Source organism: Podarcis muralis, chromosome 2, assembly GCF_964188315.1.
Source record: "Podarcis muralis chromosome 2, rPodMur119.hap1.1, whole genome shotgun sequence".
In the NCBI taxonomy this organism is placed as follows: Eukaryota; Metazoa; Chordata; class Lepidosauria; order Squamata; family Lacertidae; genus Podarcis; species Podarcis muralis.
In genome coordinates this window covers 111638105-111693926 of record NC_135656.1, presented here as the reverse complement: position 1 = coordinate 111693926, position 55822 = coordinate 111638105, and the positions used below count along the sequence as shown (strand labels likewise).

The window sequence follows — 55822 nt, the reverse complement described above, 5'->3', positions numbered from 1 at the left end:
GATGAGCGCAGCAACCCCAGAGTCGGTCACGACTGGACCTAATGGTCAGGGGTCCCTTTACCTTTACCCAGACATGTAGACATTGACATGTTTTAATCTCTTACTGTTATTTTAATTATCTTTAAAATGTTTTAATTATTTGTGTCCAACTATTTTTATGGATGATTTTAATAACAATTCCTGTAGGTTGCTTAGTTCTTATTACACTCAAAGTGGTATATAAGTTTTTGCTAAGCGAATAATATAAATAAACATTTCGATATTCTAACCGGAGGCTTTTTCAAAACTGCAACTGAAGCATATTTACGAATCTGTACTTATGAATGGACCTTAAAACTCTGTTAGGCTGATGAAAACGTGCCACATTGCCTTGCCGGTTGCGCAAGCTGATGGGTAGCTTCTAATGTCCCACCTTGAAAGCGTGTCTAGCCATTTCAGGGCAGAGAAGAAAACGGGACCTATTATGCACCTGCTTTTTCAAAACAAAAAAAACATTGCATGGTCTCCGACGTCCCCTTCCAATGGAAATTCTGCATTCTTTGTCATGAACATGACAGGATCAATGACCGCTCGCTCCCTTAACTTTCATTTTGGCAGCTCTTACAAACGGCAGGGCTGCTTGCCTACAGCATCAGCGCCACCAGCATCTCGGCGGCGCTGAATTGAATCGGATTAACTAGTGGGAAAAGGGTGGAGCTTCGGAGACTACAACTCCCGGAATTCCCCGGGACCAGGCCGGCTGCTCTCGGCGCCTCCAATGTAGCCGCAGGAAAGGGGCGCCTGGCGCGCCGTAGCCAATAGATTTCCAGCGTGCGTGCGTGTGTGTTTTAGTGGATCCGAGCTTCGGATGCAGAGCCGGAGCCATGGAGTGGGTCGCCGCCGCTTCAGGAAAGAGGGGCGATCCCTTTGCTGGAGGGATCGCTGCCTGGGAGCCTCCCGATGCGCCCCCGACGGCAGCAGAGCGCGGCCCCGAGGAGCGGCGGGACTGCACTGATGGCTTCAGCTTTGCAGGCAAGCAGAGACCCAATGAAGGGGAGAATCGGGTTCAATGCACTTTTCATTTATGTAAGGCTTCTTTTTGCGGTTTAGGGGTGGCGTCGTCGGCTCCCGGGCTGCCTTTTGTCTTTCTCGACGTGCGGTGGTGCTAAGCAAGAGAGAGAAATATGGGGAGAGAAATATGTGGGGTGTGGGCGGCGGCGGAGAATGGGATGGAGAGAGGCTTATTGTTTGGGGGAATTGGACCGAATCCATATGGGGGAAGGATCGGGCACAGTCTAGTGTCGTAGTGGCACCCCCAAAGCAAAGATCTCACCTCGACTCCAAAACGGGGAAAGGACTTCATTTGGATAAAATCCTGCCTGGTCCAAGCTCCGGTTGTTTCAGGGGCGCATCACCCCCTGACTGTCGGTCCATTCATTCTTGTCCCCCACCCACATCTCCGCCGCTCAGTGGCGTTTTGTTGGTTTCATATCTGCAGACAGAAATCTTGGAAAGAGTCGACTGCTTGCCTTCCGGGACCGCTGAAATTCTTTTCATTCATTAGCAATTTCTGTTAGGCGCCTGAAGGGAACATAGATCAATGCTGCGCCCCTGTCGTTTCAAAAGGTGAGAGGAGCTGGGCTGCGTCAAACTAAAGGGTCTCTCTCTTCTCTTTACTAACAGTATTTGCATTTCTATCCCACCTTTTAATCCAAGGAACTCAAGGTGTGGTGCATATGGTTTTCCCCACCTCTTCAATTAATCCCCACAAGAACCCCACAAGGTAGGCTAGGCTGAGAGGCAGTGACTAGGTCACAATGTCTCCTGGTTTCAGCAAAAATGGAAGGGGAACCTGATTGTTCCCGTCTCTTCAGGCCTTTTCATATATTGCTGTTTTGCTAAAGGGCAAAACAGTATTAATAATACTTTGCCGCTCCCTTCTGCAGATATGCCTTTCATTCCTATCAGCTTCAAATATTTTGAGAAAATGTGTATTTTTTATTATTATTAATTAAATTTGTATATCGCCCTTCATCCACAACATAAATATTCAGAATAAAGTACGTAAGAAAAAAACACACAAGAAGAAAACAAACCAAACCAATAAGGTAAAGGTAAAGGTACCCCTGCCCGTACGGGCCAGTCTTGACAGACTCTGGGGTTGTGCGCCCATCTCACTCTATAGGCCAGGGGCCAGCGCTGTCCGCAGACACTTCCGGGTCACATGGCCAGCGTGACATTGCTGCTCTGGTGAGCCAGCGCAGCACACGGAAACGCCGTTTACCTTCCCGCTAGTAAGCGGTCCCTATTTATCTACTTGCACCCGGGGGTGCTTTCGAACTGCTAGGTTGGCAGGCGCTGGGACCGAGCAATGGGAGCGCACCCCGCCGCGGGGATTCGAACCGCGACCTTTCGATCGGCAAGTCCTAGGCGCTGAGGCTTTAACCCACAGCGGCACCCGCGTCCCATACATTACCCACACATTTAAAAGGACATAGACTGTTAATCAGCCAAAGCACTGAGCATCTTAGCTCCAGGTTATCTCAAGGAACCCTCAGTCACTGAGATCATCTGCAAGAGCATCGTCGGTTGTTCCCCAAGTTGTCGAGGCTCATTTGACAACAAGCAACTAGGCCTTTTGTATCATAAGCCCTGTGTGGTGGAATACTCTGCCAGTAGAGGTTCAGCAAGCACCTTCCATTTTAACCTTTAAGTACCTGTTCAAAGCTTTCCCATTCCATCAGGTTTATGCAGAAAATTAAGAACACATCTGCCATAATAATTAGTGGATTTCTTATCAAAATGTTCTTATTGTATAGTTTTATGTATAGCTTTCGTAAACCACTGCAAATAGTGGTACAGCGGTACACTTCAGGTTACATACGCGTCAGGTTACATACTCCGCTAACCCAGAAATAGTACCTCGGGTTAAGAACTTTGCTTCAGGATGAGAACAGAAATCGTGCTCTGGTGGCGCAGCAGCAGCGGGAGGCCCCATTAGCTAAAGTGGTGCTTCAGGTTAAGAACAGTTTCAGGTTAAGAACGGACCTCCGGAACAAATTAAGTACTTAACTCGAGGTACCACTGTATATAAATATTTTTATAAATAAAAATCAATCAATTTCACCCAAAATGTGCCCTCAGTTTTGTTTCTTGTTCACACAGGCTCTGAAAAGTGTTCCATGTTTCAGTTGAGGTCCACATCTCCTCCTTGGGAAAAGGACGTTGCTGCGGTAGAGTCTGTCCAGGTGTGTGGTCTACCATGGCATGGTTTTTGGCTATATAGGAGAAACCCCAAACCCCTCTCACTCATTTGACCAGGAAGCTTCAAAGCCCCTTTTTCAAGTCTGTTTTTAATCTGTGGAACCAGATGTTGTCTGCTATCATGGTCCCACCACCTTCCTTACTCCCCACCCTAAATTCCTACACACGCAAAGAGACACACACACAAGAAGAAATTGCATACAATAGAACAAAATGGGAGAACATTGATCCCAGTGGGAATACCTTTTTTTTTTAATACTTCCATTAATGCTTCCATTATACTGGCCTCAGTCCAGTATACCTGAAGGAGCGTCTCCACCCCCACGTTCTACCCTGACACTGAGGTCCAGTTCTGAGGGCCTTCTGGCGGTTCCCTCACTGCGAGAAGCCAAGTTACAGGGAACCAGGCAGAGGGCCTTCTCGGTAGTGGCGCCTGCCCTGTGGAACGCCCTCCCACCAGATGTCAAAGAGAACAACAACTACCTGACATTTAGAAGACATCTGAAGGCAACCCTGTTTAGGGAAGCTTTTAATGTTTGATGTATCACAGTATTTTAATATTTTGTTGGAAACTGCCCAGAGTGGCTGGGGAAGTCCGGCCAGATGGGCAGGGTATAATAAATAAATTGATTGATTGATTGATTGATTGATTGATTGATTGAAACACCACACCCTGCATATAGAAGAAAAGCACATCAGTGGGGAAAGGCAGCTTGGCCCTTTGCCTGCTAGTCCATTGTTGTTTTTATTGTTGCAGGTGACTCTTAGTGTAGGGCAATATTTTAAAAATAATACCTCCCCCCGACTTGCAGTGGTGCAGCCTATTTTGCCTGCTGCATATACAGGCCAGGTCTCATTTCCCCCAAGTTGCAGGGAGTTGCACTTAGTGTTCCTCTGTTTTCAGGTGTGAAGTTTTTTTTGGTGGTGTGCCTGAGGCTAAGCTTTCTTTCCTTTCCTTCCAGCAGCCGGTGACCTTTGAGGATGTGGCCGTCTGTTTCACAAAGGGGCAGTGGGATCTGTTGGAGCCAGAGCAAAAAGCCTTGTACAAGGAAGTCATGCAAGAGAACTACGAGAACGTGGCCTCCCTGGGTAAAGAACTATTTCCCAAGGTCACAAGACCTGGGAAACTCTGAATTGTCCATGTCTCCCAGCAGTTTTATTTATGTAAAAGATCTAGATGTATACGTGGAAAGCACAGCACTGGTCATTAGAATGTATGGTACAGATGCCAATAAATGGCCACTTAATTAATCGGGAGTGGCTGCCGAGACCACATAACACCGGTCCTGAAAGACCTACATTGGCTCCCAGTACGTTTCCGAGCGCAATTCAAAGTGTTGGTGCTGACCTTTAAAGCCCTAAATGGCCACAGTCCAGTATATCTGAAGGAGCGTCTCCACCCCCATCGTTCAGCCTGGACACTGAGGTCCAGCTCCGAGGGCCTTCTGGCAGTTCCCTCATTGCGAGAAGTGAGGTTACCAGGAACCAGGCAGAGGGCCTTCTGCCCTGTAGAAAGCCCTCCCATCAAATGTCAAAGAGAAAAACAACTACCAGACTTTTAGAAGACATCTGAAGGCAGCCTTGTTTAGGGAAGCTTTTAATGTTTGATGCATTAGTGTATTTTAATATTTTGTTGGAAGCCGCCCAGAATGGCTGGGGAAGCCCAGCCAGATGGGCGGGGTATAAATAATAAATATATTATTATTATTATTATTATTATTATTATTATTATTATTATTATTCCAGACTAGATACTAGTTGTTGTTTTTTTAATTTGCTAAGCTTAATGGACATCCTGTAGCAATGAATGCATTCCCAAAGTGAATTACATTTTGCATGAATGCTTTCACATGATAACCCTGAATTATAAATTTATGAGAGATTATTCCATTAATCATTGCATCCTGCCATACCAATGTTGCCTTCTTGCACAAATGGCTGAATTCTATATTATAGTGACATTCACTCAAGCATAGTGCAGAGTGAGCGATCAGCAGAGTTAAAGGAGTCATGGTGTGTGTTGTTTTTTGGGGGAAAGAAGATAAGTAACAGGGCCTTACCAGAGTACGGCTGCAACCCTATACTTGCCCAGGAGAAAACCCCACTGAGACCAGTGGGGCTGACTTCTGAGTATACATGCATACGATTGCACTGTCTGTTGCACACATTTCCATTTGCTTCTGCTCCTTAAACTTCCAGGGATGTTAAAAGTTTGCGTAGGGATCTATATTATACTTGTTTTGGGGGACAGGGAGTGGGTTGGTATGGGGGATTCCCTGGTCTTGAATGGGGTAACTGTGCCCCTGAAGGACCAGGTGCGCAGCCTGGGAGTCATTTTGGACTCACAGCTGTCCATGGAGGCGCAGGTTAACTCTGTGTCCAGGGCAGCTGTCTACCAGCTCCACCTGGTACGCAGGCTAAGACCCTATCTGCCTGCAGACTGTCTCGCCAGAGTGGTGCATGCTCTGGTTATCTCACGCTTGGACTACTGCAACGCGCTCTATGTGGGGCTACCTTTGAAGGTGACCCGGAAACTGCAATTAATCCAGAATGCGGCAGCTAGACTGGTGACTGGGAGTGGCCGCCGGGACCACATAACACCAGTTCTGAGAGATCTGCATTGGCTCCCAGTACGTTTCCGAGCACGATTCAAAGTGTTGGTGCTGACCTTTAAAGCCCTAAACGGCCTTGGTCCTGTATACCTGAAGGAGCGTCTCCACCCCCATCGTTCAGCCCGGACACTGAGATCCAGCGCCGAGGGCCTTCTGGCGGTTCCCTCATTGCGAGAAGTGAGGCTACAGGGAACCAGGCAGAGGGCCTTCTCGGTAGTGGCGCCCGCCCTGTGGAACGCCCTCCCATCAGATGTCAAAGATATAAATAATTACCTGACATTCAGAAGACATCTTAAGGCAGCCTTGTTCAGGGAAGTTTTTAATATGTAACGCTGTACTATTTTTAACACTGATTGGGAGCCGCCCAGAGTGGCTGGGGAAACTCAGCCAGATGGGCGGGGTATAAATAATAAATTATTATTATTATTATTATTATTATTATTATTATTATTATTATTATTATTATTATTATTATTGTTCCACTGTCTTCCTCATGACCCTTTTCTTTTTTCCTGCCTTGCTCCCAAACAGGTTTTCCAGTTGCCAAACCCACCTTGATCTTCTGGCTGGAGCAAGGAGCGGAGCCCTGGGTTCAAGATATGGGAGAAAAAGCAATCAAAGGTGAGGTCTGCTGCAGGCTTGGGGAGGCCCAACATGGCCCGCTGTGGAATATTAAGGGGGTCTGGATGAGCGTACACCCATATACAGCCCACATCTTCAGCGCCTAAATGGGTTGGGTGTTGGGAGCACATTCTCCGACCACAGGAATGCAGGAACAGGAGAGCAGCATTCCTGAGGAATAGGTCCCCGTGCAGTGGACTCACATTTGCTATTGTGAGCACCTCAAAGGTAGCAGAGTAATGGAAGCAAAGCTGTGGAGGTTTTGTTGCATACCTAATTTATTTCTACAGATTAAACAAATAAAAGAACATAACATGTAAGAGATACAGCTCCCTGTTAGGATATTTCCGTTCCACCTTAAAAGGGAGCAGGCTTTGTGAGTCACAGAGTCTGCGTATTTCCTGTTCACAGGATGTTTATGGTTTCAGTTGCTTTCGTTTCCTTCTTCGTGCCTGAACGCTGAAGCAGGCGGTCATGTTTTTCTTTGTTCTGATCAACAGTTGAATAAACTTGTAAATATGCTCTCCTGCTGTGCATCTCTCGCTGTGTGAATTCTGCTGATAGAGTGTGCACCAGCCTAAGAATGTGGCAATCTATTTCTGAGGCTTCGTGTCGCTAATTGCTGATACTGCCTGACTACGGGAGGTCGATGGATCGTCCGGCAGCTGGCTTGGGGGCTATGATGGACTTTGTCTCCCTGGCAGTATCCCAACACTCCCCTCATATTGCCATCGTGTCTCTGGACAGATCAAAGAAAAACAGGCACAGTGCTAGGGACGGAAGTCTGGAAGAGTAGTTTCCACCAGCTCCTTTCTCACAGACAGAAAGTAAAACAAACATGATCTGGTGATCTTTGCAATGGGAGGAATGAAAATACTGACATCGGACCCCTCCTTGAAAATTGGGGGAGGCATTTGTTCCCTCAGTGGCGTGCAAAACCTAGCAGTTGAACTGTGAGATGCTGCACTTGTTTGAAAACATTCTCACTATCTCCCTCAGGGTTCCCCCTTCTCCTGTTCCTTTTAGTCCTGTGTGATTTTCTCCCTTCTGTCTCCCTGCCTCCACGGTCTCTGCTCTTGCCATGGGCTGGATAGGCGTGGAGGAATGGTGGGGGGAACCAGCTAGGAAACCACCAAGGGAAAGGTGTCCCAGGCTGATGGGAATCAGAGTCCAACCATATCCAGAAAGCCAGAGGTTCCCCATCTCTGTTGTTGGGGCTTGCGGAATGGAAGTTCAGTGAAAGAACATCTGTTTTTTCCAATCTGTGGTATTTCTAGTGAAGACTCAAGTAGCAGGCAGTGGGAACAAGCATCAGCTGGAGAGCCCCTGCCAGTGAAGGGGGTACAATCCTAGGCAGGGTAGATTGTTGTTGTTGTTTAGTCGTGTCCAACTCTTCATGACCCCCTGGACCAGAGCATGCCAGGCACTCCTGTCTTCCACTGCCTCCCGCAGTTTGGTCAAACTCATGCTGGTAGCTTCGAGAACACTGTCCAACCATCTCGTCCTCTGCCATCCCCTTCTCCTTGTGCCCTCCATCTTTCCCAACATCAGGGTCTTTTCCAGGGAGCCTTCCCTTCTCATGAGGTGGCCAAAGTATTGGAGACTCAGCTTCAGGATCTGTCCTTCCAGTGAGCACTCAGGGCTGATTTCCTTCAGAATGGAGAGGTTTGATCTTCTTGCAGTCCATGGGACTCTCAAGAGTCTTCTCCAGCACCATAATTCAAAAGCATCAATTCTTCGGCGATCAGCCTTCTTGATGGTCCAGCTCTCACTTCCATACATCACTACTGGAAAAACCATAGCTTTTACTATACGGACCTTTGTTGGCAAGGTGACGTCTCTACTTTTTAGAGTAGATAAATTGTTTAATTCCCTATATAGCTGCCAACCATGATGACTATGGTTGGGCTTCATGGTGGGTGGTGGTGATGTTTCTGAGGGCCAGTTGTTGGAAACTGCAGGAGGAGAGCGTGGTCTTGTGCTCGGGTCCTAACTGTCGAAGTCCTCCAGTTGTCTGGGTGGCCCCTGTAAGGCCAAGATGTTGGAGGAAAACCTTAAAACATGTCGCAGAGTCCCGCAAAATAGACCAGAGGCAATTGTATTTCATCCAGCAGAGCTTTACTTTCTGCTGAAGGCAAATGGTCGTAATGGTCACAAATCCAAATACAGTGGTACCTTGGGTTACATACGCTTCAGGTTACATACGCTTCAGGTTACAGACTCCGCTAACCCAGAAATAGTACCTCGGGTTAAGAACTTTTCTTCAGGATGAGAACAGAAATCGTTCTCCAGTGGCGCAGCAGCAGCAACAACAGGCCCCATTAGCTAAAGTGGTGCTTCAGGTTAAGAACAATTTCAGTTTAAGAACGGACCTCCGGAACGAATTAAGTACTTAACCCGAGGTACCACTGTACTATGTGCCAAATACAACATCAGAAGGGAGAGAGCTAGAAAGAGAAAGTAAAACCCAGGCTCCCTTTGGCCTATATTTATAGTCAGCATGATCTTAATTGGAAGAGATAAGAGAACTAGTTCAAACCAGCTTCCTGGAAGGTATAACCCAAACAATCATGACCTTTCTGCCTGCTTCTCTCACACAGAGAAGCTTCTAGTAGCTTCGAGAATCCTCTTGTATTATTCAGAATGGGAAAGATCTCTACACATCAGATTAATACTTTATGCACTAAGAAATGCAAACTGACAGATATTGGACTAGGTCCAGCAAGATCTCCTTACGTTATTGTCTAAGACAGCTTCCTGTTTTTCCTCCTCTTGCTTCAAAACAGCAAGTGACAAGAAGACGGCAAAGAAAAAAGCAACCTGCCCCCTGTGTGGGAAAATAGTCTCTTCCAAATACGCTCTTATAGGGCACATGAGGACCCACACGGGAGAGAAGCCTTACGAATGCTCCGACTGCAGCCGGAGGTTTGCCTTGCGGAAGAATCTGACCTTGCACCAGAAAACTCACCAGAGTAAGCGGAACGTGGAGATGGTGTAACTTGCCCAAAACCTTGTCGTGAGGGAGGCGAAAAGAGAGCCTGTATAGTATAGGGGTCTCAGGTGGATGGGTGGGTAGGGACGCAATGGGTCTCCCTGTGTTTTGCATGCAGAGATGTTAATTTACCCCATGGTGAGATTGTGTTTGGTGGAAGGTGGGAGTTCAAACAAAACAGACCAATTGATACCCACCCCACGAGTCTAAATATGCAAACATTGCTTCCTTGCAGAACGCCATGTGCCCAACTCCCAGTTAATCCAAGAAACCGCTTCCTGGAAAGAATCTGCTTTTAGCCAGAACCAGCCAGGGGGACAAGAACATCAAGGTAAGTGCTTCTAACCCCTGTGATGGCCCGACTACTTGGCCTGTGGCAGGCAGAGACAGGGCTAAAGGCCTACTTAGTGGTGGCTCCCAGATTACAGAATGTTCCCACAGAGAGGCTTGTCTGGTGTCTACCTCGATGCCGCTTTTGGCCTCCGCCCCCAGGCAAAGATCATTTGATTTTTCCAAGGTTCTGAAGCCTGTTGTGAATCCTGTTTTTATGCTGCTTGGTGTTTTACTTCTAGTGACAGCTTTTCCACTTACCTTTTATATTGTAATATTTGTAATTCCAACTTTTTGTTTTTATATATGCTGGAATAAAAATGTAGGAGTTTTTAATGTTTGATGTTTTATTGTGTTTTTCATATTCTGGGGAAACCCAGTCAGATGAGCGGGGTATAAATAATAAAATTACTATTATTATTTATTATTGTTATTATTTATAAATTAGCTGCCCTGGGAACTGGTGGAAGGGAGTGGTGTAAATCCAAATCCATAAATGAAAATGACTTCACTGGGCTCAGGCTTTTTAAAATAATTTTATCATTTTTATTGTTTGACACCCTGAGCTCCTTTGGGAGGACAGAGGGGATTAAATTAATAATAACAGCTGCCACTTCTGGGGTCATCATTCCCTGCTTTCTATGCACCAGAGCAATATTCAAAAAGCTTGTTCAGAGCCTATAAAGCTCTTCCCTCCCTTCTAGTTAAGTATTTTTTAGATACAGTGGTACCTCGGGTTAAGAACTTAATTCGTTCTGGAGGTCTGTTCTTAACCTGAAACTGTTCTTAACCTGAAGCACCACTTTAGCTAATGGGGCCTCCTGCTGCCACCACTCCGCCAGAGCACGATTTCTGTTCTCATCCTGAGGTAAAGTTCTTAACCCGAGATACTATTTCTGGGTAGGTAACCTGAAGCGTCTGTAACCCGAGGTACCACTGTATTCTGTTTCTATCCACTCAGATTACCTAACGTCGGAAGTTTCAGTGCCTCAGCCGAGCTACCTTGGAGGTGAGTTTCCATAAAGTGACCTGTCTCATCCCCTCTTGTTTTTGTCGAGTCTCTGCTCCCTTGGTATGGTGTATGGGTGAGGGTGTTATCAGGGTCACAAGACCTTTTTTATGGAGTGGGTGGGTGTCTCAACAAGTTGCTCCCTCCCCTTCCTTAGTACTACAGCCATCAGTGCTGGTGGCTGCTCCTTGTCCCCTGAGCTCTCTGCTCACTTTCCAGAAACTGGCAGGTAAGCCAGCAGCAAAGATGCAGTTGGAAAACTCACCGCTGCAGGCCAAGTTTGATAAGTGGGTGGGACTGCCCACCTGTCTATCATCTGCCACCAGATGGCCAGTTTTAGCCCACATAGTTTGAAATTAAATCATGCATAGTGGGTGGCACTTTGAAGGTCCAACAATCACCTGGCTGGAACTTGAAGAGCCTACACTGTCCGGAGCTCGTCCTACACTTGAGTAGGACCCTGGCAGAGACACATGCCCGACTGGCATGTTCTCTCCCTCCTGGTCTTTCGTTCGGGAGCTTTAAAAGCTTTCTTCTGCCCGAACATCACAGCAACCGATGCCAACCGACACCAGCACACTTAGGGATCCGCAGAGTCTGCGCAGCTTGCGTAACAGACCTCAGCAACTCAGCATTTTGGCTAATCTGCTTTATTTACATATAAACACACACGGAGCACTGAAACATGTCTCCCTCTCTCTCTAGTATCAGACAGTAAAGAGAAAGAACAAAGGACAATAGTCCCACTTCACGGAACACAGTAACACAAACATCCTGTCTCCGTCACTTCCCACTCTGTGGAGTCAAAACATATACCGTCATGCGATAGACAACAATCCCATGACTGCAATCATGGAGCAGGAATTCTAACATACACAGGGTGCATGGGCATAGCCAAGGGGGGGATGAGGGGAGGCATCCCCCCCCATCAAGTAAATCAATAAAAATACTTCTGCCCATCTAACATGAAGCCTGCCCCCCCACCCCCCGCATAAATCCTGGCTACACCCATGACAGGGCTTGCAAAAATTTGTTGCAATGGGGTCGGTTACCACTTTATGTTGGTAGCTGGGTTTTTTGTTGTTAACACATTAATGATCTAACTCATTGGCTCCCAATTGATGGTCCATGGACCACAGGGGGTCTGTGTAGCCCACCCAGGGGAACTGTGGCACCATTCATATAACAAAAACTACCATAGAGATAGCAAAAATTTCAAAAGTAGGGGGTCCGTGGTTCAGGGAAGTTTTTAAAGGCTGATGTTTTATTGTGTCGGGAGCTGCCCAGAGTTGCTGGGGCAACAGTCAGATGGATGGCATAGAAATAATAAGAATAAGAATAGGAATAATAAGCTCTGACTCTGATGCCCTGAAAAAAGAAAAACTGATAGTCAGGGATGCCACTATGACGTCAAACAAAAGAGTAGCGAGTCTGCAAAATTGCCATCCTTTCATAAAGTGCCAAGTATTGAAGTTTCTTGCCTGAATATGAGCATACATATTCCTTTATAACCCTAAAACATATTCCAGTATCACATTTTCATGACATCATATTTCATTTTCATCACAGCATGGTATTTTGTTATTTAGTTATGATTTTAAATTTCATCTGCTATAATTCAAATGACTTAATTTACAAAACTATAGATTTGATGTAATATATTAAATGATTGTTTTCTTGAAGAAATGTATATATAACACCAGTGTATAGAAAGACTGTAAAACTAGGATTCTTTTTAAAGTAATGTTACTAAAATATGTTTAAATGGATAGAATAATAATAATAATAGTTATTTATTTCATTTTGAAAAATGGGTCCTGCAGTACTTAGCTAATTGGGAACCTGATCTAATTAAAAACACCGGCCAACCAACCTATATTATCCCTCCACTTTCTCTCCAAAAGGAATAATCAAGGTTGAAATGGTGGACGACCCAGACGAAAAAGACCCGATGGATGACTATGCCCTCTCGCTGTGTCCCCCGATGGAAGTGTGGCCTCCAAACCTGTATCCAGAGGGCTGTGGAAGGGAACCTGGTGCAGCGGGAGCAGCCCGAAAGACGCTAGGCCCCAGATCTATCCAAAACTCTTGGTTCTCTCAATTCCCGTGGCTGGAGGCCAACAAAGGGCAGACCACCCTCTACTGCGTGGTGTGCAAGGAGAAGCCGCCCGCTCATGGCCCGGTGTCCAAACTGGTAACGGGATACACCCGGCCGTTCAAAGTGGAGACCCTGAAGCACCACGACAAGAGCAACGCCCACAAGCTGTGCGTCCGAGCGCTGACAGCTAAGGAGGACCCAGATGGCGCTCCGGCGGCCGAGCGCTTGACTAAGATGTCCAGCCACGTGCTGAGGAACATGGAGCACCTTTTCAGCGCCGCTTACGACATCGCTTACCACTCGAAGCCTCTGAACGATTACGAGAAAGCGCTGGACCTCCTGCAAGTCATGGGAGCCCCCACCATCCCCAGGTACAGGAACAGGGTGGCATGCACTCTCTTCATAAGGTGCATCGCGGACACATTGCGGAAGGAGATACTTGACAGCATCTGCCGCTCGCCCTGCGCCTGCCTCCTCTTGGACGGCTTCACGGATTCGTCCGACCAGCCCTGCCTGGCGATTTACATCCGCTACCTCAGGAGAGCGGAAGTGAAGGAATCATACCTTTGCTTGGCGTCTTTGCCCGGCCACACCGCCGACGCCTGCTTCGCTGCCGCCGTTTCAGCCATGGATGAGCTGCAGATCCCATTTAGGAAACCCGGGTGGGTCGTGGGCCTTGCCACAGGCGGCGCAGCCAGCATAGCGGCCTGCAAAAGTGCGCTCGTCGCCAAATTCCAAGAGGTGATCCCTCGCCTGTCCCCGGCCCATTGTGTCACCCACAAGCTGCAGTATGCGGCCATCGGCGTCTGCTACAGGGACGTTGACTTTGTGAAGGACTGCGAAAAGCACATCAGGGCGATGTTCAAGTTTTTCCAAGCCTCCCCTGAAAGACTGAGGGAGCTGCATGGTGTGGCTCCCCGCCTGGGCCAAAAGATGGCCAAACTAATGGAGTCAAACAGTGTCAGGTGGGTGGTGAGCAAGAGGCAAACTCTAAGCGTCCTTCTGGAAAGCTTGCCTGCTTTGGTTGCTCACCTTGAGCGCCTGTCAAAATCTGGCAGCCACGAGGGGCAGAAGGCGAAAGGCATGTTGACGTTCTTGAGGAGCTTCCATTTTGTCAAGTTTTCCCACTTCTTGATTGACTTCCTTCAGGTTTACAAACCCCTCTCGGAAGTGTTCCAGAGAGAAAGCGTCTTGCTCGGGCAAGTGAACGCTGCTGTGGAAGCTGCCTACCTCGCCTTGCAAAACCTCATCCAACAGCCGGGACCGAAGGAGGAAGAGTTTAACGCCGCCGTGAAGGACGGTTCTTTCAGAGGGGTCTCCTTGGATGTGGTCGAGATGGGAGAGTTCCGGTTTCAAGTGGACCGGGCAAAAATCATCCTGACCGGGGCGGAATACCTGCACCAGAGATTTGACGGCGAGACATCGCCCCAGCTCTTAAAAAGCACAGAAGTGTTTGATACCATGTGCCGGCCTGCTGCCAGGAGCTGCCTTGCCAATTCTGGAGACGCTGAGGTACTTTCCATGGCGAAATATTTTGAGTACGCTCTCCCTCCCAGCTACAGCGAGGAAAGTCTGCTGGATGAATGGGCCGGACTTAAAAACGTGGCCAGGGACCTTTTGTTTTCAGAGCTGTGCAGGAAGGCCATTGCGGAGCGTCAAGCGTTTCCTTTGCTGAGCAAACTTGCCTCAATTTCTGCATGCTTACGAATCTCTACAAGAAGCTGTAAGCGGGGCTGCGTTGTTATGAACCTGATAAGGACTTACGAGAGGTTGAAGCTTTCCAACGAAGTGGCAAACTCTCTTCTGATGGTGGCAGTCAATGGGGTGGCAGTGCCAGAGTTTGACCCGTTGCCTGCAATCGAGCACTGGTACTTAACATCATCAGGCCGTCGTTGTTGACAACTCGGCCGCCGTCCTCACGTGCGTCGTTGATGGGATGCGGGCCGGAGGACAGTGCAGGGTGTGAATATGACCTATAGTTGCATTGGTGCAAGACATCAGCACCTGATTTCTCCCCTTCCTTTCCTCTCCCCTTGTGTCAGTCTAACCCAGCTCAAAAGGGAGAACAGCCATGGTTGAGTCAAAGGCAGCAGGCCAGAAAGGCTCTGGGGTAACCTAGCAACTCAACTATTAACCCATTGTGGTGTGCAGAGCTCGAAGAGGTTCCTGTATGGACCTGGATCACAGGCCAGGGTTGAGAAGATAGATGATCACACATGAAAAGTGTCCTGGGCCCAACAGATGCTTTGAGCAGGGCTGGTGACGATCTCAGGATGCTCTGGCAGCTTCCTTGTTTAGTTTAAAAAAAAGGTTTTCAAAGCCATCCTTTAAAAAAGCCAAAAAACAAGAAAAAAACAACCTACAAGGCCTTTGGCTCGACACAGACACTTCCACCTGTTACGTTTCCTTACTCATTTTTTGAGGCTACGTTGTTAATATTGGTGTCGTTTAAAATTTTGTTGCAATGCTTTGGGTACCAAGGGGTACTAAAAAGAACAAAACACTTGTATGATTTGTTTGTATTTATTGTTGCACACAGCTGTGGAAGGGTTTGCAAGCTAAGGCAGTAAAGAAATGACGTCAGCAAATACAAAATGAATTGACGTTGGGAATTTTTATACAGGACTCTCGCCTCAAAGGTCTTTTTGGTGGGAACTAGGACCAAATATTCCAGCCAGGTACTAGTAGAGTAAAGCTAGACAGATTTATATGACAGCATTAGAGCATAATTCGCCAGATTGTGTGTCACAGTGATTGTACCTGGCAGTGCAGTTTCTTGTGTAGGACTCCCGCCTTATAGCGATTTGCTGGCGAGTTTGACACAGTTCATTTAAGTTTCATGATAAGGAGATTTACTTCCCACAACAGGGAAAAGTGAGGGTCACTGCTATAATAGTATCTTATCTTACGTACATTTGAGTTTGACACAGAAATGTCAGAGGGCGTCTCTCTTATATATGACAGTGCATGCAAGTTACATAATCCAGGGGCCACGATTGCTTTATTTTATTTTTTGCAGGGAGGGGCATGGACCCATTTGCAAACATAAGTGACTGACATGGATAAAACACACACACCCCATAGGCTATTCTAGCAGGTTACTCAGAGAGCCCCATTGGCTGCTGAGTCACTACTAGGCCAGGTTCAAAGATCTGGTGATACAGTGGTGCCTCGCAAGACGAAATTAATTCGTTCCGCGAGCTTTTTCGTCTTGCGATTTTTTCGTCTTGCGAAGCACGGTGTCGGAAAAGTTTTGGAAAAGCTTCAAAAATCACCGAAGTCTTCAAAAACCTCAAAAAAGGCTACCACACCGCGTTCTATGAGTTGCTCCTCGAAGTCAAGTCGCAACTGTATTAACGGTGTTAAGAAAAAGGAAAGAAACTTGCAAGACGTTTCCGTCTTGCGAAGCAAGCCCATAGGGAAAATCGTCTTGCGAAGCAGCTCAAAAAACAAAAAACCCTTTCGTCTTGCGAGTTTTCCGTCTTGCGAGGCATTCGTCTTGCGAGGTACCACTGTATATAATAAATGATATATAATAAAGCCTGAAGCCACTTGAGCCCAAGTACATTCAGGCCTTCCCAGTTCCTTAAGATGAACATCAGCCACAAATCCTTCTAATAGGGCAATTTCAATGGTCCCCCAGGCCTCTGAGGGTTGGTCAGCTCATTGGCCTCCCTTGCCTTCTTGTTTATGCTGGTTTTAGTGTTTATAATGTTTTTGTATCAGTCCCCTTGGGGTCACTTTTGTGAGGTAAGCAACTGATAATTACAGGGTAATAATAATAATAATAATAATAATAATAATAATAATAATACCCTGCTCATCTGGCTGGGTTTCCCCAGCCACTCTAGGCGGCTCCCAACAGAGTATTAAAAACACGATAAGGCATCAAACATTAAAAACGTCCCTTGCCTTCAGGTGTCTTCTAAAACTCAGGTAGTTGTTTATTTCCTTGACATCTGCTGGGAGGGTGTTCCACAGGGTGGGTGCCACCACTGAGAAGGCCCTCTGCCTGGTTCCTTGTAACCTCACTTCTCGCAGTGAGGGAACTGCCAGAAGGCCCTCGGTGCTGGACCTCAGTATCTGGGCAGAATGATGGGGGTGGAGACGCTCCTTCAGGTATACTGGGCTGAGGCCATTTAGGGCTTTAAAGGTCAGCACCAACACTTTGAATTGTGCCCGGAAACGTACTGGAAACCAGTGTCGGTCTTCCAAGACCGGTGTTATGTGGTCTTGGTGGCTGCTCCCAGTCACCTCTGTCCAGCTGCCGCATTCTGGATTAATTGTAGTTTCTAGGTCACCTTCAAAGGTAGCCCCATGTAGAGTGCATTGCAGTAGTCCAAGTAGGAGATAACGAGAGCAAAAATAATGGCATTCCATTCCCCTTGGCACCTGCCACCACTGAGATCAAGCCTTTTGCATTACAAGTACAGTGGTACGTCTGTTTATAAACAGTCTTGTTTACAAACTATTCAGTTTAAGAACTCTGCAAAACCAGAAGTAGTGTTCTGGTTTGCGAACTTTGCCTCAGTCTGCGAACGGAAGCCAAACGGTGGAAGGGCACCGCCGGCGGAAGGCCTCCTTAGATAAAGCACTACTTGGTTTAAGAACAGATTTGGTTTAAGAATGGACTTCAGGAACAGATTAAGTTTGTAAACCGAAGTACCACTGTATTCTGAATCCTGAACTTTTATCACTGGCCTCGTCAGAAACATGGCGTTGTCCCAGGTGGCATGGCGTTTAGAGAGGAAAACAAAGCTTGTGGAATACAGTGGTACCTCAGGTTAAGTACTTAATTCATTCTGGAGGTCTGTTCTTAACCTGAAGCACCACTTTTGCTATTGGGGCCTCCTGCTGCTGCTGCGCCGCTGGAGCACGATTTCTGTTCTTATCCTGAAGCAAAGTTCTTAACCTGAAGCAATATATCTGGGTTAGCGGAGTGTGTAACCTGAAGTGTATGTAACCTGAAGCGTATGTAACCTGTTGGAAGTTGAGCAATAGTCGTCCAACAGAATTGTTGTATCCAAGAATCAAGGCAGTGAGTAGTAAGAAGAGCAGCTTTATTCCAAAATAAAAGCAACAGTGGTAACAAAAGTCAGCAAGTATACAGCCCATTGCTACTTCCCAAGTCTTTCACATGGCTAAATCTGCTTCGGCTTTCTTTAAAGAAACTTACATTGCATACTAACCACCGCAAGAACTAATGGGAAGAATCAAAGATCACGTCGTCATTTTAAAAAGTTACCATTTCCAGGGGCAAGAAAGAGATTGCTGAATGAGATGGACTTAACGTCGATATCACCAGTTACAGCGAGGTGCTCCACCACTTTCATTCCCGGTGGGGTTGGGAGTCTAACAATTGGCCGGTTGAACACTTCCAACAACATATCTTGGGCGTTAAAGGAGAACGCTACCTGGAAAGAGAAATGAAGAGTTAGATCAGGCATCCCCAACCTGCGGCCCTCCAGATGTTTTGGCCTACAACTAGCATGATCCCTAGCTAACAGGACCAGTGGTCAGGGATGATGGGAATTGTAGTCCAAAACATCTGGAGGGTTGAAGGTTGAGGATGCCTGAGTTAGATCAACTACGCATCTCTTGTCATACTGATTTGCATGAACAAGAACCATTGCTATGATGTTAGCAGACGGACAAGAGGGAAAGCTAGAGACTTGCCAAGAGAATATAAGCCTAAGTATATAGGGGACGCGGGTGGCACTGTGGGTTAAACCACAGAGCCTAGGACTTGCCGATCAGAAGGTTGGCAGTTCGAATCCCCGTGACGGGGTGAGCTCCCGCTGCTCCTGCCAACCTAGCAGTTTGAAAGCACGTCAAAGTGCAAGTAGATAAATAGGTACCGCTCTGGCGGGAAGGTAAACGGCATTTCCGTGCGCTGCTCTGGTTCGCCAGAAGCGGCTTAGTCATGCTGGCCACATGACCCGGAAGCTGTATGCCAGCTCCCTCGGCCAATAAAGCGAGATGAGCGCCGCAACCCCAGAGTCGGCCACGACTGGACCTAATGGTCAGGGTTCCCTTTACCTTTACATAGTGTTAGGCATGAGTTTAATACAAGGGCTGCATTCAGATGTGGAGTTTATTGTGTTAGTTTTACTGGTTAAAATGCTAGAGCTTCTGTCCTGATTTCTAGCATTGTTTTGAAACAGCAACGCCTTGTTGTGTCACTGACTTTTGGGCCGCACTAAATTTTAAATGGCAGGAAAGAGCAGTATGCTGGTATACCACCGCAAATTTTGTAAACATACATCTCAATTTTTCCGAGTTAATGGGTTTGCAAATGGATTTTTGCTGGAAACGGTTAAAGAAATGAGATCTATTCTTCTGCTAGATTCCACCAGATTCCAGGAAGCGGCTTTTGCAGTGTGTGAAATATCACATTAACTTGAGGGGGTGGAGAGAGCAGGTAAGGAAATGTCAATGAGATAAGAGTGGTGCCAGAGTGGTACATACTCTAGTTATCTCTCACTTGGACTACTGCAATGCCCTCTACGTGGGGCTACCTTTGAAGGTGACCCAGAAACTGCAATTAATCCAGAATGAGGCAGCTAGAATGGTGACTGGGATTGGCCGCCGGGACCACATAACACCAGTCCTGAGAGATCTGCATTGGCTCCCGGTACGTTTCCAAACATAATTCAAAGTGTTAGTGCTGACCTTTAAAGCCCTAAACGGCCTCAGCCCAGTATACCCGAAGGAGCGTCTCCACCCCCATCGTTCAGCCCAGACACTGAGATCTAGCGCCGAGGGCCTTCTGGCAGTTCCCTCATTGCGAGAAGTGAGGTTACAGGGACCAGACAGAGGGCCTTCTCAGTAGTGGCGCCCGCCCTGCGGAACACCCTCCCTTCAGATGTGAAGGAAATAAGCAGCTAATCCTATCTTTAAAAGACATCTGAAGGCAGCCCTGTTTAGAGAAGTTTTTAATATTTAATGCTGTATTGTTTTTAACATTCGATTGGGAGCCGCCCAGGGTGGCTGGGGGAACTCAGCCAGATGGGTGGGGTATAAATAATAAATTATTCTTATTCTTATTCTTATTTTATAAAGTGCCGTCTGAATGCAGCCCTGGTTGCTTAAACTTGGCCGCGTTTCCTGTGGAGAAAAAGCAGCGGCGGGCATAAAAAAAAAAATCACGAAACTGTTCATAATTCCAGATATAAGGGGTATTATTCTATCCCACCTAAAAATAACAAGCAGCTTTAATTTGAGACTGGATATAGTCTAGCCTCCATGTAAGCTTTGCAAATCAGGATGAGTGCTCAGTAAACAGGCCATTTGGAAGAGCCCAAGGTTTTTGATATGCCGGACGAGAACATTTTATTTCATCGGTTGGGAAGCTATGGTTCTCCAGCTGTTTGTTGAACTCCCCTCAGTCCCAGCTAGCAGGGCTAATTATTAGGAATTATGGGAACTTCTTGTTCAACATATCAAGGGCCACAGATTCCTCATTCCTGTTTTAAATCAAGGTCCCCTCACCCTTCCACCTCATTATATTGACCTACTGAGTTTTGGTTTGTCCTTTAGGTCTCAGATATACATCCCCAGCTATTCTCCCCGCACGTTATTCCTGCAATAGGGCTCTCCTCTTACTTACTGTGACGAATAGTTCCAGGTCCAAGAGAAGATCCCGCTCTCTCCCCATATCAGAGTTAAAAACGACGACCCTATCTCCGTTGAAAGTCTTAAATCGAGCGTTAAATTGAAGGAGCGGATTCGAGGCATTCTGGCCTATATGTAAGGTAAATCTGATAGGAACATGGGAAAACATGCTTTATACAGAGTCATAGAATAACCCCCTGCAATCTCAGCTAAAGCATTGGTCCATCTAATTCAGTAAAGTGGTACCTTGGGTTAAGTACTTAATTTGTTCCGGAGGTCCGTTCTTAACCTGAAACTGTTCTTAGCCTGAAGCACCACTTTAGCTAATGGGGCCTCCCACTGCCGCCACGCCGCCGGAGCACGATTTCTGTTCTCATCCTGAAGCAAAGTTCTTAACCCGAGGTACCATTTCTGGGTTAGCGGAGTCTGTAACCTGAAGCGTATGTAACCTGAAACGTATGTAACCTGAGGTACCACGGTACTGTCTTTACTAGAAGCCCCAAGAGTACCCTATGGAATATCATGCCTGTTCATATTAGCACACGGAGACAATTTGTAGTATAGATACAAGGTTTACCAGGCCCTCCCCACAGGGATGGGGTGGAAATTTGATTCAGTTTGCATTCAAGGCTAAATCTTATCAAACTGACTCATGAGAACTGACATGTAGCCATCATTCAAAATTTGCACTTGCCTGAATTTTGTGATGCCATTCTCCAAGCAAAGAATGTTTCCAAAATGCAAAAATTAAAGGTATCGAGGGAGGGGAGATATATAATCCTTGTGGCCCACATGTGTGGGGCGAATAAGTAAAATGATTGGCTGGGTGCCTAGATTCAAAATGTGGGGCTTAACACACACTCCAGTGGGAGAGAGCCTCCAGTAGCAGAGTTTAAACTCGCGAAGTTCAGCAGTAGGATGTGGGAATCCAGGCTGTTAAATCTTTTCCGTATCCCATTTTGTTGCATACGTTGCTTTCTGTTTTCTATCCCTCTTAGCATGGAACAGACCACACCAGTATAGTAAGTTAAAATGCTTTACTTACAAAACCGTTCCAAAGGCCAGGTTTATGCATTTATCCAAGCAGCAGCAAAGAGAACACAGATAGAATACTCTTGAGTACAACATACAGATTGCAGTTCTGAACAAGCGTTCTGTGCTTGAAATGCTCAAGACCAGACCTGGCTGATTTACATGGTGGAAGGAAAGGGATAGGAACAGGGAGAGATGGTGTCACTTCCTCCTTCATCAGAGAAGAAGGGGCATGACCTGTGTCTAGGAATCACAGTTCTATTGTTTTAACCCCTTCATGCACAAACTAGCTCTATGTTTGCTAGTTGCATTTGATTGCAATCTCCCACAAGGGGAAAATGTAAATATCCTATTTTCACTATTAATACAGACCTTTTGGCTTCTCGGGCCACCTTGGCTTTGATTTCAATGCGTTCCCCGGCCTTCAAATTCAAGCGGGCAACCATTTGCTAAAAAAAAAAAAAAAAAAGTGAAAGATTCAAGGGCTCCCATTTCTCATAGTATAATCTTTTTCAGCCTCAGGTTCTTGGAATTTATAAATAAAGATAAACAAATTAAAGTCAACTGCCTCTTTGTGATCTTTAAACAGATTGATGACTTTCAGACATCCAGGGTCATTACACCCAATTTTAAACATTTTTAAAAACAAATGTGATACTAATGCTAATCTTTGGTGTTGAAATTAGGGGTTGGGCAGATTTTACTAAAATCAAAATAATTCAGTCTTGATTTTGTGATTTTAGGGTTTTCATTAATCTACGCCCAGTGTATCTAATTAGAACATGAAATTGATTTCAGGTTAAATAATATGGTAAATTTAAAATGGTAAATCACTGGTACATAAAAAAATCAGCTGCCAAGAAGACAGTCTTCTGATATCCAGAGGAACAAAGGGCATATATGTGCAAGGAAACATGGTTACAAAATATTTCAAAACAATTTCCAAACTTTGGATTCTTTGCATAGGCACGGAATCCATGGGAAAATGTCACTAGAAATGTATTTAAACACAGGTTTTGGAGGTAGGAGCAATACTGCCCTGGACAATGATGCAGTTGGGGGAGAAATTTATGGTATACCATAATCCAATATAAATTACTTGTTTGTGGGGAAGTAGTACTGGTGAATCTGGCTCATCTTATTCTTAAGTGTCAATTATATATTGATATGATAACAGCCTAGCTAGGAATTGAACCTGGGAACTTGTGCATGCAAAGCATATGGTCTACACAGTCCCGTCCCCCCCCTTGTTCTTACTGGGAGAACAGAATACTTCAGATGGGGAGATGAATCAGTTGTGGACAATCATTTTAACTGCAGACCTCCTACATGATTGCGGCTAATATAAGATCTTTCCAGATTAGTTAAACTCAATACCAAGTCTTTTCAGGAAGCTATTTATACTGAAACAGAAACCAGTCCATTATTTTTATCCTATTCTGGTTGACCCTAATCAAGGTATTGATTGCCCTTTGATGGCCATTGGATTTTCCCATCTCACCCACTTTATGGAAGAACTCAGTGAGGACTAGCTATGAACCTACCCGGACCCTGAGATCATCTTCTGAGGCCCTCCTTCATGTGCCTCCTCCTTGAGAGGTCCGGAGGGTGGCAACACAAGAACGGGGCCTTCTCTGCAGTGGCTCCCTGTCTGTGGAATGCTCTCCCCAGGGAAGTTGGCCTGGTGCCTTTATTATACACCTTTAGGTGCAAGGCAAAAATGTTCCTCTTTAATCAGGCCTTTGGTTGACCTGATTTTAAAGTGTGACTCTTTTTTTGGGGGGGGTGTTATTTGGGTTAATGTTTTAATTTTTATTTTATATATTGTGATCTTTTCTTTGAACCACCCTGAAACCTCCGGGTATAGGGTGATATATAAATTCATTCAATCAATCAATCAATCAATCAATCAATCAATCAATCAATCAATACTGTGTTCTATATAAAGTTCTGCTGTAGTAAGGCTGGAAGGAGCATGCTAGCCAACGAAAGGCAGAAACATTGTCTAAAAAGAAAACTTGCATAGCTTAATAATAATAATAATGGATTCCCAAAATGATAAATACAAGCAAGCAGTCCCAGTATTTTGTAGTGGGGACTCTTCATTCCTCCAGATGTTGTGGAACTACAACTCCCATCAACCAAAACCAATGGCCGGGCATGATGGGAGTCGTAATTCACCTGAAATATCAAACATTCCCCACGCCTGCCACAGATAATTATCATACCCTTAAACTTACCACTAACAATAACCAAATAGCATTTCTAAAAAATTTTTTTTGCCAACTCACCAATGCCATTGCTTCACAATACAACTATTTAAAAACTATTTAAAAACACCGCCACCTGCGAGCATCTACTTCCTTCTTGGGCTTCAATGGTGTCTGTTTCTCACACCCCCAACCTTTAAATGGTCCTCAGGTGTGAGTGTTTCCTTCTTCTGGCCAATCAGGGATGAAATTCTGGTTACCAGTTAATTAAAAGATAACAGGGCTGATTCCTCTGGCTCTCTGCAGGTGGGGGCGGTTTATCAACATTGGGGGGTGGGGGTGGCGGCTGTTAAGGGGCCTGTTTATTTGCATGTGAAGAACATGCATCCTTTTGCAAGAAATGGGACACAACAACTTAAAAAATGTAATAAGAGTCCTGCTGAATCAAAGGCCAGTCTAGTCCATCGTCCAATTCTTGTAGCGGCCAATTCTATACAGTGGTACGTCAGGTTAAGAACTTAATTTGTTCTGGAGGTCCGTTCTTAACCTGAAACTGTTCTTAACCTGAGGCACCACTTTAGCTAATGGGGTCTCCTGCTGCTGCCGCCATGCCGCCACCGCACGATTTCTGTTCTCATCCTGAAGCAAAGTTCTTAACTTGAGGTACAATTTCTGGGTTAGTGGAGTCTGCAACCTGAAGCGTCTGTAACCCGAGGTGCCACTGTAATGCCTCGGACAGCACAGAATCATAGATCCGTCGAGTTGCAAGGGACCCTAAGGGTCACCAGGAGAGGTAGCACATAACCACCCCCAAAATGTAATAACACTTCCCATTATGCCACACATTAGGGTATGTGCAGTTTGCAGATGTGACAATGCGTGCAGATACCAACCATCTATGGACAACTTTGAGAAACGCTGTAAACAATATTTTTGGGCACTCCATCAAAGACTGGGGGGACGGGACCCTGTGGCCCTCCAGACATTGCTGGACTTGCAAGCAATACAGAGTTTCCTACAAAGCAGGGTTTCTGGACTACAACTCCCATTGTCCCTAACTAGCAGGACCATTGGTTAGGGATGATGGGAGTTGTAGTCCAAAAACAAGCTTCTTCACAGCAAACCCTACTCCACAGCAAATCCCCATTATTTCAGTGTGGCTCACTTAGGAGAACAGCTCTTTTTTCCCCTGAGCGGGGTGGGTGCTCCCTGTGAGAAATTAGAGGATAAACCTCAGGATACAGCTGCTTCAGGTTGAGTTTTTTCGGGTTCCGCCAAAACCTGGAAGTACCGGAATAGGTTACTTCCAGGTTTCGGCAGTCGAGCATGTGCAGAAGCGCTAAATCACGCTTTGCACATGTGCAGAAGCACTGAATCGCAACCCGTGCAAGTGCAGATGCGCTGCTGTGGGTTGCGAATGCTGCGGGTTGTGAACGTGCATCCCACAAGGATCACGTTCGCAACCCGAGCATCCACTGTACAGTGGTACCTCGGGTTAAGTACTTAATTTGTTCCAGAGGTCCGTTCTTAACCTGAAACTGTTCTTAACCTGAAGCACCACTTTAGCTAATGGGGCCTCCTGCTGCCGCCGCGCCGCTGGACCACGATTTCTGTTCTCATCCTGATACAAAGTTCTTAACCCAAGGTAATATTATATTTCTGGGTTAGCGGAGTCTGTAACCTGAAGCGTCTGTAACCTGAAGAGTCTGTTACCCGAGGTACCACTGTACATAACATTTAGGAAACATCTGGAGTATAGGGAAGCCTTTTTTAAGGTATAACACAGGTGGCGCTGTGGGTTAACTACAGAGCCTAGGACTTCCCGATCAGAAGGTCAGCGGTTCGAATCCCCGCGACGGGGTGAGCTCCCGTTGCTCGGTCCCTGCTCCTGCCAACCTAGCAGTTCGAAAGGACGTCAAAGTGCAAGTAGATAAATAGGTCCCACTCTGGTGGGAAGGTAAACAGCGTTTCTGTGCGCTGCTCTGGTTCGCCAGACTAAGAAGCAGCTTAGTCATGCTGGCCACATGACCACGCCGGCTCCCTCGGCCAGTAAAGCGAGATGAGCGCCACAACCCCAGAGTTGGTCACGACTGGATCTAATGGTCAGGGGTCCCTTTCCCTTTGCTGATTACTTATGCTGATTATATGTGCTGGAAGGCGTCCAGCACCCAACTCAGATGGGTGGGGTACTAATTATTATTATTATTATTATTATTATTATTATTATTATTATTATTATTATTAAACCTGCCTTTGCGAGGGCGGGTGGCATGAGACCAGGAGCCTAGCACAGCTACCCCTTTGGAAATGGCTCATTGAAGCGATCCAGATTGGGGGGGGGGAGAAGTTTGCTTCAGTCTCTTAACGTGACACGACGCCCGAAGAGAGACCCCCCACGTGCACCCGCCCCTTCCTAAGCGCTCTCCCCTCCAGCGCAGCAAAGCGCGGTCCCTAAGGCGCTGGCGGAGCAACCAGCGGAAAGGAAAGGAGCGGCGCCATTGGCCGCAGGTGTTGCCAGCCTCACCCAATCCGAATTACCGGAGCCGCCCACGCCGGGAGGCGGAGCTACTAAAACCAAAGCGAAAGTGAGGGTGTGGCCAGAGAGCGGTTTTTAATCCCAGGAGAAACCCTGGGATTTAAATATATAGAGTGTTCCTCTCTTTCCTTTCCCAGACTGGTGTTGTCCGTTGCGCACAGCTTCTGCAGCAGTTGAAATAAAAGATTTTCCCTCTGAAACCTCAATATATATATAGATTTAAAAAATCTCTATATATACATATATATAGATTTAAAATATAGATTTTTAAATCCCAGGGTTTCTCCCAGGATTAAAGCCCCGGCCACACCCTCACTTTCGCTTTGCTTTAGTAGCTCCGCCTCCCAACGCAATATATATATATATATATTGATTATTGGCTTCCTGGTCCTTCCAGTAGTGTTTTGCTTTTCCTCTCCTCTCCTGAAAGGGGCAATCGAATTTGTGAGAGCTTCAAATCGATTGCCTGGCTAGGCTGGGTGTCTTTTGTTGTTGGGGTAAGATTGAACGGGAAGCGTGCTAATTCCCCCGCGCGCCTCATTCGCAGTCCGTTTTCCCTCTCTCCCTGAAGCGGCTGTTGTTTCCTCCCCCCTTGATGAGAGTAGCTCAGTGCGTAAAGATATTTAATCTTAGGGTCGTTTGGCAAGAGATGTCTCAATTGCAGGGGGTTGGACTTAAATGACCTTCCCTCGTGGTCCCTTCCACCGCGACTGTTCTGTGATACACAATAATATATTTTTCTTTCTTTCTGTGTGTCCCTGGGGCTTCACCCTAAACTGTTCCCTGCTCAGTCCCGGAACAGCTACGAATGAGGCTTGAGCATGTGCAGAGTGCTTGTCTCTCACAACTGAGCGCCCGTAGTCTTGGAGGTCCAGTCAGGAAGCTGTGTATGTTGCGGCAAGAACAACGACGATAGATAAATGTATTTTTTTTCATTGTTAGTCTTTGAGGTGCCCACCAAACTCTGCTACATTTTGGATGCATAATTTAGTTAGAAGATGGTCATCCTTATCCATTTTCTCTCTTTCCTTCCCCAGACTGGTGTTGTCCGTTGCGCACAACTTCTGCAGCAGTTAAAATAAAAGGAGTTCCCTCTGAAATCTCAAGCCACAGGCTTTTGCACCTTTCGCAGAGAAGGGAAGTTAAATTCAACTTAAAAATTAAATTGTATTGAGCAATGGCCGCTGAGGATACCCTGAAGATGTTTGAGGTGGAAGTGACTTGCTCCATTTGCTTGCAGTATTTCACGGACCCAGTGATTCTAGACTGCGGGCACAATTTCTGCCACCACTGTGTTTTCAAGTACTGGAAAGACTTTGTGCGTGATCGGAGCTGCCCTGAGTGCAGATGGGTAGTGGAGCCTGACAGGCTCATTACGAACAAGCCGCTGGAAAACTTGGCTAGATTCCTCAGAGATCAAGCAAAACAAGCAAAAGGAGGAGGGGAGGGAACCTGCTACAGGCACCCGGAGCCTCCCACGTCTTTCTGTAAGACTGACCAAGCCCTAGTCTGCTCAGAGTGTGTCGAATCCGCAGAGCACAAGGCTCACGACGTCGTTCCCATGGAGCAAGCTGCCCAAGAGACCAAGGTGAGAGAGGCCTTTGTTTCTAGGACTGGGCATGCATATGTATGGTCAGGGGGAAAACAATGCTGTCCAGGGTTGTAAAGACTGCGGAGAGAATAACTGGGTGCACTCTTCCCACCTTGGATCAAATCTATGCTTCCGGGTGCCATAAGAAAGCTGCAGAGATCGCGAAGGATAGTGCGCACCCCGGAAATGATCTCTTTCAGCTTCTGCCTTCTGGAAGAAGGTACAGGGTTATTAAGACTAGGACTAGCCACCTGAGAAACAGTTTCTATCCAAATGCGATTTTGGTTTTAAATGCAGTATAAGGTAGTCTCCCGGGACGCAGGTGGCGCTGTGGGTTAAAGCCTCAGCGACTAGGACTTGCCGATCGAAAGGTCGGCGGTTCGAATCCCCGCGGGGGGGTGTGCTCCCGTTGCTCGGTCCCAGCGCCTGCCAACCTAGCAGTTCGAAAGCACCCCTGGGTGCAAGTAGATAAATAGGGACCGCTTACTGGCGGGAAGGTAAACGGCGTTTCCGTGTGCTGCGCTGGCTCGCCAGATGCAGCTTGTCACGCTGGCCACGTGACCCGGAAGTGTCTCCGGACAGCGCTGGCCCCCGGCCTCTTGAGTGAGATGGGCGCACAACCCCAGAGTCTGTCAAGACTGGCCCGTATGGGCAGGGGTACCTTTACCTTTTTAAGGTAGTCTCTATGGGAGTATATTGTATTTAATTATGGGGTATCAGAGTTTTTAGGGGGTTAACCAAGCTGGGATAGCAGGCTTGTTGGTTTTTGAATGTCTGATGTAGATTTTTTTCAATTTCGTTGTTCTGTATGGGACAATGACAATAAAGGCTATCATATCGTATATTGTTGATTGGCAGGAGGAATTTAAAAACATGCCTGCTTACTCAGGCATTTGGTGGCCGAAGGTCCCTGTTCATGGCAGCCCTGGGATCACAGGTTGAGAGAATGCTTTGAGCTTAGAATGTTTTTTAACTTTATTACATACTCTCCTAAAGCATGCTTGCGTTTTCTTTTCAGGGTCGCATAGGCAATTGCATTAATGCTCTAGAGAACCGGGAAGAGACAATTCTGGAGTGTAGATCAGCTGCAGAAAAACAAACTCAAACCCTGATTGTAAGTGTCACTGTTACTGGCAAGTCCGCAAGTAATAATAATAATAATAAATTTTATTTATACCCCACCCTCCCTGGCCAGAGCCGGGCTCAGGGTGGCTAACACTGGTAAAATTACAGTAAAAACATAAGGGGGGGGGGGACGCAATTTAAAATACAGGTTAAAATGCAATTTAAAATGCAGCCTCATTTTAAAAGTAGCCCATAGATCAAAAAGTAGTAGCACTTTACAAAAAAATTGTGTAATTGCCGACAAAGGAGTGCATAAAATAACATCCAAGTTGGAGGTCCCATTTTGGAAACTCTTTCCCTGTTGCATGTAAAACCAGTTTTTCTGTGCTGCTTGTGGGATGAGCGCTTCTCATGGGAACTCCAGAGTGTGTGCAAACTTTTCACAGCTACTGCACTAATAATAATAATAATAATAATAATAATAATAATAATAATAATAATAATTTATTACTTGTACCCCGCCCATCTGGCTGGGTTTCCCCAGCCACTCTGGGCGGCTTCCATAGAAACCAAAAAACACTAAAATATCATACATTAAAAACTTCCCTGAACAGGGCTGCCTTCAGATGTCTTCTGAATGTCAGGTAGTTGCATATCGTTTTGACATCTGAAGGGAGGGCGTTCCACAGGGCGGGCGCCACTACCGAGAAGGCCCTCTGCCTGGTTCCCTGTAACCTCGCTTCTTGCAATGAGGGAACTGCCAGAAGGCCCTCGGCGCTGGACCTCAGCGTCTGGGCAGAACGATGGGGGTGGAGACGCTCCTTCAGGTATACTGGGCCGAGTCCGTTTAGGGCTTTAAAGGTCAACACCAGCACTTTGAATTGTGCTCGGAAACGTTGCTGCATTGTTGTTGTAAAAACGCTACCCTTATTCCCCGCCCCCCAATTTAATCTGGGGCCATCCTCTCTGAAGGAAATCAGATAAATAAAAAAACCCAACACCTTGTTTGTGATATCTGAACAGCCCACTTACAGCACTAAGCCCCCTTTTGTGAACATTCTGAGTGTAGAGTCGCCTTCCACAGCCTAGCGGTTCATTTTATGGGCCAATGGTCTCGTTAGATAGTAAAATTCATGTTAAATTGCTGTTTTGGGGGTTGTTTTTAAAAGTTTGGAACGGATTAATCCATTTTGCATTACTTTCTATGGGAAAGCATGCCTTGGTTTTGGAACGCTTTGGTTTTGGAACAGACTTCCAGAACGGATTAAGTTTGAGAACCAAGGTACCACTGTATTGCTGACCTATGCCTGACTCCACCTCCTGACCATTTAACGTCCTTTTCTATATACAGTGGTACCTCGGGTTAAGTACTTAATTTGTTCCTGAGGTCCGTTCTTAACCTGAAACTGTTCTTAACCTGAAGCACCACTTTAGCTAATGGGGCCTCCAGCCGCTGCGTTCTCATCCGTTCTCATCCTGAAGCAAAGTTCTTAATCTGAGGTACTATTTCTGGGTTAGCGGAGTCTGTAACCTGAAGCGTATGTAACCTGAAGCGTATGTAACCCGAGGTACCAGTGTAATTAGTATCCTAATGTTGCCAGGACCGACCTTATTCCTGCCTCCTCTGACCTCTCTCTCTCTCTTTTCCTGCTCTCTTTCCATCGGCTTATTGTAGAAACTGACAGAAAAGTTGATGCAAGAAACATTGTCCAAGTTCGACGAGCTGCGCCAGTTCCTGTCGTCCGAAGAGCACACTATGGTTGGCAAGCTCCGAGACATACTGAAGGAGATCGTAACGAGGAGAGACAACCACATGAGCAAGCTTTTTCGGGAAGTCTCCTCTTGCGAAATCCTCATCCGGGAGCTGGAGAAGAAGTGTTGCCAGCCAGTGAGTGAACTCCTGCAGGTAAGGCGGAAGTGGCAAGGTTTCCCCCAAGGACAGTCTGGTACCCAAACCTTCATTCATCCTTTCCTTAGGCGGCACCCACACCATACATTTAGAACCCTCTGATACCACCGTAAACAGCCATGGCTTCCCCCAAAGATTTGTGGGAGCTGTAGTTTAATGGTGCTGAGAGCTATGAGGATACCCCTATCCCCCTCACCTAGCTTCAATTCATAGAGTTCCCTTGGGAGAGAGATGGATTGACCACTCTGTGAATTTCAGCTCTGTGAGGAGCTAAGAAATTTAATAAAATAAAATAAAATCTGTCTACATCTGGGGGTTGTTGTTGTGAGGATGCATTGCGGAGCAGTGTTCCCCATTATATGCCACTCTGAAGTTCTGGTGAGAAAGGAGTGTGACCAATTTTGAAAGGCTTGAAGCACTAGCTTAGGGGTCAGCAAGACTTACTGGGCATAGGCCGGATCACTCCCATGGAAATCGTCCGTGGGCTGGATGGGCGCAGCGCGGCTCTAGAAATCGCATCTGCGCATGTCCACGGCACCGGAAATTGCTTCTGCACATGCATGGAAGTGAGAGCTGGACCATAAAGAAGGCTGATCACCAAAGAATTGATGCTTTTGTATTGTATTGTTTTGCTTTGTTTAACTCTTTTTCTTCTTTTTGTAATTATTAAATTCTTAATAAATATTATTTTTTTAAAAAAAGAATTGATGCTTTTGAATTATGGTGCTGGAGGAGACTCTTGAGAGTCCCATGGACTGCAAGAAGATCAAGCCTCTCCATTCTGAAGGAAATCAGCCCTGAGTGCTCACTGGAAGGACAGATCCTGAAGCTGAGGCTCCAATACTTTGGCCACCTCATGAGAAGAGAAGACTCCCTGGAAAAGACCCTGATGCTGGGAAGGATGGAGGGCACAAGGAGAAGGGGACGACAGAGGACGAGATGGTTGGACAGTGTTCTCGAAGCTACCAGCATGAGTTTGACCAAACTGCGGGAGGCAGTGGAAGACAGGAGTGCCTGGCGTGCTCTGGTCTATGGGGTCATGAAGAGTCGGACACGACTAAACGACTAAACAACAACAACAAATGTCCAGATGCCGAAAATTGCACCTGCACAGAAGCAATTTCCGGTGTCGCGCTGTGCCTGTCCAGCCCACAAACGATCTCCGTGGGAGTGACTGTCCGCGAGCCGGATCCAGAACCCATTTGGGCCGGAACAGGCCCCTGGGCCTTAGGTTGCCGACCTCTGCACTAGCTGTTATGTCCAATGTACTCAATTTACACACAATTGCCTGTGTTGGATTAAAACACACCTTTCCACCAGTGTTTTTAGATGGCTTCTGCTAAGCAGATGGCCCGCAGATGGGCACAAGAGGGGTTTTCTTCCAAACGGCGTGCATCAGGCTCTGATTTCTTTTTCTCTCTCCCTTCTAGGATGCTGGGAACACCATGGAGAAGTAAGTGGAGCTCAACAAAATCCTGCATAGAGGCAGGGTCCTGGGAATCACAGAGTGCAAAGAGTGGCTGTTTTGCTCAGGTCTCTGAGCACTGTGGGAACAGGGGGACACAGTAGATTGGTCTTTGGCCTGATCCCGCAAGCATGGCATGTCCTCCAGTGTTTCCGAGAGGCGAAGACCTCCCTGATTGCTGCCTAGTTTTCCATTGAATCTCTGTTGTCTCTGGGAGATAGCGATGGTGGGTTCAGCGGCGGTTTGTTTTCTCTCCAGTGTGGAGCCAGTGTGGTGTAGTGGTTAAGAGCGGTGGACTTGTAATCTGGTGAACTGGGTTTGCTTCCCCACTCCTCCACATGCAGCTGCTGGGTGACCTTGGGCCAGTCACACTTCTCCGAAGTCTCTCAGCCCCACTCACCTCACAGAGTGTTTGTTGTGGGGGAGGAAGGGAAAGGAGAATGTTAGCCGCTTTGAGACTCCTTCGGGTAGTGATAAAGCGGGGTATCAAATCCAAACTCTTCTTCTTCTCCAGGTTCCACCAGGCAACACCGTTTCAGTGTGTGAGCCCTTTTTCGCCGAAGCAGCTGTGGGAAATATGGGACGTGACGGACGCAAACATCTCCCTGGAGAGTGCCGTGAAGCAATTCAAAGGTAAAGGAAAGAACTTGCTGCAAACATCTTATTTGTTCATTTTTGATGCAGGCCATGGCAATATGCCCAAAGTGGGAGGGCCAAAGGCGTGCCAGTCCTGGGAGGAAGTTCACCCAAATCCCAGGAACAGAGGCTTCTTCTGGAGACCTCTGCTTGGGTTGTTCCTTACGGTGGGATCCTAGTGAGAACCTCCACAGTGCCGCTGAGTGCTCTTTGAGGGATTTGAGGGTTTTTCTTTTTTATATAAAAAAGACTATTCGTACTTGTGTGTACCTTGGGGTTACCTTGAGTCTGTGACAGGGTGGATTTGAGTTAAATCAAATCGATTTAAATCACAATTAAAATCACTAGTCTGTAAGACTTGATTTAAATCCTTTTTTTTACAGAAAGACTCATTCTTGCTGGTATAATCTTAATATTTACAACCAGATGAAGGTTCCTTTTTTTCAAATAATAAATTTTCAGAGTAGTTTTTACAGTTATATCAAAAATTACCCATTTGGTTATACTATTAGAAATACATAGACCGATATTTTTTTATTATTATTATTATTTTTATATAATATTTTCCCTTTCCTTCTTCAGATGCTCTGGAGTCTAGATTCTCGCTTCAGGAAGGTAAACTTCTGGGACCTGCGACGGGTCAAAGGAATCTCACAAGGAGGGCTTTTGGATTGCACTGCTTTGGGTTACCTGCCTGCTGTTTTATGAGTTGACTTTAATTTGTCTTACTTGCATTTGCATTCCACCTTTTCCTTCAAGGAGCGTAAGGTGACGGACATGGTTTCCCCCCTCCCTCATTTAATCCCCACAACCCTGTGAAGTAGGTTAGGCAGGGAGACAGCTGGTCAAGGGGTGAACTTCATGGGCAAGTTGGGTTTTGAAACCCAATCTCCCAGGTCTTCGTCTGACGCTCTGGACACTATGCAGGACTGGTTTTAAATGCGAGATATTCTTAGGTTTTGTTTTTATTTTGTATTGCTTTTATGTTGTAAGTCTGTAGCCCTAAAGATGTGGTAGGCTCCAGGTTCTGTCAGTTCCAGTCAGTGGAGACTGGTCCATTTGTGCAAATGGACTGCCCTTCTAAATTCAGTCTACCCTCAGCCACCACCTACTTGCCTGTCTTCTTACTTCCATCCACTTGAGAGGGTGGGATCTCTTCTTGGGATCAATGTTTCCCTTGTAGATCTCAGCAAGGAAGGAGGATAGAGGCAGAATGAGAATTAAAGGTAAAGGGACCCCTGACCATTAGGTCCAGTCGTGGCCGACTCTGGGGTTGCGGCGCTCATCTCGCTTTATTGGCCGAGGGAGCCGGTGTACAGTTTCCAGGTCATGTGGCCAGCATGACTAAGCCGCTTCTGGCGAACCAGAGCAGCGCACCAAAACGCCGTTTACCTTCCTGCCGGAGCGGTACCTATTTATCTACTTGCACTTTGAGGTGCTTTCGAACTGCTAGGTTGGCAGGAGCAGGAACCGAGCAACGGGAGCTCACCCCATCGCAGGGATTTGAACCGCCGACCTTCTGATTGGCAAGTCCTAGGCTCTGTGGTTTAACCCACAGCGCCACCTGCGTCCCTAGAATGAGAATTTGTTGTTGTTGTTTAGTCATTTAGTCGTGTCCGACTCTTCATGACCCCATGGACCAGAGCACGCCAGGCACTTCTGGGAATGAGAATTAGTTGGGGCCTAAAAGGACAATATGAGTGGACTCTCCATGCCCTAACCACAGCAAAAAGACTGATACTGATTAATTGGGAAAAAATGCGGCTCCCTTTTATGATTGGATTAAAGACTTATACAAACTTGCAACATACAGTATGAACAACTTATAAACGCAGACTTGCCATGGATAAATTCAATGATATTTGGAATATATTCTTACAAATACTGTAACAGGTTAAGATCTGGTACAACAGCAGATCTTGTAAAGAAAAAGAAAGAATTAGCTGGGGCCTAAAAATGTGCACCTCGACTGTCCCTGCCCTGTCTGACTGGGTCTGTTTCCATGCCCTACCAATAAGCCCTGGACAATTAAACTTAGATAGATAGATAAACTTTATTCGCATTAGCCAACGGCCATAGCAACATAAAACAAGCAATACGTACAATTAAAAAGACAACAATAAAACTTACACTTTTGTGTCTGTGTAAAATTATATTTGTCATGCAATTGCAGCCTCGTACCCAACATTACTTGGTAACTCTAACAAACCAAAAACTCAATGCAGTTTTGAAATTGGTGTTTGAAATCAGTATGGTTTTGAAGGGTTCAGCCCACCACCTTCATTCCAAATGGTACCCAGCCATAAGCAAAAATCTGTTCCTTGACTTTGGGAGCTATTTTGCAAAATTTGGCTGTGATATCTTAAGAGGTGTCTAGATGCATAGCAAGCCATTTCCCAAAAACGTATCGTAGATAGTGACGCTACTCCTCCCAGCCCTTCCAAGCTCACCACTGTCAATCATTTCTCTCCATCTTCTTTCAGCGATTGTGGCCTTTGATCCAGAGACAGCACATCCCCGGCTCGTCCTGTCTAAGGACTGCAAAAGCGTCAGACTGGCGGACAAATCTCAAGAGCTGCCCAAGAGCCGAAAACGGTTTGAAGCCAACCTATTCCTCCTGGGATGCGAGGAGTTTGCTGTGGGCAGGAACTACTGGGACGTCGCAGTGGGAAGCGAGGGCGAGTGGGCCGTGGGGGTGGCCAGGAAGTCCGTAAAGAGGAAGGACGTGGCTGCCATAAGCTATAAGGTTGGGATCTGGGCAATAGGGAAGCGGGGAAGTCAGTACGCGGTTTTCAACCCCCCCGACTTCCCTCCTCTGAGCTCTGTGCGGGAGCTCAAGAAAGTTCGAGTGTCTTTAAACTGCGATGGGAGACACGTGGCTTTCTTTGATGCGGACGATGCAGCCCTGCTTTTCCAGACCCCGATAACTACCATCGCCAGAGAGTCCTTCCTCCCCTTCTTTCATGTTTCCAATAAAGCTGTTCTAACACTGCCCCGCTAAGGCAGTCAGAAACTTCCTCCCACTTTAGGGCTTTGGCCACTTAGGACATTGATTCTGCTGCGCATCTCAGTGGTTGATGGAGTGCAGAACACAAGCAACTCACTTTCATGTCTTCCCAGGGAGGCTGGTCTAGGCTAGGCCCCCTCCAAAACTTGGGTCTCCCATCTGTTTTTGGACTACATCATCCCTGACACCACTGGTCCTGCTAGTTAGGGATGATGGGATTTGTAGTCCAACAACAGCTGGGCAACGAAGTTTGGGAAACCCTGCTTCTAGGCCAGCCTTCCAGATGTTTTGACTGCAACTCCCACCAGACTGAGACTGATGAGAGTTGTAGCTGGAAGTATCTGGAGCAGATGTAGGGAACCTTTGGACCTCTGGGTATTGCCAAACTACACCTCCCGTCATCCCTGGCCATTGATGATGCTTGCTGGGGCTGCTGGGAGTTGTAGTTCAGCAACTCCTGGGGGGAGACAAAGGGTTCCCTATATTCTAATCTGGAGGGTTACAAGGTTGGGAAAAGGCTACATTCAGTGTGCTGATTTGGCTTCTCCCTCCTCCGATGAAGGGGATTCTGGGGTTGAAATGAAACCTTAACCAATCCTGACACTGTTTATATTTCAAGGGGGTGAAAACACATATTTTCACAGTTATTTTGCATGTTAAGCAGTAAAGCTGATCTGCACGTTAGCTTTTTAAAGAGAACTTTTGTTCGTAGGTTTTATGTGGAAGAGTGGGCGTGTTTCTGGGATGATTTTTGCTAAGCCAAGATGTATTAAAGGCTTCTGTTTTTCTTATGGCTGCCTTGTTTTCTTTTCCAAGCTCAAAAACGATTGCAGGTGCATATATCTCCCTTGAATCCTGCTTGCTTTCTGCCCTTCCTCTAAGGAAGGTGAGGCACCTTTGGCTTCCCTCATGTTGCTGAACTGCAGCTGCCATCATCCCAGGCTCTGGACCATGCTTCCTGGGGCTGATGGGCATAAATGTTCCCCATAAGTGCTCTTAGGCTGGGGTTGGGAGCCTGCATTCCAAAGGCCATATTCAGCCCTTGGCCTAATTCCATGTGATGGGCAAGTGTAAACATAATGATAACAGTAGTAATAGTAATTTATTATTTATACCCCGCCCATCTGGGCGGCTTCCAACAGAACACTAAAATACAATAATCTATTAAACATTAAAAGCTTCCCTAAACAGGGCTGCCTTAAGATGTCTTCTAAAAGTTTGGTAGTTATTTTTCTCTTTGACATCTGGTGGGAGGGCGTTCCACAGGGCAGGTGCCGCTACCGAGAAGAGCCTCTGCCTGGTTCCCTGTAACTTCGCTTCTCGCAGCAAAGGAACTGCCAGAAGGCCCTTGACCTCAGTGTCCAGGCAGAATGATGGAGGTGGAGACGCTCCTTCAGGTATACTGGACCGAGGCCATTTAGGGCTTTAAAGGTCAGCACCAACACTTTGAATTGTGCTCGGAAACGTACTGGGAGCCAATGTAGGTCTTTCAAGACCAGTGTTATATGGTCTCGGTGGCCTCTCCCAGTCACCAGTCTAGCTGCCGCCTTCTGGATTAGTTGTAGTTTCCGGGTCACCTTCAAAGGTAGCCCCACATAGAGTGCATTGCAGTAGTGCAAGCGTGAGATAACAAGAGCATGCACCACTCTGGTGAGACAGTCCGCGGGCAGGTAGGGTCTCAGCCTGCGTACCAGATGGAGCTGATAAACAGCTGCCCTGGACACAGAATTGACCTGTGCCTCCATGGGCAGCTGTGGGTCCAGAATGGCTCCCAGGCTGCACACCTGGTCCTTCAGGGGCACAGTTACCCCATTCAGGACCAGGGAGTCTTCCACACATGCCCGTCTCCTGTCCCCCCAAAACAGTACTTCTGTCTTGTCAGGATTCAACCTCAATCTGTTAGCCGCCATCCATCCTCCAACCGCCTCCAGACACTCACACAGGACCTTCACCACCTTCATTGGTTCCGATTTGAAAGAGACGTAGAGCTGGGTATCATCCGCATACTGACAAGGAAGGGAAGAAGGGAGAAAAACAGATGGGGGGGGGGAGAGAGAGACGGAGCTGAAAGGGATGGATCTAGGCCTTCTCCTCTTGGTGGAAGCTTTGAGCAGCTTTCAACTCAACTCTGCTTTATAGAAAAAGTGACAGATTGCAGCTCCCCAAAAGTCTGACTCTGGGTATTTAAAATATATATATTTTTTAAAAATGACATGTTGAAGTTTTTCCTGAAATCGCATGCTGATAAATTTTGTGAAATAAAATGTGTGAGTTGCATTTGAGTGAGTCTGGTAGAGAAACTACCCTACAAATAATAATAATAATAATAATAATAATAATAATAATAATAATAATAAATAAATAAATTTTCTTTATACCCCACCCTCCCCGGCTCAGGGTGGCTAACACCAGATATAAAACGATTGAAATACAACTTAAAAAACAAGATTAAAATACAACATTAAAATGCAGCCTCATTTCAGCAGAAACTCCAAAACGTTTTTGGGGATGAAAACGTCAAGTCTTCACAAAGGCTAACCATCCAGACTGGTCCTACGTGGGCCAGAAAAAAGCCAGGGAAGTCCCCAAGTAGGAGTGGTGAAGGTGGGGCAGAGTTTGGTACCTGCAGAGGAGGGAGCAGTTTATTCCATAATTTAAGAGAAGTGGCAAAGAGTTTGGGGGTATCACCTTAAATCTCAAGAGGCTTGTTATAGCATGAAGTTTTGTGGGTTAGAATCCGCTTCATCAGCTATGTGATATGCAAACCACAGTTATTGCAGGAGCATTTGCGCTCAGATTTGGGATGGGGATAGTAAAGTGTCGAGAACAGAAAATTAAAGGGGGGGGGGCAATACAGCGATTTTGAACTTGGGTGGCCAGCAGATGCAGAAGAGAAGAGAGCTTCTGCAGCTTGAACAGCTGTGCAAATTAGGAGAGGGACGATTGAAGCCGACGTCATTTGCAATTTGCGTGCCCTGTTACACCTGTTGATTTGTCTCCTAACCCGAGCAAACTTGAAAAGTGAAGGAGCCCCGTTCCCATTTTGCATTTGCCCATGTCTACCACTTTTTTAAAAAGGACTTGTCAATGAATGCAAACTAAGCCCGGCGGCCCCTTCGTAGAAAAAGCAGTAGAGCTAGGTTATAATATCATAATGAAGCTGAGCTACGCGGAGCGATATAACCGCGAGAATGCATGGCGGCGCGTGCTACGCCTCTCACGTGCAACGCCTCTCCCGGGCGCTTCGACAGAGCCTTGCAAAGCGAAAGGGAAAGCGGAGATTCCATTGGGCACAGCTGTTACCAATCCCGGCCAATCAGAAACGCCGGAGCCGCCCTTTGCGCGGAGGGAGAGACAAGAGGCGGCGTTCTCTTTACAATCAGGGAAGCGTCGGAGGAAAAGACTACAGCTCCCATGAGGCCGTTCTGCGGGGCTGCCAGCGAAGCGGGCGAGGACACGTGCCGCAGAAGCTTTTGGGAACTGTAGTTCGGTGTTCTTACTGGGCGCGCCCGGCGGGTAATTACAGCGCTGTGTTTAAAGGGGCGAGAGGTTGCAACGCTTGTTTGCTTGCAACTTCATTCCGCACCTGCGTTTGTTCGTCAAAAGTCTTCGAAGTTTTCCACTGCGGAGGCTGCAGTTTCTGCTGCTTTTAAACGGGAGAGCCTCCTTTCCAGGGCTCCAGTTTGGGGTGACTGTGAGTTGCTTGTCTAGGTAAATTGAGCTGTGGCTTTTTAAAGTATTTTAATTTATTTTATGCGTTTGTCCTATCAGGTAAATCTGCGTCGAATAGGGGGATCGAGCTTAACAATACAAATTAGGCTGACTCCCAGTTCGCATAATAGTGCAAATCCTTTGTTTACATCCTCTACGGGGGGCGATGCCGCCCGCAGTCTGAATGTCTTTTAACCACGCTGGCGCTCTTTTAGATTTTGGATTTTGGACTACAGTTCCTGAGCTGGGAGTTGTAGCCCCAAACATGTGGCAGGCAGGTGCTTTGCTCCTTGATTTGGGCCTCCCTAGAGATCTGAGAGCTGCTGGTACTTTTTGGCTTTAATGCTGTTTATGTGCTACAGCTACATGATAGATAGTGATGTACAATAATGGACGAAGCTAATTGGCACGTACAGAGTACAGGTGTCTTGTTTTAAGTAAATTCTACAATATATTACTTTGTTACTACTCCTCCTGGAGAATTGCCATGACCTGAATCTAATTATATAGGACTTGCACCAGGGCATGTGGGCTAAAGAGAGACACTGTATGTTGTTTGTTCCTTAATTCTCAGTATTATACATTTATATCCCCACTCAAGGCTGCAGTTGTGGGTCTCATTTCCTCCATGTTGTTCTCTAGCAACCCACTGGCTGAGAGGTGGTGACTGGTCCAAGCTCACACAGTGAGTTTCATGGCTGATTTTGGCTGACTGGTCACTTAAAACTCCTCCACCTTATTCTGCATTCTTGGGGTGGGGGTGTAGATGTGAGTGAACTGGGGGAGTGGAATGTTTTGGTGACTAAATAACAGAGGCAAGGTCTGCTGGATTGGTTCTCTGTGGGACTAGACTCATGTACCACCTGCTCCTGTTTCTGTTGCTCTTTTCATTGCACCCTCCCTTCTCTGGGAGCTTGACACGGTGGAGCTGGAGTTGTCCTTTGGGAATTGCAAGATGATAACTCCAACCCCTTCTCTCTCCCCCCCCCCCCCACTTGCAGACTGGAGCAGTTCAAGACAGAAGAGTCTTTTGCAACTTGTTCAGTCAAAGGTGTCTCCAAACTCTGCTGGATAAGAAAAGCCAAATCCCATATTTTAATCTGCACCACATTTTTTTTTTTAAAAAAATTGAGCCATGGACAGAGAGAACATCACGTCCATGCTTTTATTAGAGACAGTTTGTTCTGTCTGCCAGACTTGTTTCCGTGATCCTGTGATCCTAGACTGCGGGCACAATTTCTGCCATCCCTGCGTGGCGAAGTGCGAGGAATTTTGCGGGAGAGTCCTCTGCCCTCTGTGCAAAAATCCTCAGCCGAGTCGGAAACAGAACATGAAATTGGGCACAGTCACTGAACTGTTCCAGCAGCTGACCGTGTGTGCAAGACAAGCGTCAAGAGAGGATGAAATCTGCCTGCAGCATGAGCAGCCCTTGATATTTTTTTGTAAGCGCGACAAGGCCCTCCGCTGCTCGAAATGTGTTGAATCCGTGGAGTCTCCAGCTGTTCTGGGTGTGGCAGAAGCTGTCCAAGAATACAAGGTGAGGTTCCTCTATAGGTGAGATTTGAGGGGTGGGGAGAAATAATCTTTGCATGCTCTAAACTTTGCATGCTGAGCTAGAGACTGTGGGTAGCTTGTTCCCTGAGGCTGTGTACACATTATAGCTTTAAAGCAAGCTTTCCAACCCCCTCACAGAATTGTGGGAGCTGTAGTTAACCACTCACTGAGTTACAATTCCCGGCAACCCTTTAACAAACTACAATGCCCAAAATTCTTTGTGGGGTGGGAGGAAGTTATTTCAATGTGCTTTAAAGGCATATCGTATATGGAGTCTGTCATTGGAAAGGCTCTTTTATGTTCTGTGTCTAATGAAGTTGTCGGCCAGGACGGAAGTCTTGTCCTGGCCTCTGGGGCAAGGGGAACACTGTGTGGTTTGCTGAGGACTGGGAAGAGGGCATAGGAGACTGGGAAGCTAATGAATTGGAGTCCAGGAGCAAACTGAGTGGGGAAGAGGCAAAGGCCTTGAAAGAGGAAATCAAAATGAGGACTGAGTAAAAATGCAAGCAACTGAGGAAGAGGACCATTTTACAGGGTTTAGTTTTTGGAAGGTCATTGCTTTGGTTTTGGGCCTCGCCCTCTAGTACTTGCAGCAGAACTTCTAAAAGGCCCATTCTTTCTTTTCAGGATTGTTACGTTCAGTACGCCGACACTATAAAGAAGGAGAAAGAAGAGATAATGGCACACAAGTTAAGCACAGACCTGGAAAGCCAATCGATGCTTGTAGGTAGCCACTTCCACTGGGAAGCGATCAAGTAAACTCGGCTTCTTCAAACGGTCTTGTAGATTATTAGAGGTGGCGCTGTGGGTTAAAGCACAGAGCCTAGGACTTGCCAATCAGAAGGTCGGCAGTTCAAATCCCTGCAATGGGGTGAGCTCCCGTTGCTCGGTCCCTGCTCCTGCCAACCTAGCAGTTCAAAAGCACGTCAAAGTGCAAGTAGATAAATAGGTACCGCTCCGGCGGGAAGGTAAACGGCGTTTCCGTGCGCTGCTCTGGTTCGCCAGAAGCGGCTTAGTCATGCTGGCCACATGACCCGGAAGCTGTACGCTGGCTCCTTCGGCGAGATGAGCGCCGCAACCCCAGAGTCGGTCACGACTGGACCTAATGGTCCAGTCCATTAGGACCCTTTACCTTTTATTGGTAAAAAACCCTTTACCCTTTATTGGTCCTATTATAAATTAGTTATATTTCTGGGCTTCTTTGTGTTTTGTTTCTGGAAGCTGGGAGTGAAAGCTTTCCAGGGCAGGGATAGCCAATGCCACACTCTCAGGATGCTGTTGGTCTGCACCTTCCCTCCCCCCTTCATTGACAATTGGCCATGCTGGCTGGGGCTGATGGGAGTTGTAGTCCAGCAACATCTGCAGGGCACCATATTACCTATCCTGAACAGTTCAGCCTGAACTATGTTCTTTCCTGGAAACGTACTGTTGGTGACAGATAAGACAACTTTTATGCTGGCCCCAAGGCATCACATGCTGGGCACCTGGATAATATGCATGGGCTGTTAAGAATCATTCCTGTTAATGTACAACTTGATGCATTTTATGGGGTTGGGGAGCATGTTGAGATATATTTATTACAGTGGTACCTCGGGTTACAAACACTTCGGGTTACAAATTCCAGTAACCCAGAAGTCGTACCTTGGGTTAAGAACTTTGCCCTAGGATGAGAATGGAAATCACACAGCAGCAGTGTGGCGGCAGCAGGAGGCCCCATTAGCGAAAGCGCGCCCCAGCTTAAGAATGGTTTCGGGTTAAGAAAGGACCTCCGGAATGAATTAAGTTTGTAACCCAAGGTATAGTCATACCTCATGTTACGTCCGCTTCATGTTACGTTCTTTCAGGTTACATCCCGCGGTGACCCGGAAGTACCGGAAAGGGTTACTTCCGGGTTTTGCCGCACGCGCATGCGCAGAAGCGCAAAATGACGTCACACGCATGTACAGAAGCGGCGAATTGCAAACCATGTGTGCATAGATGCGCTGCTGCGGGTTGCACTCTTTTCATGTTGCGAACATTATTATATACAGTGGTACCTCAGGTTACATACGCTTCAGGTTACATACTCCGCTAACCCAGAAATAGTGCTTCAGGTTAAGAACTTTGCTTCAGGTTGAGAACAGAAATCAGGCTCCGGTGGCGCGGCGGCAGCAGCAGGAGGCCTCATTAGCTAAAGTGGTCCTTCAGGTTAAGAACAGTTTCAGGTTAAGTGCGGACCTCCGGAATGAATTAAGTTCTTAACCTGAGGTACCACTGTATGTGAATCATTTTAAAAGACATACGGTACCCTCCTTCCTCAGGGGCTTTTGTAGGGATCTCTCTGTGTGTGTGTGTGTGTGTGTGTGTGTGAGCGTGTGTGCACGCGTGCGCGCACACGCGCTTTGGTTACGTTTAAAGATTTCCTTTTGTATACCACTTGCGTCCTAATCCTGTGCTGACCGACTTCCTGTCTTCCAATTTGCTCCTTCCCCCACATCCCCACTTCCAACACATCTCCATCTGCTTCTTGAAGGCAAAGGCAGAAATCATCAAGCAAAGGATGACGTCCGCTTTCAAGGAAATAAATGAGTTTCTGGCACAACAAGAGAAGCTTCTTCTTGCCCAACATGCGGAGATAATGCTGGACATTGCGCGGGGAAGGGACAAGCACGTGGTCAGACTGTTTCGGCGTGTCGCCTTTCTGGATAGCATTCTCGAGGAGATGGAGAAGTGTCACCGGACGCCGAATGAGCTCCTGAAGGTTAGGCTGTGGCAGAACTGGCAGGGGCTTTTCTCTTTGGGGTGGGCTGGTACCAAACTCTCAATTCACTTTACCACAGGCAGCCTTATAGCCACTTTGCGATTCCACTCCTTGTTAAAAACTGTTTCACTCTGCAATTCACAGGCTCTTCTTGGTGCTAGCTAGTGATGAGCCTCTGAATGTCTTCTTGTGTACTTTATTTATTTCTGTTTCTATTTCTATTAAATTTTTTACCTATCCTTCACCATGAGGACCTGGGGAAGGTTACAACCATTAAAAAATAATACATTTAAAAATACCTCGTTTGAGTCCGGGATCCGTTCTGGAGCCCCGGATGCTAGACGAAAAGGATGCATGACAAAGCGCTGTTCTGTGCACTTGTGCAGAGTAGTTTGCGCTTCTGCACATGCTCAAAGCGCGATTTAATGCCTCTGAGCATTCACGAGCAGCAAACCTGGAAGTAACTCATTCCGGTACTTGCGGGTTTGCCGCGGACATTCGACGAAATGGAGGCTTGGCGAGGCAGACTCAAAATGAGGTACCACTGTATTAAAATTTCTGGGGGTTGGGCAGGGCCTCATATATCTCCCATGCTGACATGCCTCACAAGGTTGATGTTTAGATAATAAGAGAAACACCCACATATGCTGTTTCAAGTTCCTGGGAAGAAATGATTAATATATATATAGGCTTGGATTGTTTTTGGGTTGGCTAAATTTTTGTGAAACATCTCTCACTGCTGTGCCACAAAATGTTGGAAGCGAAGGTTCCCTTCTTTGCCATATAAAGTAGACTGCCATCAGCTGCTGTTTTGTGAACGTTGTTAATATTGCTTTATAGATGTAGTGATTAATCATATAATGCGAATTTTGCTTTAATTATGATGTTTAGGCTTTCTTTTTTTAGCTGCTGCCTTGTTTTATAGATCATCATTGTTTTGCTGATTGGTTCTATATGATTTAGGCTGTATTTGTGATGTTCTATTGTTTCTTTATGGCTTATTGTTATTTATTGTTTGTAAGCCACTTTGGGATTTATTTGAATGAAAAGCGACATAGAAATCTACTCAATCAAATCAGGGAGCATTGCTCTCTGAAATCTTCCAGAATTGCCTAAAGCAGGAACTGAACTACACCCCTCTCTCTCTCTCTCTCTCTCTCTCTCTCTCTCTCTCTCTCTCCCCTCTCCCCCTCCCCCTCCTTCTCTCTCTCTTTATAGGGTGTTAGACGCACCATGGAGAAGTAAGTGGGTCCTGTAGCAACACACATCCTGCAGAGTAAAACATGTTGGCAGTTCTGGCTTAATATTGTGGGTTTGTAATGGACACTTGTCCCAGGACAATTGTCCCAGTTCCAGTCCATTTTTCCATCTGGTTCCAGGCTTGGATAGCCTTTGGGTTTCTAAAAGCCCCATGTTACCTCCATGCCCTGCCTGTAAACCTGAGGTTTTCTGATGAACGCATCATCCTTGGTTAACAGTTAGCAAACACAGTTGTTAGCTGCTGCTGCTGTTCTACACCCAACATGGGAGGGACAAGTGGGTAAATGTGAATAAATAAATAAACTTAACTCAAAGTAGAAACTGTAAAAAGATTTAGACAGATTTTTCTGAGCACTTGAGGTCAAAAAAACGGTAATGGAAAACAACTGTTTTCAAGACGTTTCATTCCAAATCTCCTAGACAGAGAGGTTGATGACAGGTGGTTGTCCTGCCCTCACCTGCAAAATGAATCCGGACTACACCCATGACTCCCAAAAACCTTGGAACAAACCCTGCACATTATTCCCCGTCCCCACAGCCTCTCTTTGGAGTGGAGGAAGAGGAGGCTGTAATTTAGGCCAGGTAATGAGAGAGGGTGAGGGACTCAGGTGGCGCTGTGGGTTAAACCACAGAGCCTAGGACTTGCCGATCAGAAGGTTGGCGGTTCGAATCCCTGCGACGGGGTGAGCTCCCATTGCTCGGTCCCTGCTCCTGCCAGCAGTTCGAAAGCACATCAAAGTGCAAGTAGATAAATAGGTACCACTCCGGCGGGAAGGGAAACGGCGTTTCCGTGCGCTGCTCTGGTTCGCCAGAAGCGGCTTAGTCATGCTGGCCACATGACCCGGAAGCTGTACGCCGGCTCCCTCGGCCAGTAAAGCGAGATGAGCGCCGCAACCCCAGAGTCGGTCACGACTGCACCTAATGGTCAGGGGTCCCTTTACCTTTACCTAATGAGAGAGGGTAACCAGAATGCTTCACTGCTATGCATACAGCAATTGGTAGGGGTCCCATTGAATTGGGGTCTCTTGCTATAGTCCAGATTGAGCTCATTTGCTCTTTTCTGTTTACTGTTTCTGTATTGTGAGGTTGGTTGCTTAAAAAATATCTTTTTCCAGATTTGAGGAGGAGTTTGTGAGTCCAGTGGCTTTTCCACCAGTAAAGCGATGGGGACTCTATGCTTGGCATGATTTGACGTTCCTTCTGCACTCTGCTGTAGAAAAATTCACAGGTGAGAGAAGGGCTGGGGCAAAAAAAGTTAAAATTGCCCCGTAGTATAGTACTCCAAAAGTCTGTGTCTGCTGCTTTAGTCAATGAGCCTGGCAGGATGAACGGGCAATTCTGAGCATTGCTTCAGAAGTTGGCAATAGTTAACTGTGTGGAGGGCAGTGGTCAAAATGGCTTCTTTTTAGAAGAGTTTGGAAGAGTTTGGATTTGATATCCCGCTTTATCACTACCCAAAGGAGTCTCAAAGCGGCTAACATTCTCCTTTCCCTTTCCCTTCCTCCCCCACAACAAACACGCTGTGAGATGAGTGAGGCTGAGAGACTTCAGAGAAGTGTGACTAGCCCAAGGTCACCCAGCAGCTGCATGTGGAGGAGCGGAGATGCAAACCCGGTTCACCAGATTACAAGTCTACCGCTCTTAACCACTACACCACACTGGCTCTCTCTTTTAGATCTTGTTTTGGAATTTTGTTACCTAGGACAGGGTCAGGGAAGCTTTTGCAGTCCAGGTTTCCTTCTGGGTGATCTTCTGAGGGCCACATTCCAGTGATGGAGGGGGCCAGAAGTGGTGGAGCAGCATCTGAAGATGTTTCTACACTCATTCACATGTGCCTCTCTGTCCTCCATGCAAGTAGTGGGTGGGGAAAGAACTGTTTGAATGAGTTATGTGCTTTTGCTTAATGTGTGTTCTTTTCCCCACAGGCACTCTGGTATCTGGATATCCAATGCAGGAAGGTAAACATGAGAGACCAATGGGGGCCAAATTCACAGGATGGCTAGTTGGAATAATACATTTTAGCCATCAGATGATGGGCTGAAGAGGAACACTTTAAAAAGAGTTCCTTCTGAAAGTTGTTAATGAGGGCAAAGGATGTACCTCATTCCAGAAATTGGGAACAACCCCCCCCCTCCCGGAAGGCCTGGTCACAAGTCAACACCATCATTATGGTGCCATTGCTGTTTTCTATTGCCAGGCAAAAATACACTAGTATTTACCCAGGCCTCTGGATCTTAATTTTCTGCTTGTCTTTTAGTTGAGTTTGATCTGCTCTTTTAGATAGATTATTGGTGCATTTTAGGTTGTGCTCGCTCTTGCTCACAAGTCACTTTGAGTTGATCTTTCTGAAGAAAAAGTGATTAATGAATATGCTAAATAATAGCCAGGCAGCCCCGAACAGCAGCACAATGAACTTATGAACTTGTTCATAAGGCACAATATCAGGTTGTTGTTTTTTTCAGCCGGAACTCTCCGGAACTCAGTTCTGGCACCTCTCAGGTGGGCACCATTGCCATTCTAAGAGAACAGGGGAAGTGTTCACAGTGAATTCTGGCACCTCTTTCCCCAGAAAAATAGCACTGTACGATGGATGAGGAGTGAAGGGTGCTCTTTAGGCAGACTTTGGAGCCAGCCACAGCTGGACAGCATTTCTCCCTAGTTCAGGTTATGAATTGTTCTCAGCCTGACTGCTGGTTTCGCCATAATTTACATTCTCCTTCTCTCTGCCTTCTAGTAAGTGTGATTTTGGATCCAGACATGGGTAGCCCGCAGTACTCCCTATCTGATGATCTGAAAAGTCTGTGGAAAGATGGCACTCTAGATCTGTCTGTGACTGGTAACATCCCTGGCCACCTTCCTTTTGTGTTGGGACGTAATGTATTCACCGCAGGCCGCCACTGCTGGGAAGTCACCGTGCACGGTGAGGACGACTGGGCTGTGGGCGTGACCAGGATTTCTTTGAAGAGGAAGAAGAGAAGCACAGCTGCCTTTAGCCCCTCAGAAGGGATCTGGGCGATAGGCAAGTGGAAAGGCGGCTATGCAATGTTCACCTCTCCCAAAACTCCTGTGCCCATGCGCGGAGAGGTGCTGAAGAGGATCCGAGTGTCCTTGAACTGTGACGGGAAGCAGGTGTCTTTTGCCAACGCTGACAGTGGCGCTGTGCTTGCCAAGTTCCAGACAGCTTCATTCTTGGGGGAGTCCCTTCTCCCCATCTTCTGGTTGGACGGAAAAACCTGCCTCTCTGTCTCCTGAGGCAGCCATGTTTCACCCCACAGGCCCTCCTGCCCACTGACCTCCAGCCTCTCGTTCCTCACTTCACATTTCCCTCTACCACTGTTCCTCACCCCTGACTCCACCATCCATGGAAATGACTCTTCTCGTGGTGTGGCATCGTAGGCCGAATCTCTGTATTCGCCTTGGCCGTTTGCTTAGTACTTTAAGGGAGTTCCTCAGCTGATGAGGAGCCTTCTGTGAGATTTTTGTTTTTCCCAGCGAAAGAAGAGGATCCTGATGTGAGGAGGGTTGGGGGTTGAACCTGGTAAATTCAGGGTTTAGTATTCCATAAGAGAACACTCCTGTTTTATTCACCACAATCTGTTTTATAGTTGTGAATGAAGCAAATGTTCGTTTTTTTAAAGAACAAAGAGCACATGTGTTCACTTTTTTGTTTTGTTTAGGGCATGGGAATGGTGAATTTGGGATGGCTTTTAATGAACTGATCCAATAAAAGGTTTGTACTTTTGTGGTTGGTTCTTTTTTTTCTTCCATTTTTTTTTATTAATTTTCACAAAATTATAAACAAACAAGACAAACAACCACAAATCATAATCTTATTAAAAATTATACTTATTAACATTGTTAAGTGACTTCCTCGCTTCCCCTTGGTTGAATTTCCATGCATATCCATTTAACGGTTTTCCAAATCACAGTTCTTATAAAATTTACCTTTCGCTTTAACATCTTTCAATCTTTTCATTTTTAAATTATACAAATTGATTCATCACTTAACCTATATAAAATCCTAAGCCAATTAGTTATCTGCAAGTTATTTCCAACTAATTTAACTTAACATATTTAATTAAATAATCATTAATTTTTTCCCCATTCTTCCTGGTACTCCTCCTCCTCCTGGTCGTGGACTCTTAGATCAGCTAGCTCCGAAAAGTCCATCATCTTCATCTGCCATTCTTCTATCATTGGTAATTCTTGGGTTTTCCACTTTTTAGCTAATAAAATACGAGCAGCAGTTGTGATATACAAAAATAACCAGGCCTCTGGTTTCTTTATGAATATATATTTCAACATTTTTTCCAATTCATTATATACCTTTTCCCAGAAGTCTTTCACCTTTGGGCAGGTCAACCACATGTGATAGAAAGTTCCTTCTTTTTCTTTGCATTTCCAACATAAATTATCACAGTTATGATATATCTTAGCTAATTTAACAGGAGTTAAATACAATCTGTACATCATTTTCATTATATTTTCCTTTAACACAGTATATGCAGTGAACTTAACCCATTTCTTCCAGAGTCTTTCCCAATCCTCGAACATGATATTGTGTCCTACATCTCTTGCCCAATCAATCGTCGCAGATTTAACTTGTTCATCTTTTGTATGCCACTCCAGCAATAGCTTACACATTTTAGACAATTTTTTACCTTTATTATCCAACAACTCTGTCTCTAACCTAGATTTTTCAGAAGCAAAACCATTTTTCTTATCCAGTTTGAACAATTCATTAATCTGGTAATAGTGTAACTGATTTAACTTACCTTTAACTTGATCAAATGGTCTTAGTTGGTTCTTTTACTTCTTTCGCCCTCGCCCTTCATGCTCAAATGTCTGCTGACCATTTATTTCCACATAGCTCCCCGCCCCCCAAAATCTACTCCTGTAATGGATCTGTGTGGTGGTTCTCTCAGCATACATTCACAACAACCTTGTGGGGTAACCTAGGTTAAGAGATGAGCAGAAGGTAAGGAGGACCTGCTTCTATTGGTAAAACCTATTAGCCAGACCTAGCAGAGTACATGCAGAATCCACGGAAGCAATTGGCAACTTGGCTGCAGACAGGATAGAGGAAGCAGGAACCAGGAACTTGTCGTTAGGTGTTTATTATATACAATGGACTATTTACAGGAACAGAACACGGATCTTTTGCTAGCTCTCTCTGACACGACTCACAACTCCTACACTGACACAGAACTCTGAACCTCATGAATTCCGAACTAACACATTCCAGTTAGTAGGCCATTAATTATCACTCCCTTGAGAGAGCTTGACCAATCAAGGAGCGGTCTCCATGTCTCTGTTATCACCAGGCAGACTTACTCCTTCAGATTGCCTTCTGGCTGTCTGCCAAACCTTAATTGACTCTGTGTGAGTAGCTGTATGTACACAGTTTCCCAACAGCTTTTATAACTGCTTATCACGCACAAAGCACCATCAGTTAAAAGCACATTTAAAGCATATGGCTTTCCCCAAAGAATCCCGGGAGCCGTAGTTTGTTAATGATGCTGAGCATTGTAGCTCTGAGTAGCAAACTACAGTTCACAGGGTTCTTTGGGGGAAGCCAATGTACTTTAAATTTATTATTTTATTTATTTGTTGAATTTATATACTTCCCTATACCCAAAGGTCTCAGGGCGGTTCACAAAAGAGATTGCAATATATAAAACAAAAACAATAACCCAGTAATTACCCCCCCCCCCAAAAAAAAATCCAGCCACATTTTAAAAGAGTATGGGATGTTGTTCAGGTCAACCAAAGGTCTGATTATAAAGGAATGTTTTTGCCTGGTGCCTAAAGCTGTATAATGAAGGCGCCAGGTGAACTTCCCTGGGGAGAGCATTCCACAGACAGGGAGTCACTGCAGAGAAGGCCCGTTCTCGTGTTGCCACCCTCTGGACTTCTCGAGGAGGAGGCACATGAAGGAGGGTCTCAGAAGATGATCTCAGGATCTGAGTAGGTTCATATGGAAAGAGGAAGTCCTTGAGGTATTGCAGTGGTGAGCCGTTTGAGGCTTTATAGGTCAAAACCAGCACTTTGAATTGGACCTAGAAACTAATACAGTGGTACCTTGGGTTAAGAACTTACCATATTTTTTGCTCTATAAGACGCACCAGACCACAAGACGCACCTAGTTTTTGGAGGAGGAAAACAAGAAAAAAAATAATCTGAATCTCAGAAGCCAGAACAGCAACAGGGATCGCTGCACAGTGAAAGCAGCAATCCCTCTTGCTGTTCTGGCTTCTGGGATAGCTGCGCAGCCTGCATTCGCTCCATAAGACGCACACACATTTCCCCTTACTTTTTAGGAGGGAAAAAGTGAGTCTTATAGAGCAAAAAATACGGTAATTCGTTCTGGAGGTCTGTTCTTAACCTGAAACTGTTCTTAACCTGAAGCACCACTTTAGCTAATGGGGCCTGCTGCTACAACCACACGATTTCTGTTCTCATCCTGAAGCAAAGTTCTTAACCCGAGGTAATATTTCTGGGTTAGCAGAGTCTGTAACCTGAAGCGTATGTAACCTGAAGTGTATCTAACCCGAGGTACCACTGTATGCTCAAACCGTCTTGCTCCAGTGAGGAACCTGGCCGCTGAATTCTACACCAGCAGAAGTTTCTGAACCATCTTCAGAGGCAGCCCTACATATAACACATTGCAGTAATCTAACCTTCAGCTTACCTGAGCATTGGCAACAGTAGTTAGGATATCCCTGTCCGGATATGGGGATAGCTGGTGCACCAGCCAAAGCTGATGGAAGGTACTCTGGGCCACTGAGGCCTTACTTGAGATACTTTTATCAGATCCTGCACCTCAAGTGACAGCAAAGGATCCAGGAGTATCCCCAAGCTATGCATGATGTGTCTTCAGTGTTTCTTTTTTCTTTTTAATGTGCAATCTATCTTTTTTTTTTAAGTAACATTTTTTACAGATCAGTTTCATTTGTTGAGACATTTGTTGAGGTTCTCTGCTATTCACTTGTGTTCCTTTGGTGGCCTAGGGTGTGGTTGTTCATTTGTGATTGGCCGTGGTGATCTTTGTTTTCATGTGCAAGTGGGATGGGTGGTTGTTTTGGATCAAGTCAGCCATATTGATTTGTATGCTGTTGGTGGATTTTTGTCATTGTCTTGTTGGGCTGTGTATGTGATAAAGGAGAGCCATACCAGGGTGAAGGTGTCTTCTTCTATTTGACCCCATGTCAGTTTCAGTACATTGGTTATTTTTTCTAGTAAGGCTGTTTCCCATACTATTTGATGTCTGCAGTACAGTGGTACCTCAGTTTAAGTACTTAATTCGTTCCGGAGGTCCATACTTAACCTGAAACTGTTCTTAACCTGAAGCACCACATTAGCTAATGGGGCCTCCCTTTGCCGCTGCACCGCCAGAGCATGATTTCTGTTCTCATCCTGAAGCAAATTTCTTAACCTGAGGCACTATTTCTGGGTTGGCGGAGTCTGTAACCTGAAGCGTATGTAACCTGAAGCGTATGTAACCTGAGGTACCACTGTATTTCTGAGCCACTCCTTTTATTCCAAGACCGAAGCTTTGTTATGGTAAAAGCAATGCCCAGCCACTTCTCTAGACAAGCTTCAGTTTCAGGAACAGGAAATCGAAGCTGCACAAACCAATGAGTGTCTTGTAACCCCTTAAAGCAACGGTTCCCAATTAGTTAAGTATTGCACTTCCATGGGGGTACCTGATTTGTACAAAAGTATCTCAAGAAACAGGGTTGGAAAAGACTATTTGGGATTCTAGAAAGTTCTAGGCAACTTTGGGCTGTTTTGACTTCCTACGAGACAGCTTGATAAGTTCATGAAGTTTTGAAAGAACGAGTACATGTTTTGTAAAGCTGAATCCTTCCTAATGCAATGGAGGATCAAACATCCCTTCCAACCTCAGGGAGTTGAGCTGTGACAGTAGACAGTGCGCAAAGAGTAGAAGAGGAGAAGAGTGACTAGTGGGGTGCCACAGGGTTCTGTCTTGGGCCCGGTCTTATTCAACATCTTTATCAACGACTTGGATGATGGACTCAAGGGCATCCTGATCAAATTTGCAGATGACACCAAACTGGGAGGGGTGGCTAACACCCCAGAGGACAGGATCACACTTCAAAACGACCTTGACAGATTAGAGAACTGGGCCAAAACAAACAAGATGAACTTTAACAGGGAGAAATGTAAAGTATTGCACTTGGGCAAAAAAAATGAGAGGCACAAATACAAGATGGGGGACACCTGGCTTGAGAGCAGTACATGTGAATAGGATCTAGGAGTCTTGGTTGACCACAAACTTGACATGAGCCAACAGTGTGAAGCCAATGCAATTCTGGGCTGCATCAATAGGAGTATAGCATCTAGATCAAGGGAAGTAATAGTGCCACTGTATTCTGCTCTGGTCAGACCTCACCTGAAGTACTGCGTCCAGTTCTGGGCACCACAGTTCAAGAAGGACACTGACAAACTGGAACATGTCCAGAGGAGGGCAACCAAAATGGTCAAAGGCCTGGAAACGATGCCTTATGAGGAACGGCTAAGGGAGCTGGGCATGTTTAGCCTGGAGAAGAGGAGGTTAAGGGATGATATGATAGCCATGTTCAAATATATAAAAGGATGTCATATAGAGGAGGGAGAAAGGTTGTTTTCTCCTGCTCCAGAGAAGCGGACACGGAGCAATGGATCCAAACTACAAGAAAGAAGATTCCACCTAAACATTAGGAAGAACTTCCTGACAGTAAGAGCTGTTCGACAGTGGAATTTGCTGCCAAGGAGTGTGGTGGAGTCTCCTTCTTTGGAGGTCTTTAAGCAGAGGCTTGACAACCATATGTCAGGAGTGCTCTGATGGTGTTTCCTGCTTGGCAGGGGGTTGGACTCGATGGCCCTTGTGGTCTATTCCAACTCTATGATTCTATGAAAGCCACACCGCAGAGTCTCATCAACATCTTTTCCCCAGCTATACACCTGCAGCAGGGAGAATGAAGACTTTGTTGTTTACTCTGCACCTGATAATTATCAAAACTATTGTAATTTTTTATTTTATTTTTTCCTTCTGAAAAGCTCTGGGGAGTTTTCTAAATATTATTTCTGAAACTCATAACAAAGAAGTCAGAAGCAAGAACAGCACGTAAAAACTTTGTTTACTCAATGTGGAAAGGCTGGTGCATTAATATCTCTGGGGCCACTGAGAGCCTGGGCACAAATTCAGGGCAGGCAGGGACTAGGCGGAGGTGAGGTTTAAATATTAGCTCCTTTATTTCTGAAACCACAGCTGGACTCTCATCTGGATCAATAAAGCACTGCAGCAGATCGCAGCTGAGAGCAGTCAGGCAGAAGGGAGCGCAGCAGCAGCAGCAGCAGCAGACAACAGTGAAATGATCTCCGAGTCACCATCTGATCAAAGGTATGTCACCATGTGGAGAAAGATTTACTACTGCTACTCTCAACTGTGATTCCATGCTCTCCCTTTCCTGCTAAATTTTACCTCAAATATGTCCTCAATTGGCTTCAGGGGTACCATCATTCCTGGGTGCACAGGGACATTTGTGCACAGCCAGAAATTTCTCATGCAGCTATGTAGCTATGAAACACCAGGCGCTGCTTCTCCCTCTGTCTGTATTGTAAAGGTAAAGGTAAAGGACCCCTGGACGGTTAAGTCCAGTCAAAGGCAACTAAGGGGCTTCGGCTCTAAGGTGCTGTTGTTGTTTGCAGCTGGCTCCAGTGGGATATCGGACATTGTTCCTCAGCTTTTTAAAAAAAAGTGAATTGTGTTGAATTTACTATTCCAGAATTAATTATATTGTAGAAATAATAATAATAATAATAATAATAATAATAATAATAATAATAATAATAAATTATTTATATCCCGCCATCCCCAGCCGAAGCCGGGCTCAGGGCGGCTAACAACAATCAAATAATCAAACAATCCAACATTCTAAAAACATTTCAATTAAAAAAAATTAATTAAAATCAAATTGATGGCAACCGTTAAGGCCTGGTGGAACAATTCTGTCTTGCAGGCCCTGCGTAAAGATGTCAGGTCCCGCAGGGCCCTAGTCTCTTGTGACAGAGCATTCCACCAGATTGGAGCCACAGCCGAGAAAGCCCTGGCTCTAGTTGAGGCCAGCCTAACCTCCCTGTGGCCCGGGACCTTCAGGATGTTTTTATTTGCAGACCGTAGGTTCCTCTGTGGGGCATACCAGGAGAGGCGGTCCCGTAGGTACGAGGGTCCTAGGCCGTATAGGGCTTTAAAGGTTAAAACCAGCACCTTAAACCTGATCCTGTACTCCACCGGGAGCCAGTGCAGCTGGTATAGTACTGGATTAATGTGATCTCGCAGCGAAGACCCCATAAGGAGTCTCGCTGCGGCATTCTGCACCCGCTGGAGTTTCTGGGTCAGTCTCAAGGGCAGCCCCATGTAGAGTGAGTTACAATAATCCAGTCTGGAGGTGACCGTCGTGTGGATCACAGTGGCTAGGGCAGGGCGAGAGAGATAAGGAGCCAACTGCTTAGCTTGGCGGAGATGAAAAAATGCCGCCTTTGTTATAGCTGTAATCTGCGCCTCCATATCAAAAAAGAAAC

General features: G+C 46.2%; 4 protein-coding genes and 1 long non-coding RNA gene across 12 annotated transcripts in view; 4 read left to right on the top strand and 1 right to left on the bottom strand.

Annotated features, from left to right (window-relative positions):
* Window positions 1–724: 724 nt before the first annotated feature.
* Window positions 725–15414, top strand: LOC114592004 (zinc finger protein 862-like). Of its 7 annotated transcripts, none has more exons than XM_077921101.1 (9): window positions 879–1011; window positions 1478–1605; window positions 3145–3227; window positions 4209–4332; window positions 6387–6476; window positions 9263–9448; window positions 9704–9799; window positions 10760–10807; window positions 12712–15414. In XM_077921101.1, exons 3-9 carry the CDS (start codon window positions 3162–3164, stop codon window positions 14802–14804), a joined length of 2703 nt encoding a protein of 900 aa, XP_077777227.1. In that variant the 5' UTR covers window positions 879–1011; window positions 1478–1605; window positions 3145–3161; the 3' UTR covers window positions 14805–15414. The 7 variants fall into 7 exon arrangements, with proteins under 7 accessions (XP_028575635.2, XP_028575633.2, XP_028575632.2 ...); XM_077921092.1 differs by having other exon boundaries at window positions 4206–4332; XM_028719803.2 differs by having other exon boundaries at window positions 980–1065; window positions 4206–4332.
* A 2540-nt stretch (window positions 15415–17954) lies between these two features.
* LOC114592046 (uncharacterized) lies at window positions 17955–22001 on the bottom strand. 2 transcript variants are annotated; one of them, XR_013391625.1, is made up of 3 exons: window positions 21924–22001; window positions 20515–20665; window positions 17955–18319 (listed from the first exon to the last, which is right to left on the bottom strand). It is a non-coding gene; the product is annotated as an uncharacterized LOC114592046 (long non-coding RNA). The 2 variants fall into 2 exon arrangements; XR_003705419.2 differs by lacking the exon at window positions 21924–22001 and adding an exon at window positions 21565–21724 and having other exon boundaries at window positions 17956–18319.
* A 4693-nt stretch (window positions 22002–26694) lies between these two features.
* LOC114592023 (E3 ubiquitin-protein ligase TRIM39-like) lies at window positions 26695–36761 on the top strand. The gene is made up of 8 exons (XM_028719834.2): window positions 26695–26794; window positions 27335–27885; window positions 28907–29002; window positions 30629–30859; window positions 32293–32315; window positions 32842–32960; window positions 33546–33578; window positions 35447–36761. Exons 2-8 carry the CDS (start codon window positions 27475–27477, stop codon window positions 35962–35964), a joined length of 1431 nt encoding a protein of 476 aa, XP_028575667.2. The 5' UTR covers window positions 26695–26794; window positions 27335–27474; the 3' UTR covers window positions 35965–36761.
* A 2664-nt stretch (window positions 36762–39425) lies between these two features.
* LOC114592024 (zinc finger protein RFP-like) lies at window positions 39426–48950 on the top strand. The gene is made up of 8 exons (XM_028719837.2): window positions 39426–39681; window positions 40683–41218; window positions 41863–41958; window positions 43748–43975; window positions 45194–45216; window positions 46351–46463; window positions 47161–47193; window positions 47970–48950. Exons 2-8 carry the CDS (start codon window positions 40817–40819, stop codon window positions 48485–48487), a joined length of 1413 nt encoding a protein of 470 aa, XP_028575670.2. The 5' UTR covers window positions 39426–39681; window positions 40683–40816; the 3' UTR covers window positions 48488–48950.
* A 3017-nt stretch (window positions 48951–51967) lies between these two features.
* Window positions 51968–55822, top strand: part of LOC144326767 (vomeronasal type-2 receptor 26-like) — an 11895-nt gene continuing 8040 nt past the window's right edge. The window contains exons 1-2 of the mRNA XM_077923555.1: window positions 51968–52005; window positions 54510–54641. Coding sequence (XP_077779681.1) covers window positions 51968–52005; window positions 54510–54641 — 170 coding nt within the window. The remainder of the gene's footprint in view (window positions 52006–54509; window positions 54642–55822) is intronic.

What these genes read in the sequence shown, in the direction of transcription:
- LOC114592004 (XM_028719800.2), top strand. Translation starts at nt 864, where the DNA reads ATGGAGTGGGTCGCCGCCGCTTCAGGAAAGAGGGGCGATCCCTTTGCT. An exon ending in TCAATGCACTTTTCATTTAT is followed by an intron (nt 1,066 to 3,144) that starts GTAAGGCTTCTT and finishes TTGTTCACACAG; the next exon opens with GCTCTGAAAAGTGTTCCATG. An exon ending in AGGGGGACAAGAACATCAAG is followed by an intron (nt 9,800 to 10,759) that starts GTAAGTGCTTCT and finishes CTATCCACTCAG; the next exon opens with ATTACCTAACGTCGGAAGTT.
- LOC114592023 (XM_028719834.2), top strand. Translation starts at nt 27,475, where the DNA reads ATGGCCGCTGAGGATACCCTGAAGATGTTTGAGGTGGAAGTGACTTGC. An exon ending in AACAAACTCAAACCCTGATT is followed by an intron (nt 29,003 to 30,628) that starts GTAAGTGTCACT and finishes GGCTTATTGTAG; the next exon opens with AAACTGACAGAAAAGTTGAT. An exon ending in TAGATTCTCGCTTCAGGAAG is followed by an intron (nt 33,579 to 35,446) that starts GTAAACTTCTGG and finishes ATCTTCTTTCAG; the next exon opens with CGATTGTGGCCTTTGATCCA.
- LOC114592024 (XM_028719837.2), top strand. Translation starts at nt 40,817, where the DNA reads ATGGACAGAGAGAACATCACGTCCATGCTTTTATTAGAGACAGTTTGT. An exon ending in GTTAGACGCACCATGGAGAA is followed by an intron (nt 45,217 to 46,350) that starts GTAAGTGGGTCC and finishes ATCTTTTTCCAG; the next exon opens with ATTTGAGGAGGAGTTTGTGA. An exon ending in TGCTGTAGAAAAATTCACAG is followed by an intron (nt 46,464 to 47,160) that starts GTGAGAGAAGGG and finishes TTTTCCCCACAG; the next exon opens with GCACTCTGGTATCTGGATAT.